General features: G+C 41.6%; 1 protein-coding gene and 1 long non-coding RNA gene across 2 annotated transcripts; both read right to left on the bottom strand.

Annotated features, from left to right (window-relative positions):
* Positions 1 to 43,000: 43,000 nt before the first annotated feature.
* LOC145863025 (uncharacterized) lies at positions 43,001 to 61,351 on the bottom strand. The gene is made up of 2 exons (XM_082968146.1): positions 60,883 to 61,351; positions 43,001 to 46,703 (listed from the first exon to the last, which is right to left on the bottom strand). The coding sequence occupies exons 1-2, from the start codon at positions 61,109 to 61,111 to the stop codon at positions 45,376 to 45,378; spliced, it is 1,557 nt and encodes a 518-aa protein (XP_082824272.1). The 5' UTR covers positions 61,112 to 61,351; the 3' UTR covers positions 43,001 to 45,375.
* A 448-nt stretch (positions 61,352 to 61,799) lies between these two features.
* On the bottom strand, positions 61,800 to 67,621 carry LOC123733245 (uncharacterized). The gene is made up of 2 exons (XR_014382366.1): positions 67,055 to 67,621; positions 61,800 to 64,504 (listed from the first exon to the last, which is right to left on the bottom strand). It is a non-coding gene; the product is annotated as an uncharacterized LOC123733245 (long non-coding RNA).
* Between the last annotated feature and the right edge of the window lie 4,468 nt (positions 67,622 to 72,089).

The raw sequence follows: 72,089 nt of genomic DNA, 5'->3' as shown, positions 1-72,089 counted from the left end.
GGAATGCAGACTAGTTGTTGCAGTCCACCATGTAACAGGGAAGTGTGATGGAGTTTGGAATGCAGACTAGTTGATGCAGTTCAGCATGTTACAGGGAAGTGTGATGGGGGAGTTTGGAATGCAGACTTGTTGATGCAGTTCACCATGTTACAGGGAAGTGTGATGGGGGGGAGTTTGGAATGCAGACTAGTTGATGCAGTCCACCATGTTACAGGGAAGTGTGATGGGGGGAGTTTGGAATGCAGACTTGTTGATGCAGTTCACCATGTTACAGGGAAGTGTGATGGGGGAGTTTGGAATGCAGACTAGTTGATGCAGTTCACCATGTTACAGGGAAGTGTGATGGGGGAGTTTGGAATGCAGACTAGTTGATGCAGTCCACCATGTTACAGGGAAGTGTGATGGGGGAGTTTGGAATGCAGACTAGTTGATACAGTTCACCATGTTACAGGGAAGTGTGATGGGGGGAGTTTGGAATGCAGACTTGTTGATGCAGTTCACCATGTTACAGGGAAGTGTGATGGGGGAGTTTGGAATGCAGACTTGTTGATGCAGTTCACCATGTTACAGGGAAGTGTGATGGGGGAGTTTGGAATGCAGACTAGTTGATGCAGTTCACCATGTTACAGGGAAGTGTGATGGAGGAGTTTGGAATGCAGACTTGTTGATGCAGTTCACCATGTTACAGGGAAGTGTGATGGGGGAGTTTGGAATGCAGACTTGTTGATGCAGTTCACCATGTTACAGGGAAGTGTGATGGGGGAGTTTGGAATGCAGACTTGTTGATGCAGTTCACCATGTTACAGGGAAGTGTGATGGGGGGAGTTTGGAATGCAGACTTGTTGATGCAGTTCACCATGTTACAGGGAAGTGTGATGGGGGGGAGTTTGGAATGCAGACTAGTTGATGCAGTCCACCATGTTACAGGGAAGTGTGATGGGGGGAGTTTGGAATGCAGACTTGTTGATGCAGTTCACCATGTTACAGGGAAGTGTGATGGGGGAGTTTGGAATGCAGACTAGTTGATGCAGTTCACCATGTTACAGGGAAGTGTGATGGGGGGGAGTTTGGAATGCAGACTAGTTGATGCAGTTCACCATGTTACAGGGAAGTGTGATGGGGGAGTTTGGAATGCAGACTAGTTGTTGCAGTCCACCATGTAACAGGGAAGTGTGATGGAGTTTGGAATGCAGACTAGTTGATGCAGTTCAGCATGTTACAGGGAAGTGTGATGGGGGAGTTTGGAATGCAGACTTGTTGATGCAGTTCACCATGTTACAGGGAAGTGTGATGGGGGGGAGTTTGGAATGCAGACTAGTTGATGCAGTCCACCATGTTACAGGGAAGTGTGATGGGGGGAGTTTGGAATGCAGACTTGTTGATGCAGTTCACCATGTTACAGGGAAGTGTGATGGGGGAGTTTGGAATGCAGACTAGTTGATGCAGTTCACCATGTTACAGGGAAGTGTGATGGGGGGAGTTTGGAATGCAGACTAGTTGATGCAGTTCACCATGTTACAGGGAAGTGTGATGGGGGAGTTTGGAATGCAGACTAGTTGTTGCAGTCCACCATGTAACAGGGAAGTGTGATGGAGTTTGGAATGCAGACTAGTTGATGCAGTTCAGCATGTTACAGGGAAGTGTGATGGGGGAGTTTGGAATGCAGACTTGTTGATGCAGTTCACCATGTTACAGGGAAGTGTGATGGGGGGGAGTTTGGAATGCAGACTAGTTGATGCAGTCCACCATGTTACAGGGAAGTGTGATGGGGGGAGTTTGGAATGCAGACTTGTTGATGCAGTTCACCATGTTACAGGGAAGTGTGATGGGGGAGTTTGGAATGCAGACTAGTTGATGCAGTTCACCATGTTACAGGGAAGTGTGATGGGGGGAGTTTGGAATGCAGACTAGTTGTTACAGTTCACCTAACTTCCACATGGGGAGACATTCTACATGTAGCACCTTTAGTGCTGAATGAAACAGAGGTTCAGGTACATTTACCACATATGAAACATATACTAGTTGGCTGCTGCTACAGGCCTCCTTGTGCTGATGGGAAATATCTTGATGGAATCTGTCACATGTTGGATAAAGTATCTGATGAAAACAGGAAAATGTATTTTTGGGGTGATTTGAATATTGACTGGTTTACCACCACCAACTGTCCACTGAGGAAAAAGCTTCTTTCTGTGGCCAATGGTGGTAACATAACCCAAGGTGACACTACCAACCAGAATGTTCACTAAGTCTGATACCACATCATCAACCTGTATTGATCATATTTTTACCAACATGGCTGAACATTATTCTAAAGCTGTATCAGTGGTGATCAGAACTTGGTGACACTCAGAAAAACACAAATACCAAAGACTGATCCTAAAGTAATCTACCCAAGACCCTACAACAGGTTCAGTCAGGACTCATATACCAAAGACTGATCCTAAAGTAACCTACCCAAGGCCCTACAAGAGGTTCAGCCAGGACTCATTTGTGGATGAGGTTCAGAATGTGCGATGGCTGGAAGTGTGTAGTGAGGATGATCCTGAAAGTGTGTTTATGAAATGATTTATGAGGCCCAAAACAGACTGACGTCAAACGATGCCCCAGGGATTGATGAGCTGAGAAATGTAACGGTTCAACATAATGATACCAAAAAGGTAGCGGACAGATCTGTCTGATGAGAAAAGTTATTGTAAATGAATACTTCTAGTGACCAAGCTAGACCAGTTATTGTAAATGAATACATCTAGTGACCAAGCTAGACCAGTTATTGTAGATGAATACATCTAGTGACCAAGCTAGACCAGTTATTGTAGATGAATACATCTAGTGACCAAGCTAGACCAGTTATTGTAAATGAATACATCTAGTGACCAAGCTAGACCAGTTATTGTAAATGAATACATCTAGTAGATCTGGTGACCAAGGTAAAAAGAAAGGATATTATCATCACTAAATCAAGGCTGATGGAAAACATCTATGGACATCTTTGATTCAACACAAGTGGTAGACATGTTTGAATTCCTACCCATTATAACATTCATTACCAAAACCACCTGACATTGCAAATTACTTTAATTACTATTTGACGGGTCAGGTGGACACATTGAGAAATGAGTCCAACTGACGGCTCCCTGAATCGGACCGCAGAGTGAAGGAAAAGCAGCCAACAAGTGCTCAGCATATGTGGGAACTCCTTCAAGACGGTTGGAAAAGCATTCCAGGTGAAACTGGTTAAGAGAATGCCAAGAGTGTGCCAAGCTGTCAATAAGGAAAAGCGTGGCTATTTGAAGAATTTCAAATATAAAATATATTTTGAATTGTTGAACCCTTTTTTGGTTACTACATGATTCCATATGTGTTATTTCATAGTTTTGATGTCTTCGCTATTATTCTACTATGTAGAAAATAGTAAAAATAAGGAAAAACCATGAATGAGTAGGTGTTCTAAAACTATTGACCAGTAGTGTATGTAATAACACAAAAACATAACTGTTTGTCATTATAGGGAACCATATCGTGACTACAACTCAGTTACTAAGTCTTTAACCACACTGTGTTGTTACACTGGTGAGTAAAAACTACACCTACACTTTAACTTGTTGTCTGAAAATTAAAATGTACATTTTACTCAGCTGCGTTACCCACTCCAGTCAGCAGATGGCGGTGTGGGAATTTAAGGTAATGCTGTTAGTGTGACGTATAATCTAGTGGACGGAACGCTTCTTTCAACAGCAGCAACAGTTATTCAGCCACCTCGGTAGCTTGCTAGACAAAATAGCCAAACCAATAAAGCTCTTTAGACGCTTTAGTGTATATTAGCCACTGTGTTTTAAACCCACTTCTGTCGTCTAGTTAGTTATCCGTTTTAATTTAATATTTACTGTGTTTTTATTAGTCCGCTAGCGGGCTAGTTAAGTTAGCATTAGCCTAGCTAGCTAACTGTTAGCTAACATTCCCGACCATGAGCTCACTAAGCTACTCTCCTGCTAGATGGAGAAAGAAGCTCTCGTCAAAGCGGAGGAGGAAGAGGAGGCTGTTTCAATACAAAAACAAGTAGAGGGTGAGGCTGTTACAGTGAAAGAGGAAGAGAAAGACTTTTCAGTGAAAGAAGAGGAAGACGCGTTCAGAGTGAAAGAAGAGGATGTTACAGTAAAAGGAGAGGGGGATGCAGTTTATGGAGTAAAAGAGGAAGAGGGGGAGGTGACTGTTACATCCAAAAAGGTGGAAGAAGAGGAGGAAACTGGATATCTGGGCCCGGTTTCCCAAACGCATCTTAAGGCATCCAATGGTTCTAACGGTGAACTTAGCCATAAGATGGTTTTGAGAAACCGTTCCCTGATTAACACTAGTAAGTACTGTCTTAAGTACAGAGGCACAAACTCTGCAGTTGTTGAACTGATGTGTGGTGTTAAAGGGGAAATCTGCAATTGCTACATCCATATCTAGACTTTATAATTGTTTATTTATAGCCATTGATTCTTGAAGAATATAACGCATGCCTTTTGAGTTGAGTTCAACTGTAATACCCCAGGCCTCCCGGGTGGCGCAGTGGTCTAAGGCATCACATTGCTGGCTGTGCCACCAGAGATTCTGGGTTGGTGCCCAGGCTCTGTCGCAGCTGGCCACGACCGGGAGGCCCATGGGGCGGCGCACCTGACCAGGTCACCAGGTGTACGGTGTCCTCCGACACATTGGTTGCGGCTGGCTTCTGGGTTGGATGTGCATTGTGTCAAGAAGCAGTGCGGCTTTGTTGGATTGTGTTTCGGAGGACGCATGGCTCCCAACCTTCGCCTCTCCCGAATCCATAAGGGAGTTGCAGTGATGAGACAAGACTACTACCAATTGGATACCACGAAAAAGGGGTAAAATCTAAAAATAAAAAAAACTGTCATTCCCCATCAGAACCCCAAATAAGCATTTTTTTACTCCAATGTTTATAAACTGACGTGGAAATATTCTGTCATTCCCCAAATAGACTTTATTACAAAGTAACAAGCCGAGCTGGTCCGTGGAACAACTGCCGGACTCAGTCTCAGTCCTATTATACAGTTTCATGCTTATACAAGTGTCATAGTCCCTCCCCTTTATGCTAATAACCATATCCCTTCAGCTTTACTCCACCATTGTTTCCAAATCTAAGTTCTTTCCTCTAGGGGGGGTTTCCCCTCCCCTCTAGTTCCTTGGATCAATTATATTGGTGTCGCGCCTATACATTATTTCCAGAAAATAATAAGTACAGATTACTATAGGCAATTATAATATTAATACAGATTACTATAGGTCATTATAATATTAATACAGATTACTATAGGCCATTATATGTTTAAGTACAGATTAATATAGGCCATTATAATATTAATACAGATTACTATAGGCCATTATAGGATTAATACAGATTACTATAGGTCATTATAGGATTAACACAGATTACTATAGGCCATTATAGGATTAAGTACAGATTACTATAGGCCATTATGGCTCAGTTGGTAGAGCATGGTGTGTGCAACGCCAGGGTTGTGGGTTCGATTCCCACGGGGGGCAAGTACAAAAAAAAATGTATGAAATGTATGTATTCACTACTGTAAGTCGCTCTGGATAAGAGCGTCTGCTAAATGACAAAAATGTAAAATGTAATCATAGGATTAACTACAGATTACTATAGGCCAATTATTGGATTAAATTGGGTCCTACAGTTGTTCTATGTTGATTTTTGATGAGGTTATGGGTCCTACAGTCAGTTTGTTGTTAGGTGAAGATATGGGTCCTACAGTAGGTCTGTGTTATTGCTAGGTGAAGTTATGGGTCATACAGTAGGTCTGTGTTGTTAATTGAAGATATGGGTCTTACAGTCGGTCTATGTTGTTAAATCAAATTTCATATCCAATCAAATGTATTTATGTAGCCCTTCTTACGTCAGCTGATATCTCAAAGTGCTGTACAGAAACCCAGCCTAAAACCCCAAACAGCAAGCAATGCAGGTGTAGAAGCACAGTGGCTAGGAAAAACTCCCAAGAAAGGCCAAAACCTAGGAAGAAACCTAGAGAGGAACCAGGCTATGAGGGGTGGCCAGTCCTCTTCTGGCTGTGCCGGGTGGAGATTATTACAGAACATGGCCAAGATGTTCAAATGTTCATAAATGACCAGCATGGTCAAATAATAATAATCACAGTAGTTGTCGAGGGTGCAACAGGTCAGCACCTCAGGTGTAAATGTCAGTTGGCTTTTCATAGCTGATCATTGAGAGTATCTCTACCGCTCCTTCCGTCTCTAGAGAGTTGAAAACAGCAGGTCTGGGACAGGTTGCACATCCAGTGAACAGGTCAGGATTCCATAGCCGCAGGCAGAACAGTTGAAACTGGAGCAGCAGCATGGCCATGTGGACTGGGGACAGCAAGGAGTCATCATGCCAGGTAGTCCTGAGGCATGGTCCTAGAGCTCAGGTCCTCCGAGAGCGAAAGAAAGATAGAATTAGAGAGACCATACTTAAATTCACACAGGACACCGGATAAGACAGGATAACTACTCCAGATATAACAGACTGATCCTAGCCCCCCGACACAAACTACTGCAGCATAGATACTGGAGGCTGAGACAGGAGGGATCAGGAGACACTGTGGCCCCATCCGATGATACCCCTGGAAAGGGTCAAACAGGCAGGATATAACCCCACCCATTTTGCCAAAACACAGCCCCCACACCACTAGAGGAATATCTTCAACCACCAACTTACCATCCTGAGACAAGGCCGATTATAGCCCACAAAGATCTCCGCCACGGCACAACCCAAGGGGGGGGCGCCAACCCAGACAGAAAGACCACGTCAGTGACTCAACCCACTGAAGTGACGCACCCCTCCTAGTGACGGCATGGAAGAGCACCAGTAAGCCAGTGACTCAGCCCCTGTAATAGGGTTAGAGGCAGAGAATCCCAGAGGAGAGAGGGGAACCTGTCAGGCAGAGACAGCAAGGGCGGGTCGTTGCTCCAGTGCCTTTCCGTTCACCTTCACACTCCTGGGCCAGACTACACTCAATCATAGGACCTACTGAAGAGATGAGTCTTCAATAATGACTTAAAGGTTGAGACTGAGTCTGCGTCTCTCACATGGGTAGGCAGACCATTCCATAAAAATTGAGCTCTATAGGAGATAGCCCTGCCTCCAGCTGTTTGCTTAGAAATTCTAGGGACAATGAGGCCTGCATCTTGTGACCAAATCGGAAAGATAGGTAGGAACAAGCCCATGTAATGCTTTGTAGGTTCGCAGTAAAATCTTGAAATCAGCCCTTGCCTTAACAGGAAGCCGGTGTAGAGAGGCTAGCACTGGAGTAATATGATCAAATGTTTTGGTTCTAGTCAAGATTCTAGCAGCCGTATTTAGCACTAACTGAAGTTTATTTAGTGCTTTATCCAGGTAGCTGGAAAGTAGAGCATTGCAGTAGTCTAACCTAGAAGTGACAAAGCATGGATGAATTTTTCTGCATCATTTTTGGACAGAACATTTGATTTTTGCAATGTCACGTAGATGGAAATAAGCTGCCCTTGAAAGTCTTTATGTTCGTCAAAAGAGAGATCAGGGTCCAGAGTAACGCCGAGGTCCTTTGTCACGAAAATTTTGCTATCTCAATGGTTGAACTCAACTATCACTCAAGCTTTGACCAATTCCCAGAGGTTGTAAGGCTCTGGTTAATGAAGAATTATACAAAGTCTCAGTCTGCAATAGATCAGTCCTTTATTCAGAGAGCTCTCTGAAAATCATACAATGCACATAGCCTTTTATACCTCACATTTGGTTATATCATACACTTTATAAATGCCCCTCCTCACTAACTGTCGCAATGTTCTACTTTGATAGCTCTTTCTGTCTAACCGGGTTCCTCTATCTTCATGTCCGCAACTGACAAGTCTAGCTCAAAACCTCTGTGGTTTCGCAACGCCTGGCTTACTTCCCTTCTCGGAGCTCAGTCTTGCCTATTTCTTCAGAGAAATAGATCAACTTGTTTCCTACAAACCCACACACATGTTCCCTCCTAACCATCAATATTTCTCTAACCTACTTTGAAACACACTCACAAATGTTGAATGTTCCCTTCTATTATTCAACATTAACTCAATAAATGAATACTATTTACAAGTCTTCTCCAACACACACACATCATTATAGTCTTAACACGTCATACAGTTCTACAGTTTTCAGGGTGGAATACTTTAAACACAATTTATTCTATCAACAGTTGGTCTATGTTGTTGGGTGAAGTTATGGGTCCTACAGTAGGTCTATGTTGTTAAGTGAAGTTATGGGTCCTACAGTACATTTACATCATTTAGCAGTTGTTGTTAGGTGAAGTTATGTTAAACACTTAGTGGACAAACACTCATTGTCAGGCTGATGGCAAAGCTAGCCAAATAGCATTTTAAGTGTTTTTTTTAAGTATAAAGCAGTTGATTTTCAACAATAACAAACATATTCAGCAGGACATTCAAACGAGCCTTACAATTGTAATGTGAAATACACTCATAAGCAACCTGTAAATGGAGGCTATTTTTGCTGTCAGCCTATGAGAACTCCCCTGAGTTTTCCCCCATGGTGGTGAATAGACGCAGAACTTAATGTGATTTCCCTTGAGTAGCACTCCTGATCTTGCACTGATAATGCGCTGTAATATTCAGAATACCTTATGAAAACGAAAATCTTCGCTCACCATTTTTGCTCCATGCAGATACACTACATCCATAACTAGTGGTTTCCTCATTAGCATGGAGGAGTTTCTACAACCAGATTGCATGTGCATCGCCCTCGTGCTGCAATTTTAGCTAACACAGAAAGGGACCTATATTGGAGACCAAAAGTCATCTGGCACACTGCTTAGGATTTCAACAACTTTAATAACTTATTTCTAGCCTACAATCATCGATGTTACTACTAATGTGAAAACATGACAAAATATGATTATTGTTGCTCACTGTATAAAGACAATTGTCAAATTTAACAGACGTCAGTTGTTGTACAACTTCGCTCTTGGCATCGCTTTTTACTGTGGATTTCTGCTGTTGTGGACCTTTAACCATCTGTATGACTTTGTTGTTCACACAGGAGAGAGACGTGACTATCGTGGATCCTCTGGGGAGCCTCAACATCATGATGCTGACGAGGCAGAGAAGAGTCTCTCCAGTTCAGAACACCTCAAGAAACAACAGCAGAAACCCACAGGGAAGAAGTATCACCACTGCTCTCACTGTGGGAAAAGTTGCAAATCTTCATTAGAACTTAAAATACACCTGAGAATTCACACAGGAGAGAAACCTTTTGGCTGTGATCAATGTGGGAAGAGTTTTACTCAGCCAGACAGCCTGATATTACACCAGAGAACACATACAGGAGAGAAACCATATAGCTGTAATCAATGTGGGAAGAGTTTGTCAGCTAAACAACCTGATAGTACACCAGCGGACACACACAGGAGAGAAACCTTATGGCTGTGATCAATGTGGGAAGAAATACTCTGGTAAAAGATCTCTGATTAAACATCAGAAAATACATACACAAAGGAGTTGTTTCATGATATCAATGAAATAATGTCACAATGTAGAATGTTTTAACATTGTAGAAGGATTATTAGCCTCAGAGGAAAGATCCAGGCTCTGAATTGAGAGAGAACTATTTATGAGATTTAACAAAAAGTGACTAACAAAAAAAGTTACACTTACCACATTGGCGACTGTTGCGTTCCCTCTTTCTAGAGGCGTGCGTAACACCCTGCTACAACTTAACTCTCCATGGTGTGAAAAAGGTATGGGAGTGTAGGTGTGAGTAAGGATGACAAAAGGCAGAGAAATACCGTTTACAGGGAATTTATTCCTTTGCACGGTAAGTTTGGGGAAAAGGGGTTGGACGGAACCAAAGCAAAGAAAGTAAATATCAAAGCCCCCTCTCCTACCTTACCTGTCTACCCACTACTTACCTATCTAGCACCACCTGGTGCACTAACCAAAATACAGGGGATGGTCCGCCCAGCTCTTTCCTAGTGTGCATAGACAGCAAACTACTACGGGTAATGTATGCCCGCGGGCCTCTTGCCTAAGCACTCCTTAGGTACCCCTGGGAACAAATGAAACAGAATAACACAAATGTACAAACTACTTCACAACAAAACCTGAGAAAACACTAACCCAGGACATTAAAGAAAACTCTGAGCACCAAACACAGAACATAACAATAAGCTTCCTCAGCAACTACTAACTCAGTACATACCCAATTCTCTTTCTGAGAAACGACCAAGATAGAGATATATATATATATCCCTCTGCCATCAACCTCCTCTCTCAGCAAATATCTCTCTGCAATCATCTCTCAGTGGTCATCTCCCTCTCTGAGGGACAGAACACTGGCTTATATAGCTGGAGAAGGAGTTGTTAATTGGAGACAGCTGCGTCCTGACTCAGCTCTCCAATCAGCAATGGGGCCGACCAATCAGCTGCTTGGAGAACTTCAGGAATCCATTACCTGAAACACACTCACAAATACACAAACTACAACACAGAAACTGGGGAACGTAACAGCCACACTCAAGGTACTAAAAGATATCATAACCGCCATTAATAAAACACAGTACTGTGCAGCCGTCCCCATTCACATCAGAATACATTGTGAAAAACTAAAATCTTTGCTCACCATTTTTGCTCCAGGCAGATATACTATATCCATAACTAGTGGTTTCCTCATTACCAGATATACTACATTCATAACTAGTGGTTTCCTCATTACCAGATATACTACTACATCCATAACAATCGGTTTCCTCATTAGCAGGGAGGAGTTTGTGCAAACAAATTGCCCTCGTGCCGCAATTTTATTAAACACAGAAAGGGGCCTATATTGGAGACCAAAAGTTGTCTGGCACACTGCTTAGAGTTTCAACAACATGAATAACTTATTTCTAGCCTACAATCATCAATGTTACTGCTTATGTGAAAACAAGACAAAATATGACTATTCTTGCTCATTTTAAGACAATTGTCAAATAATTTTAACATTCATTACAGACGTCAATTGTTGTACAACATCATGGCTACGCTTTTGGCATCAGCTTTTACAGTGGATTACCGCTGTTGTGGGCCTTTAATCATCTGTCTGACTTTGTTCACACAGGAGACAAACTTAACTATCGTGGATCCTCTGGGGAGCCTCAACAACCTCATGATGCTGAAGAGGCAGAGAAGAGTCTCTCCAGATCAGAACACCTCAATAAACACCTGCAGAGATCCACAGGGAAGAGAACTCACTGCTGCTCTGACTGTGGGAAGAGATTCACCTCATCAGGCATTAAAATTCATCAGAGAACACACACAGGAGAGAAATCTTATAGCTGTGATCAATGTGGGAAGAGTTTTGGTCAATCTGGAGAGCTGACAGTGCACCGGAGAACACACACAGGAGAGAAACCTTACAGCTGTGATCAATGTGGGATGAGTTTTACTACATCTGGCTCTCTGACTCTACACCAGAGAACACACACAGGAGAGAAAGCTTATAGCTGTGATCAATGTGGGAAGAGTTTTGGTCAATCTGGCCATCTGGTATCACACCAGAGAACACACACAGGAGAGAAATCTTACAGCTGTGATCAATGTGGGAAGAGATGTACTACATCTGGCTCTCTGACTCTACACCAGAGAACACACAGGAGAGAGAACTTATAGCTGTGATCAGTGTGACGAGATACTTTGATAAAAGATCTCTGACCAAACATCAGAAAATACATACATGAAGGAGTTGTTTCATGGCATCAATGAAAAAATGTCACAATTTTTAACATTGTAGTTGGAGTATTTTAAGGTTTTTCACAATGTAGAACCCTAAACGTTTGTCCCCTGTTCTATTGATTTCAACATGATATGGATATTAGCCTCAGGGGAAAAATCCAGCCTCTGAATTGAAAGAGTACTATTTATGTGATTTAACAAAAAGTGCCTAACACAAAAAGAGCTGTGTTACACTTACCATGTTGGTGACCCACTGGAATCAAAATGCAACACCTGAAAATGTAGCTAGCTGTTTTCTACAAATTGTCCTCTAACCAGTGATGTACACATTATTCCCAGATTCCGTGTGTTTTTTGAGCTGTTAGTTTTAACAGGAAGTGCAACCTCATCTCCCTTCTGTCACACAAATGATTTTAGCATGATATTGATGAGTGAGTGATGACAAATAAGTGTTGTGTTCCTTTGTTTAGCCACCCCTTCATTTAAATGCATCACTCCAAAATGTAGCTGACTGTCTTCTGCAGGTTGTCCTCTAACCAGTGAGGTAAAATATATCTCCCATTTCCATGTGTTTTTTTAGTTGTTTTAGTTTCAACAACACATGAACAACCTGATTTCCCCCCTAATGGATATCAGTGATTTATTGCTACTTGTCAAAACAACAGCATTTCTGGTGCTTGTGCAGTTTATAAGGAGCTTGTTTTAAAAATTACAAGTAATATGATTATTGTGGCAGATGTTTGTGTATATAGCACATTTTTTGTTTAGGTTTTCAATGTACCACAAACTGCATATTGGTTATTGATTTAGACACGATAAAACTGTGTATTGACATTGGGGATATCCCACCTAGCAACATGTAATTGATAAGACGTTGAAAATAAGACTATGCATCCAAATATTTCATATTTACTGTTCGTGTAACATTTAGTAATGATAATTATTTATGCAACCAACTGACAATTTTTTGTACAATTATATTGACATTGTTGCCCTGCTTTTAGAATATCAGGGTTCATTCTCAGATGTGCCAACCCAAATGTACTAGAGCATGACATTGGGGACTGGGCCCCGATCCAACAACATGCCTATCGAATTAACCCTGAAAAGAGAGAGAAGCTCCGCGGTGAGGTGGAAAGTTACTACGGATATTGCAGGAGTTTCCTCTTGAAATCAGACATGTCTGTGGTAAGGACAACTTGGTTGCTGATTGCCTCAAGGGTGGACAGTCAAAAAGTTTTGTGTTTTGCGTTTAGCTAGTGCGTTGCCATGGATCAAAATGTATTTTGACTGCACGTTTGTCCGTATTGGAGATGAGTTTTGTTTGGGCTCGTTCCAAGGGGACGAGAGTTCTAGAAGCTAGTGAGTTTTAGGAAGACGAGAGTTCTAGAAGCTAGTGAGTTTTAGGAAGAGGAGAGTTCTAGAAGCTAGTGAGTTTTAGGATTCTATAGAAAGAAAAAGGAGAAAAGATACGATTGTATATTATTATTATTTTTAATTGTTGACAGCCAGTAGACACCATGTTTATATTGTAGAATGTGAAGCATTGTAGTTGATTATAATGAGAAATGGAAGTTGGTGGTGAGCAAACTTGTCCAACAAAAATATAGGATATATTTGTTGTCTTAAAACCTCTTCACTATAGGAGGCAGTATTTTCACGGCCGGATAAAAAACGTACCCGATTTAATCTGGTTACTACTCCTGCCCAGAAACTAGAATATGCATATAATTAGTACATTTGGATAGAAAACACTCTGGGCAAAGAACAGCAGCAGAGTTTGTGAGTGGTCAGCCTGGGGACAGTGAGACTGAGATGCGCGTTCACGAGAATTCTCAATTTTTTTCTTTCAGCCTTTGAATGAATACAACGTTGCCCGGTTGGAATATTATCGCTATTTTACAAGAAAAATAGCATAAAAAGTGATTTTAAACAGCGTTTGACATGCTTCTAAGTACGGTAATGGAATATTTTGCATTTTTTTGTCACGAAATGCGCTCGCGCGTCACCCTTCGGATAGTGACCTGAACGCACGAACAAAACGGAGCTATTTGAATATAACTATGGATTATTTGGAACCAAAACAACATTTGTTGTTGAAGTAGAAGTCCTGGGAGTCCATTCTGATGAAGAACAGCAAAGGTAATCTAATAGTAATTCTGAGTTTACTGAGCCTCGACGTTGGCGAGTGTCTGAATAGCTAGCCTTGATGGCCGAGCTATGTACTCAGAATATTTCAAAATGTGCTTTTGCCGAAAAGCTATTTTAAAATCTGACACCGCGATTACATAAAGGAGTTCTGTATCTATAATTCTTAAAATAATTGTTATGTATTTTGTCAACGTTTATGCTGAGTAATTTAGTAAATTCACCGGAAGTTTTCGGTGGGTATGCTAGTTCTGAACATAACATGCTAATGTAAAAAGCTGGTTTTTGATATAAATATGAACTTGATTGAACAAAACATGCATGTATTGTATAACATTATGTCCTAGGAGTGTCATCTGATGAAGATCATCAAAGGTTAGTGCTGCATTTAGCTGTGGTTTGGCTTTGGCTGGGTACTCTCCTGACATAATCTAATGTTTTGCTTTCGCTGTAAAGCCTTTTTGAAATCGGACAACGTGGTTGGATTAACGAGAGTCTTATCTTTCAAATGGCGTAAAATAGTCATATGTTTGAGAAATTTAAGTTATAGCATTTTTAAGGGTTTTGTATTTCACGCCACGGTCTGCCATTGGATATTGGAGAGGCGTTCCGCTAGGATATTATTAAGGGGGAAGGTGTTACAGGCTTTGGTTTTTCCATTTATGTTTTGAGGTTGGACTTTAGCACGTCTAGCTCATTAGCACGTCTAGCTCGTTAGCACGTCTAGCTCGTTAGCACGTCTAGCTCGTCAGCACGTCTAGCTCGTTAGCACGTAGGACGCACTGATTGGTGTCACCTTGTTAGTTAGTATGTGTTACACCTGTGCTGGCTTGTCCATCTCGTCATGGTTGATTATTGCATCCAATTGTTAATATTTTAATCAATGGATTTTCCTCAGAATGTTCATTAGTCTTTCAGTTGTTAATCTTCTGTTTGTTGTGGTAAATATTTCTGTTTATTTTCATAGTTTTTTCCTGTGAAGCCATTGTGTTTCATCCATGTCTGAAATTTGCTATATAAATAAAGCTTGAATTAAATAAAGCTTGATTAAATAAAGCTTGATAAAAAAAGCTTGAACTCTTGCTAAACCAATGAATAAATATGTGCAAAAACAACATTTCTTGGTCCATCTTAGTATGAAAAACAGTATAAATTCATTATATCTTCCGCTATGTCAAAATAGTGCATGGTATGTAAGTTTAGTATCACTTTTCAACCAACCCAGTTCATTTGTTGAAAATGAAAAATGTTGAAATCAACAATATGTTGAAGGATTCAACTACTGAGAACTGAAACAAACAATTGGATCAAACAGATCAATCCTACTGGACATTGGGTTTGATTCAGACCCTGCCAGCATGGCCAGAGATGTAACTTATAACCACGGAACCACCCCAGACCTTTCATGCCTGACTAAAAGCACGTAAGTATTAGATTTACTGCCATGGTCTAGTATGTCACCGCCTCAGACACCATTCCCAATGCTGGCTAAGGTACGAGTAAAACATGACATATTATTTCCTAATCATTCACAATGCTGGCTGAGGTACGAGTAAAACATGACATATTATTTCCTAACCATTCACAATGCTGGCTGAGGTACGAGTAAAACATGACATATTATTTCCTAACCATTCACAATGCTGGCTGAGGTACGAGTAAAACATGACATATTATTTCCTAATTGTAAAAAAATCCCCACTCTTTAATCAACTAGTCTCTCTCTGTTTAACCAGAATAACAGGAGTTGTGACTTTCAAGCTGTTAGACTGTTAGTCCATAATCAACTAGTCTCTCACTGTTTAACCAGAATAACGTGAGTTGTGACCTTCAAGCTGTTAGACTGTTAGTCCATAATCAACTAGTATCTCACTGTTTAACCAGAATAACGTGAGTTGTGACCTTGAAGCTGTTAGACTGTTAGTCCAAAATCAACTAGTCTCTCACTGAGACAGCTTTGATGGCCCAATAAAAAAACAGTAAGTTTCTGCCAGCCAATGTGATAATTCCAGTGCAGTGCATGTGTAGAGGGATAATTCCAGTGCAGTACATGTGTAAAGGGTGTAGAGGGATAATTCCAGTACAGTACATGTGTAGAGGGATAATTCCAGTGCAGTACATGTGTAGAGGGATAATTCCAGTGCAGTACATGTGTAAATGGTGTAGAGGGATAATTCCAGTACAGTGCATGTGTAGAGGGATAATTCCAGTGCAGTACATGTGTAAATGGTGTAGAGGGATAATTCCAGTACAGTGCATGTGTAGAGGGATAATTTCAGTGCAATACATGTGTAGAGGGATAATTTCAGTGCAGTACATGTGTAAGGGGATAATTCCAGTGCAGTACATGTGTAAAGGGATAATTCCAGTGCAGTACATGTGTAAAGGGTGTAGAGGGATAATTACTGGAGACTTAAAATGCTGAAAACAGGTCCCTAGTGTAATGACAACAACATGGCTGCTTGTTAAAGAAGAGATGGAGAGAGAGAGAGAGAGACAGAGATAACCATATACATTGCACATGGACCATAAGAAATCCTGAATGTATTGAAATGCCTGGGCTCGCAGGGGATGTGTTAATTCATAACCCATCATTTATACCTGTTAATCCATAACCCATCATTTATACCTGTTAATTCATAACCCATCATTTATACCTGTTAATCCATAACCCATCATTTATACCTGTTAATCCATAACCCATCATTTATACCTGTTAATTCATAACCCATCATTTATACATGTTAGTTCATAACCCATCATTTATACCTGTTAATTCGTAACCCATCATTTATACCTGTTAATTCATAACCCATCATTTATACATGTTAGTTCATAACCCATCATTTATACCTTTTGCTCGAAAGGGGTGGTTCAGGCAGGCTGGCACGCTCCCTGACCTTACTTCTTACTTGGCAGGAACTAATGGCGATCCTTAATAAACCCCAGGAAGAGTAGCTGCTGCCTTGGCAGGAACACAGTCATGTGATACGTGGTATAGAAAAGTCCAATCTTAGGAGAGTACATGGGAGGCACTATACTCTGTGTCTGCAGGTGTCAATCTGGTCAAAACCACTGATACAGGAGCCCTTCCACCCTCTGGTGGGATGGATCATGTCTACAGAGAAACCTAGCTTCAAATACTTAGATTTGTGTCGGAGATAGAACCACAAGTTCAGGCGATGCTGCCAGTGTGACGTATAATCTAGTGGACGGGACGCTCCTTCAACAACAACAGCTAGTCAGACACCTCGGTAGCTTTCTAGCAAACATAGCTACAACATTCACGCTCTTTACACTGTTTTGGTGTATATTAGTCGCTGTGTATTAAACACACTTCTGTTGTATGTACTTGTTGGCCCATTTAATTATATATTTACGTTGTTTGTCAGCTAGCTGGTTTGCTAAGTTAGCTTAGAACTAGGCTAGTCGCTAATGCTAGCTAGCTAACATCCCCGACCATGAGTTCACTAAGCTACTCTCCTCCTGTTAAAGAGGAGGTCTGCTGGACGGAGAAAGAAACTCTAGTGAAAGTGGAGGAGGAAGAGAAGGATGTTACAATACAAAAATAAGTAGAGGGTGAGGCTGTTACCGTGAAAAAGAAGAGAAAGACGTTTCAGTGAAAGAAGAGGAAGACGAGTTCAGAGTGAAAGAGGAGGAGGAGAAAGAGGAGGATGCAGTTTTTGGAGTGAAAGAGGAGGGGGAGATGACTGTCACATTGGAGGAAGAAGAGGAGGTTGGAGATCTGTTTAACACCAGTAAGTACCGTCTCTGCAGTCGTTGAACCAATATGCAGAAAAGGGGTTCTACACTTTAATGTTGTTCTGTAGGAATGGCTGAAGCTACACTGTAACGTGTAGAACATCAAGAGTGGACCATCAACAACACGTTAACAATTGATCAAATGCATCCAATAACAATGCCTGAAATACTGTAGTCCTCAATATCTCCTATTAGATTAGCCCAATATGTTCTCTTAAAGGGGCAATCAGCAGTTACATCCATTTAGGGACTTATACATTAATGATATGTACCCATCTGTTTCTTGAAGAATTCACTTAGAAATGCCTCATGACATTAGTTCAACTGTTGTACCCCATCAGAACCCAAAATATAGGCTTTTATTTACTCCAATGTTTGTCAGTAAATATAAACAAACACTGTATATCCTCAAAACATGGTTAAAACTAGAATGTTGATATCATGGATGGTTACATTTCTCCAGCCCCATCCCTCAGCTTTTTACCCGAAACGGGCAGGGAGTACGCTTTGTTATTGTTTCTACTGCTGATTTCTGCCCCCGTTACTCCTCAAGGTCCAAGGACTGTATGTTATTTTCAGAGGTAGACTGGCTCTGGCAGCCAAAATAGTCAAATATTCCATCTAAATGTGAATCGATTCTCAATTGCGATACGTTTCTAGAAACATAAATCGCTGTACTTTCATATCACATCAAAATAATTTCACATAATACTTTCATATCACATCGTAACAAGTAACGCCACAAACGGTAAACCAAATTCATTTCTCGTCATTTCTCCTTCCTTCTGGCTTCTTTTTCTTCTTTGGACTGGGGTGTGGACCTCAGTTCATCTTTCAATCACCCACATGGGTATATACCAAGACAGTCGTGACGAGGGCACAACAAAACCTTTTCCATGGGTCCCCAGATCCTCAAAAGGTAATACAGCTGCACCATCGAGAGCATCCTGACCAGTTGCATCACCGCCTGGTATGGCAACTGCTCGGCATCTGACTGTAAGGCACTACAGAGGGTAGTGCGAACGGCCCAGTACATCACTGTGGCCAAGCTTTCTGCCATCCAGGACCTATATAATAGGCGGTGTCAGAAGAAAGCCCACAAAATTGTCAGAGACTCCAGTCACCCAAGTCATAGACTGTTTTCTCTGCTACCGCACGGCAAGCAGTACCGGAGCGCCAAGTCTAGGACCAAAAGCCTCCTCAACAGCTTCTACCCCCAAGCCTTAGGACTGCTGAACAATTCATAAAATCGCCACCGGACAATTTGTGCACTGCTGCTACTCGCTGGTTGTTTGTTACCTATGCATAGTCACTACGGCCCCACCTTCATGTACAGATTACCTCAACTAGCCTGTACCCCCACACACTGACTCGGTACCGGTGCCCCCTGTATATAGCCTCGTTATTGTTATTCTCATTGTGTTACTTTTATTATTACTTTTTATTTTAGTCTACTTGGTAAATATTTTCTTCTTCTTGAACTGCACTGTTGGTTAAGGGCTTGTAAGTAAAGCATTTCACGGTAAAGTCTAAGTTGGTGTCTTGACAGATTTGTAAAAAACGGTTTATCATAAAACACTATATATGTATTTTTAAATGTTGCTGACACCCCTCCCCAGGGGTGTCTCATTATTGGGATTCATTGCTGATTCCTACCTGTAGCTCACTATGAGGTGTCTAGTGATACAGGTTAAGGGCCCTGTTGGAGATTGGTGGTTGGTAGCGGAGTCGAGGGAACAAGCAGGGTTGGACACGGCCATGTTATTATCCCACACACAGTCTCTGTGGTTCATATGAACCCCATTCCTGGGAATTAGATTTGATTACAAATCTCCCCTGTCTGTTACCACAGAAGGGTTCCGTCTGTCCCATTCCCAGCTAGGTTACGAGGTGCTTTGTCACCAGTACCTATGACTGGTTGATAGGGGAGTGGTTTCAGTCTGTCCCATTCCCAGCTAGGTTACGAGGTGCTTTGTCACCAGTACCTATGACTGGTTGATAGGGGAAACCTCCATGCTTATTATAGAAAAAGTAATTAGGGGGAAACTATTTAGAAAACTGAAATAAAATAACAAACCTGTTTGAAAAATGAAAACTGTTCCAAAACTATCTTTGACTCCAAAACTAAATAGCCTAAAATAATAACCAGCATGAATTATGTTCAGTTTGAATAATTTATATCTTAACTTTGGGCAAAAATAGAATTGTGTTTTAACAAGTTTTTATGTGGTTATAAATCTTCTGAATCTGGTGGCTGGTAAATGCTGCCATGGGATGGCAATGTTTCAAATAGACCTAGCTTGTGTATCACTATCACTAGCTATCACCAGAAATACTTTAAGAAATGAGGATATTGGAAACTCCTTTCGTATTAACAGCTTAAAGAAAAGAACATTGGCATGAATTACCCTCCGTGAACAAGAAGCACAACATTACAAATATTTTCAGAGATGTGAGATAATTAACTTGTTCTCTGTAATATCGTATAGCTTTGCAATCGTAACATTACGTACTTTCAAGGATAATAGGCATGTTTCTCAACTCATAACCTTACTTTACAAAGGGATTTTGTGAGAATTAGCATGACAGCATGACAATGTGAACACGATTGGTCGACAGTCTCTTGGACGGGCGTTATATACGCTTTGACATTTTCTGAAATACTTTTTATTTGAAAAAGTTTTTGTTTACTTGCCTGCCTATTGTATTTGGAATGCACTGTACTGTTCATCTCTGAAACTCACTGAGATAATTCCTTTGATACAGCAGTAGCAACACAGGGATATAACATCTACAGAAAAGACAGGAATGCTTATGGGGGAGGTGTTGCTGTATACAGTGCATTCGGAAAGTATTCAGACCCCTCGAATTTTTCCACATTTTGTTACGTTAAAGCCTTATTCTAAAATTCATTAAATTCTCCCCCCCCCCCCTTTCATTTAGGTCATTTATTTGGCACACCTGCATTTGGGGAGTTTCTCCCATCCTTCTCTGCAGATCCTCTCTAGCTCTGTCAGGTTGGATGGGGAACATCACTGCACATCTATTTTCAGGTCTCTCCTGAGATGTTAGATCGGGCTCAAGTCTGGGCTCTGGCTGGGCCACTCAAGGACATTCAGAGACCTCTACCGAAGCCACTCCTGTGTTGTCTTGGCTGTGTGCTTAAGGTTGTTGTCCTGTTGGATGGTGAACCTTTGCCCCAGTCTGAGGTCCTGAGCGCTCTGGAGCAGGTCTTTCATCAAGGATCTCTCTGCACTTTGCTCCGTTAACATTTCCCTCGATTCTGACTAGTCTCACAGTCCCTGCTGCTGAAAAACTTCCCCACAGCATGATGCTGCCACCACCATGCTTCACCGTAGGGATGGTGCCAGGTTTCCTCCAGACATGAAGCTTGGCATTCAGACCAAAGCATTCAATCTTGGTTTCATCAAGCCAGAGAATCTTGTTTCTCATGGTCTTAGTCTTAAGGTGCCTTTTGTCAAACTCCAAGCAGGCTGTCATGTGCCTTTTACTGAGGAGTGGTTTCCATCTGGCCACTCTACCTTAAAGGTCTGATTGGTGGAGTGCTGCAGAGATGGTTGTCCTTCTGGAAGGTTCTCCCATCTCCACAGAGGAACTCTGGAGCTCTGTCAGAGTGACCATCAGGTTTTTGGTCACCTCCCTGACCAAGGCCCTCCTCCCCAATCGCTCAGTTTGGCCGGGTGACCAGCTCTAGGAAGAGTATTCCATTTAAGAATGATGGAGGCCACTGTGTTCTTGGGGACCTTCAATGCTGCAGAATTTTTTTTGGTACCCTTCCCCAGATCTGTGCCTCGACACAATCTTATCTCGGAGCTCTAAGGACAATTCCTTTGACCTCATTGCTTGGTTTTTGCTCTGACATGCACTGTCAACTCTGCGACCTTATATAGACAGTTGTGTGCCTTCCAAATCATGTCTAATCAATTGAATTTACCACAGGTGGACTCCGAATAAGTTGTAGAAACATCTCAAGGATGATCAATGGAATCCGGATGCATCTGAGCTCAATTTCGAGTCTCAGTAAAGGGTCTGAATACTTATGTAAATAAGGTGTTTCTGTTTTTTACCTGTTTTCACATGGTCATTATTGTGTGTAGATTAACCTCTCTGGACTAGGTGGGATGTTTGCGTCCCACCCTAGTCAACAGCCAGTGGAATCCCGTGGCGCGATATTCAAATACCTTAGAAATGCTATTACTTCAATTTCTCAAACATATGACTATTTTACACCATTTTAAAGATAAGACTCTCCTTTATCTAACCACACTGTCCAATTTCAACAAGGCTTTACAACGAAAGCAAAACATTAGATTATGTCAGCAGAGTACCCAGCCAGAAATAATCAGCCACCCATTTTTCAAGCTAGCATATAATGTCACAAAAACCAAAACCACAGCTAAATGCAGCACTAACCTTTGATGATCTTCATCAGATGACACTCCTAGGACATTATGTTATACAATACATGCATGTTTTGTTCAATCAAGTTCATATTTATATCAAAAACCATCTTTTTACATTAGCATGTGACTAGCATGTGACTAGCATTCCCACTGAACACTTCAGGTGAATTTACTAAATTACTCACGATAAACGTTCACAAAAAACATAACAATTATTTTAAGAATTATAGATACAGAACTCCTTTATGCAATCGCGGTGTCCGATTTTAAAATAGCTTTTCGGTGAAAGCACATTTTGCAATATTCTGAGTAGATAGCCCGGCCATCACAGGCTAGCTATTTTGACACCCACCAAGTTTGGTACTCACCAAACTCAGATTTACTATAAGAAAAATTGGATTACCTTTGCTGTTCTTCGTCAGAATGCACTCCCAGGACTTCTACTTCAACAACAAATGTTGGTTTGGTTCCAAATAATCCATAGTTATATCCAAATAGCGGCGTTTTGTTCGTGCGTTCAAGACACTATCCGAAGGGTGATGCGCCGGCACGTATCGTGACAAAAAAATTCCAAATATTCCATTACCGTACTTCGAAGCATGTCAAACGCTGTTTAAAATCAATTTTTATGCGATTTTTCTCGTAAAATAGCGATAATATTCCGACCGGGAGTCGTTGTTTTCGTTCAAAGACTGAGAAAGTAAAATGGACTCTTCATGTGCACGCGTGCACCCGTCTCATTGTTCTCAGATCGACCACTTACCAAATGCGCTACTGTTTTTCAGCCAGTAACTGCAGAGTCATCATTCAATGTTCTGGCGCCTTCTGAGAGCCTATGGGAGCCTTAGAAAGTGTCACGTTACAGCAGAGATCCTCTGTTTTGGAAAGAGATGACAAAGAAGGCCAAGAAATGGTCAGAAAGGGCGCTTCCTGTTTGGAATATTCTCAGGTTTTGGCCTGCCATATGAGTTCTGTTATACTCACAGACACCATTCAAACAGTTTTAGAAACTTTAGGGTGTTTTCTATCCAAATCAATTATATGCATATTCTAGTTACTGGGCAGGAGTAGTAACCAGATTAAATCGGGTACGTTTTTTATCCGGCCGTGCAAATACTGCCCCCTATCCCCAACAGGTTAATGAGGATTCAATTTTTTTACACCCTTTTTCAAATAAAGCTGTAACGTAACAAAATGTGGAAAAGGGGAAAGGGTCTGAACTTTCTGAATGAACTCTGTTTTATTTCATTTTTAAAAATGAAACCTTTATTTAACTCCCAATCACGGCCGGTTGTGACAGCCTGGACTTGAACCGGGGTGTCTGTAGTGACGCCTCAAGCACTGAGATGCAGTGTCTTGGACCGCTGCGCCAGTCAGGAGCCCCAAAATCATGTTCTAGTGCTGTCCCCAACTAGAGTCATCTGTTATTTCTACCAATCGATTGGTTGAAATGTTATATGTATTTTTCCATATATAGACACACCCCATGTGTTTTAATAAAATCAACTGTATGTACTGAACTGGTCTGATGCTTTAAGCTGTTTGATCAAATAATTAAGACACACAAATGACTGGAGGGAGCCAGAGATCAAGATAACCTAACCAGAAGGAGAAACATTCTGCCGTTATGCTCCTGAAGTTTCCAGTAATGGGCTACACCAGCGGTCAGCAACCTTTTCCATTTGGAGTGGCAATGTATCTTACCATTTCTACTGATCTGGTGCCAGTTACGATTTTCATATGTATATTTTACTGGAACAGTTTCATTTAATTTATAATAGTATCTCAAAATCATTGTCTGTAATTAATCTACATTTAATCTAAATCTGAATGAAAATTATACAAATCTAAAAGTAACTTTTATTGCCATTGCCAACTATGTAAAAATCGCCTACATAAAGCCAACAAATAAAAACATTTCACCCTGCAGGTAGAAAATATCTTATAAATCACATTTGCTGCACATGGCCTGTCTACAACGAACTGGAAACATCGTATCAACTATCAACTGGGTCGGCCCAAAACTTGAGATGGCAAGCTTGCAACATTGTATAAAATATTCTGGGCCCTCAGTTTCCCGTGCCAGTGAGTTCGGGACAGACACAGCTGTCGGCTATTTGTGTAAAGAATAAGAAGTAATCAGGTATTTTATGACATTTCCACTGGATCAGAGCATTACATTTTTCCCTTTCGTGCCAAGTGTTTATCGAAAGGGCGAGAGCTGGAAATATTTTACGAAAATACTTTGAGGAACTATTGTCATACGCAATTGATTTTGATTAGACTTTGTTTACTTGCTGTTTGAGGTGAAGAAAAAATTACTTTGAGAAGCTCCACAACTCATTAGTGGTGGTGCATTAAGACAATCAGAAATACTATCAGACATCCCCAAATAGGCACATTTATAGGCCTACATTTGCACACAGGCCAGGTAGACTAGTACTACTTCTATATAGGTAATCAGGTGTGCATCTTTACTCAACATTGACAGGAGTGTTTCAAACAAAGACAATGAATAAATTGACACAACTGACGCATCTTGTACGATCAGGTCTGGGTGGTCTGCCAGGGGCCATTTCATTTAGTATCCGTTTGGGTCGGCATGGAGAATGATTCTCTTTCCCCATAGTATTTTGTACTGAAGTTGAACGACTGAAAGGGAGTGTAACTTTGATTATAATTACTCTTCCATGAAGGAGGGAAACGAGGTACAACATCTGTTTGGCCCCACCCCTTCCTGGGTCGGTGAAGAGCGGTATTACATTTAAGGAATAAATCCGAGCCTCACTCTTATCACCTGTGGAAGGCGGGGCTTCCAGCGAGGTATGGACTTAATAGTATGTTGTACCTAGTTTCCCTCCTTCAGGGAACAGTAGTTATAGTCATAACATTAAGCTTGTCATTTGATAAACTTAAATACTGGATCTTGCTGTCGGACAGTTTTTTGTATTCAGATCTCTGAAATGCACTCTAACGACGTAACATTTAGTGTCTCCTTATGTTACGCTGGGAAAACAGTTTTCATGGGCACAGAAATCCTAAATCATTTCAGAGTTTGCTAAATCCAATGGTTCAAACTCAGTCACCTTAACTTTATTGACAACACCCAAATGGATACTGTGATTAACGTGGTTTTTCAATAATTACATAAAATACTTAATACTGTAGCTGTTAATTTATTGTCACATGTTCAACTATCATCAGCTGATCCAGGAAATCATTTTCTGAATGCCAGTCACATGACAAACATCACGACATGCAACAACAACCAAAGTGCTTCTTCATTCATTACTCTGATAAAGACAGTTATGCCGTGCTCCACGTTGGATCCAACATCCCTAACAAATTGATGTTTATAATGTTATTGTCTGCTTGATTTACTGTAAGGTCTCGTTAGTCTGTTTGGACACAGAGATAATTAGCTCATAATGTGTAGAGAACTGTTCCTTGATGGATAGGCTATTGTACAACACACAGAGCTATTTTCCTTTATTCAGGACATTTAGAATGACAACACATTACAGAGTAGCCTAGTGGGATTATTCACAAAATGATCTGGTGATCAGGTTATGAAATGTCATGACAAAGACATTTTAGTTTCCATGTTTCAACTGAAATATGAAATGTTTTATCGTCCTCGGTCTATGTTGTTGTTAGGTGAAGTTATGGGTCCTACAGTAGGTCTATGTTATTGATAGGTGAAGTTATGGGTCCTACAGTAGGTCTATGTTATTGTTAGGTGAAGTTATGCGTCCTACAGTAGGTCTATGTTATTGTTAGGTGAAGTTATGGGTTCTACAGTAGGTCTATGTTGGTGTTAGGTGAAGTTATGGGTCCTACAGTAGGTCTATGTTGTTGTTTGGTGAAGTTATGGGCCAATGTTTTAAACACTTAGTGTCCAAACCCTCATTGTCAGGCTGATGGCAAAGCTAGCCAAAGAGCATTTTACTGGTTGAAGTGTTTAAATATAAATCAGTTGATTTGCGGCAATAACACAAAGTTAAATTGGAGATTCAAACGATCCTTAAAATTATAATCCAAAATAAATGTGAAATGCACTCATAAGCAACCTGTAAATGGAGGCTATTTTTGCTGTCAGCCTATGAGAACTCCCCTGAGTTTTCCCCCACGGTGGTGAATTAGTGAATAGACACAGAGCTTAATCTGAGTTTCCTTGAGTAACACTCCTGATCTTGCGCTGTAATATTCAGAATACATTGTGAAAAACTAAAATCTTTGCTCACCATTCTTACTCCATGCAGATATACTACATCCATAACTAGTGATTTCCTCATTACCAGATATACTACATCCATAACTAGTGGTTTCCTCATTACCAGATATACTACATCCATAACTAGTGGTTTCCTCATTAGCATGGAGGAGTTTCTACAAACATATATACTACATCCATAACTAGTGGTTTCCTCATTACCAGATATACTACATCCATAACTAGTGGTTTCCTCATTAGCAGATATACTACATCCATAACGATCGGTTTCCTCATTAGCAGGGAGGAGTTTCTGCAACCAAATTGTGTGTGCTTTTCCCTCGTGCCGCAATTTTAGCAAACACAGAAAGGGGCCTATATTCGAGACCAAAAGTCGTCTGGCACACTGCTTAGAGTTTCAACAACATGAATAACTTATTTCTAGCCTACAATCATCGATGTTACTACTAATGTGAAAACAAGACTAAATCTGACTATTGTTGCTTGACTGTCTTCATTTTCAAATTTAACAGACGTCTATTGTTGTACAACTTCATGGGTACGGTCTGGGCATCACCTTTTACCTCAAATAAACAGTGGATTTCTGCTGTTGTGGGCCTTTAACCTCTGCCACCCCTTCCCGTTCTGATCCCTGTGACAGGATTGCTTGACAAGATACATGGCGCAAAATTCAAAACAGCAAAAATCGAATAATTTCAATTTCTCAAACAATGAACTATTTTACACCATTTGAAACATAAACATCTCCTTAAACCAACCACGTTGTCCGATTTCGAAGAGGCTTTACGGCGAAAGCATAAAGTTAGATTATGTTAGGACAGTACATAGACAAAACATTACACACAGCCATTTTCAATGCAAGGACAGGCGTCACCAAAAGCAGAAAACCAGCTAAAATTATGCACTAACCTTTGACACTCTTCATCAGATGACACTCCTAGGACATTATGTTAGACAATACATGCATTTTTTGTTCCATCGAGTTCATATTTATATCCAAAAACAGCATTTTACATTGGCGTGTGACGTTCAGAAAATGTATTCCCACCAAAACGTCCGGTGAATCAGCATTACAATTTACAAAAATACTCGTCATAAACGTTGATAAAATATTAAACTGTTATTCAAAGAATTATAGATGAACATCTCCTGAATGCAACCGCATTGACAGATTACAAAATAACTTTACAGGGAAGGCACACTGCAATAATCCGAGTACTGTGTTCAGAAAAATACACCAGGCAATACAGATAGCCGCCATTTTGGAGTCATCTAAATGCATAAATAACATTAGAAATATTCACTTACCTTTAATAATCTTCATCAGAAGGCACTTCCAGGAATCCCAGGTCCACAATAAATGTTGTTTTGTTCGATAAAGTTCATAATTAATGTCCAAATAACTCCATGTTGTTAGCGCGTTCAGTAAGCTACTCAAAATGTAGGACGCGCGAGGAAAATGTCACGACGAAAAGTTAAAAAAAAAATCTATTTACGTTCGTTCAAACATGTCAAACGTTGTATAGCATCAATCTTTAGGGCCATTTTAACGTGAAACTCCAGTAATATTCCAACCGGACCATTCCTGTGTCTTGAAAAATGTTTTGGAACAGAGCTTCCTGTCTCGTGAATGCGCGCCACTGAAGTGATGTCCTTCCCTGGGTGACCAACTTCCCAGCCTTCTCATTCGGTCTCTGTTCATCATAGACGCCTCAAACAACTTTCTAAAGACTGTTGACATCTAGTGGAAGCCTTAGGAAGTGCAAAATGAACCCAAACTCACTGTCTGTTCGATTGGCAATGACTTGAAAAAAATACAGGCACCAGATTTTCATTTCCTGCTGGTATTTTTCTCAGGTTTCTGCCTGCCATATGAGTTCTGTTATACTTACAGACACCATTCAAACAGTTTTAGAAACTTCAGAGTGTTTTCTATCCAAATCTACTAATAATATGCATATTCTAGTTTCTAGGCCAGAGTAGTAACCTGTTCAAATTGGGTACGTTTTTCATCCGTCCGTGAAAATACTGCCCCCTAGCCCCAACAGGTTATAATTAACCATCTGACGTTGTTATTCACACAGGAGAGAGACGTGACTATCGTGGATCCTCTGGGGAGCTTCAAAAACCTCATGATGCTGAAGAGGCAGAGAAGAGTCTCTCCAGATCAGAACTCCCCAAGAAACACCTGCAGAGATCCACAGGGAAGAAATCTCACTGCTGCTCTGACTGTGGGAAAAGATTCAACTCTTCATCAAACCTTAAAATACATCAAAGAATTCACACAGGAGAGAAATCTTACGGCTGTGATCAATGTGGGAAGAGTTTTACTCTGCTACAAACCCTGAAATCACACCAGAGAACACACACAGGAGAGAAATCTTATAGCTGTGATCAATGTGGGAAGAGTTTTACTACATCTAGCAATCCAACTATACACCAGAGAACACACACAGGAGAGAAATCTTACGGCTGTGATCAATGTGGGAAGAGATTTATTCTGCTACAAACCCTGAAATCACACCAGAGAATACACTCTAAACCTTTTGGCTGTTGTCAATGTGGGATGAGTTTTTCTCAGCTAAGCAACCTGATAGCACACCGGCGGGTACACATAGGAGAGAAACCTTTTAGCTGTGATCAATGTGGGACGGGTTTTACTACATCTAGTTGTCTAACTATACACCAGAGAACACACACTGGAGAGAAACCTTATGGCTGTGATCAATGTGGGAAGAGTTTTACTCAGCTAAGCAACCTGATAGTTGAGAGAGAAGAGAGAGAAGCTCCGCAGTGAGGTGGAGAGTTACTACGGATATTGCAGGAGTTTCCTCTTGAAATCAGACATGTCAGTGGTAAGGACAACTTGGTTGCTGATTGTCTCAAGGGTGGGCAGTCAAAAAGTTTTGTGTTTTGCGTTTAGCCAGTGCGTTGCCATGGATCACAATTTATATTGACTGCACGTTTTTCCATATTGGAGATGAATTTTGTTTGGGCTCGTTCCAAGGCGACGAGAGTTCTAGAAGCAAGTGAGTTTTAGGAAGACGAGAGTTCTAGAAGCGAGTGAGTTTTAGGAAGACGAGAGTTCTAGAAGCTAGTGAGTTTTAGGAAGACGAGAGTATATATTTATTTAGAAATTTGTTTTTTCTTGTTTTTAATTGTTGACAGCCAGTAGACACCATGTTTATATTGTAGAAGGTGAAGCATTGTAGTTGATTATAATGTGAAATGGAAGTTGTTTTCTGTTGGTGGTGAGCAAACTTGTCCAACAAAAATATAGGATATATTTGTTGTCTTAAGGGGGAAGGTGTTACAGGCTTTTGGTTTTTCCATTTTATGTTTTGAGGTTGGAAGTAGGAAAGGGGGATACCAAGTCAGTTGTACAACTGAATGCATTCAACTGAAATGTGTCTTCGGTGCACTGATTGGTGTCACCTCGTTAGCACGTCTAGCTCGTTAGCAGGTATAGCTCGTTAGCACGTAGGACGCACTGATTGGTGTCACCTCGTTAGTCAGTATGTGTTACACCTGTGCTGGCTTGTCCATCTCGTTAGTGGGAAGGTGTTTCACCTGAGCTGGTCTTGGTTCTATTTAAGAGTGTCTGGCCCAGTGCTCCAGTTGTCTTGATACATGTGGAGAGTCAACACCTTTAGTTGCTCCACATTTTTGGTTTGCGTCCTGTCTTTAAGTTTGGTGTGGGTTTTTCTTTTGTTTTCCTCTTCTTGGGCAGATTTAGTGGGTCTCATGGTGGGTGTCTTTTAGGTCCAAGTTGTTGTTACTAGTCAACTTTCAGTGGACACCCCCATAGTGTCTTTCAGAGACCCTCCTAAAACCCCACCTGTTTAGTTGTGGTTGTTGTCAGTGACTCTTTGTTAGTCCCTCTTCAATTTAAGGGACATTTCTGGTTTTCCTGCGGGGGAATGTAACAACAAACAATGTAGTAAAACAAGCTTATATTTTGGGTTGGATATTGCATCCAATTCTTAGTATTTTAATCAATGGCATTTCCATAGGATGATCATTAGTCTTTCAGTTGTTAACCTTCTGTTTTTTATCCACTTATGTTTGTTGTGGTAAATAATAGTTTATTTTCGTTTTTTTCCTGTGAAGTCATTGCATTGCATCCATGTCTGAAATGTGCTGTATAAATAAAGCTTGTTTTGATTTGAACAAATTAATCCAATGACTGACCAATCAACAGACTCAAAATCAATGAACAAATACATGATAAAGAATAAATTCAGTGTATCTTCCTCTACGTCAAAATAGTGCTGTATGTATGTTTAGTATCACTTTTCAACAAACCCAGTTCATTTGTTGAAAATGAAAAATGTTGAAGTCAACTATACATCTAAGGATTCACCTACTGGAAACTGAAACAAACAAATGGATCAACTAGATCAATCCCACTTTTCCAGCCTGCTGAAGGCGTGGTGGAGTGGTAAACACCACCCCCGGCTCTACCAGGGGCTTGAGGTGGTCTCCCACAGCTCTGCTTATGTCATGTTCTGTGGCCTTGCTGTTCCATTTCTTGACTGCCCCTGCAACACAGAAACACATTTAGTTATATTATATAAAACTCTCAAAGTAATGGATATGGAGCATCTATGGCCTCAGTTACACCTGGCATCTAAATGTGACTTCTGTTATCTGATCACTCCAAGCTGCATTAGGTTCAGATCTACCAGGATGATCCTTTGACAGAGTCTGGATGCAGTCAGGCCACTGAATATGCATCAGCAATGTAAAGAGATGGGGTGAATGAGTGGGGACAAGTACATTTGACACAAATTACCTTCATAATATCAAAGAACAAATGTGTGTGTCTGAGGGGAAATTAACTTTCATACAGCCAAAAGTGTTGAGAAATTACACCAATATCAGTGGACAATTTGCACTAATGTAAATAAACAGATGATGGAACATAAATATTTACAATCTAAACCATGTGTGACCTCTCACCTCTGGCTGTAGAAGTGTTCTTCCTAACCAGTCCCTCAACAGCTCTCTGACTGAGCTCCACCCTCACTGGGTCTTCAGAAGAGAGGAGGGCTGAGGAGGGATGGAAGGATGAATGGATCAGTCAGTCAATAAAGTGTAGAGCTGCTGTCTATGCTGTCTTCAAAATCACTATTTTAGTAGTTCATTAAAGTAAATTAGGTTTAATGACTGCTGAATACCAACTATCAATCACTTAGATCATGTATTTTCAGGTAGAGATACATCCTTGGGACATCCCTATCCTGTTGAAGTTGACATTTAAAATGGTTAAGGTAGGGGTTAAGGTTAGGGTTTAGGGTAGGGATGTCCCAAGGATCCCAGATAGCATTGACCATTGTGTATTCTTCTGTCTCTTTTACATAGCAGGTGATGGGTTCTGACTTCTGAACTTGAAAATATGAAATATCCTTATTATGTGAAATTGAATTGAAACAATAATGTCTGTTGATGCTAATATGATGTACAATATTCCATGATGTTTCTATATGATAACAATAGAGTAATATATTTAATATAATGTACAATATTCCATGATAACAATTGCGTAAAATATTTAATATGCCATATACAATTGTTTTAACAGTTTCACAAATTAATTTAATTTAACTTAATCATTATGATTCAACGTCCGTTCACCGTCTCACCTCATACTGTATTGCAGCAGCTGACTGCCCAGTTCAACATCAGTTCACCGTCTCACCTTATACTGTATTGGAGCAGCAGCAGCTGACTGCCCAGTTAAACATCAGTTCACCGTCTCACCTCATACTGTATTGGAGCAGCAGCAGCTGACTGCCCAGTTCAACGTCAGTTCACCGTCTCACCTCATACTGTATTGGAGCAGCAGCGGCTGACTGCCCAGTTAAACATCAGTTCACCGTCTCACCTCATACTGTATTGGAGCAGCAGCAGCTGACTGCCCAGTTCAACGTCAGTTCACCATCTCACCTCATACTGTATTGGAGCAGCAGCAGCTGACTTGATCGTTGATACTAATCATCATGTTTGAATCTGAGAGTAAATAGAGCCGACTACACTCTAAAAATGAAGGGTTAAACTGGAGTTGTTCTCAGATCCCCTAAGAACCGTAGGGTTCTTGGTCAATGAAAAACAGCCCAAAAAGGTTCTTCAAAGAACTTGTTAGAAGGTGGGTTCATCGAGGAACCTCCGTTGTTGCTGGACTTCTTGCGGGAACTCCGCAATTACAACTGAAAACGATGGTGACAGTTTGGATGCGACAACAGTTAAAAAGGTTAAGTTGGGTTGATGTTTGGCTCTGAATATGTCTCGAAATCATTTATTATAATAATATAACATACTAATAACGAATAACGAAGACAATGATGGTTTTCTGTGAATATCTTCCATAACATTACTATTTAACGTAAATATTAGAAAGCCGGGTTTGACCGTCGGCGTTGTATGAGCTACAGTACAGTACCGTTAGCTAGCTAGCTAACATTATGTCCTAACTAGGCACAACTAGGTTTGGATTATTTCCTCAACTATATTCTTTCCCATATATGCATCCATTATGGGTCAGCGGTCAAACGACCTCCACTCATCACTGTCAAACGCTCCCTGAAACATTTCAACGAGCAAGCCTTTCTAATCGACCTGGCCCTGGTATCCTGGAAGGATATTGACCTCATCCCGTCAGTAGAGGATGCCTGGTTATTTAAAAAAAAATGCCTTCCTCACCATCTTAAATAAGCATGCCCCATTCAAGAAATTTAGAACCAGGAACAGATATAGCCCTTGGTTCTCCCCAGACCTGACTGCCCTCAACCAACACAAAAACATCTTGTGGCGTTCTGCATTAGCATCGAACAGCCCCCGTGATATGCAATTTTCAGCAAAGTTAGAAACCAATATACACAGCCAGTTAGAAAAGCCAAGGCTAGCTTTTTCAAGCAGAAATTTGCTTCCTGCAACACAAACTCAAAAAACTTCTGGGACATTGTAAAGTCCATGGAGAATAAGAACACCTTCTCCCAACTGCCCACTGCACTGAGGATAGGAAACTCTGTCACCACCGATAAACCCACTATAATTGAGAATTTCAATAAGCATTTTTCTACGGCTGGCCATGCTTTCCACCTGGCTACCCCTACTGCAGTCAACAGCTCTGCACCCCCCACAGCTACTCTCCCAAGCCTTCCCCATTTCTCCTTCTCCCAAATCCATTTAGCTGATGTTCTGAAAGAGCTGTAAAATCTGGACCCCTACAAATCAGCCGGTCTAGACAATCTGGACCCTTTCTTTCTAAAATTATCTGCCGAGGTTATTGCAACCCCTATTACTAGCCTGTTCAACCTCTCTTTTGTGTCGTCTGAGATTCCCATAGATTGGAAAGCAGCTGCTGTCATCCCCCTCTTCAAAGGAGGGGACACTCTTGACCCAAATTGCTACAGACCTATATCTATCCTACCCTGCCTTTCTAAGGTCTTCGAAAGCCAAGTCAACAAACAGATTACCGACCATTTCGAATCCCACCGCACCTTCTCCGCTATGCAATCTGGTTTCAGAGCTGGTCATGGGTGCACCCAGGGGCGGAAATCCCGGGGGGGGGGGGGGGGACGGGGGGGAAACGACCCCCCCATCCTGGGAAAAATATGATTTGTCCCCCCCAATATATCACTGTAAACATAACTATGTAATATAAATAATATTAATAATACGCAATGAAAGCAATTGTGCTGATTATAGACACTTAATAGGCATTTTTAAGTTTCAAAAGATTGCGACCCCCCCACTCTTTGCCTCACAATGGTTTGATCCACTGCCAGTTCCTTAGTTGTCAAGGTAACAGAGGGTTCGTATCTACTGTCTGAAAGGCACTCGATGCACGTAACTGACCGGAGGTTCATCCAGTCAATCGCGCCATAGCAATGTTTTGTTTTATGTTGGCAGGGTTCACACACACACTAGCTGAATTTGCAGAGCTAGCGTGCAAATATTAACTATTAAGCTAGCTAGTACCTATTCCATTTATGTGGTGTCGTCAAAGATAGAATCTTTGCTATCGTCAATTTATTCCAAGATCAGCATGCAGATGATGTAAGTTAGTGCTTCAAAGTCCCTGTGATAAGGTTAGCGATAAACTGAAGTCCAAACTGAGCAGAACTACACTCTCTTCTACCATTGTCTTAAATATATTTAATGGTCTCGTTGCAAAAGCTAAATTGTCGCAAGGGAACTTTTATTTATTTATTTTATTTCACCTTTATTTAACCCGTGTAGCAAAGATTATAGCAAACACCACTGAAACGGAATTGGTGCTCGCTAGCTTTGCGAATTCAGCTATTGTTGGAAGCCAGCCAATATGAAACAAAGTATTAAAATCACAAAAGGTTGCAGCATATGTTGTGTAAATGGTGAACTCATACAGCTGTCAACTCTTGTCACTGCAATCCGTTTCACATTTGCTAGCTACCTTTTAGATCGAAGCCCTAATAGAATGATAGAAGATAAGATGATAGAAGCCCATCTCCGACTGTAAATAACCTACACACTGCGTGTGTGTAGCCAGCCAGGTAGAAAAATGACAGAAAAAATTTAAAAGACGGACATCGGAGTATTTTTCAGTACACCAAAACGCAAAGTAAGAACCCTAGTAGCCTAATATCTCAAAGACTAGTTGATAAAATGTTCATAAGAATGAAGTGAAATGCTAATGGAAATGTTTCACGATGATGTCATTAGGCAGAGCAGGCAACAGATGGTACACAGACAGCAGAGCTGGGGACAGATATGCAGGGACAGACTGGCAGAGACAGGGAGTCTCAGGTAAGTTTGTTGAGTCTTTGTTTGGCAACATTATGAAAGCTTCTCAATTTTTTGGACTTGTAAAATAGGAACATAATTGGAAAATGCCATGGATACCCCCACTCTCAACTTAAACTGGTGACTGAACTAAGATTTGTTAAAGGCAATGGTATTGCTGTTGTGATTAGTTGTGTAGTTTTGGGTACCGGTAGATAGGAGTACGGCAAACACCTTATTTCTTTGGTTCCTCAATATAGATTTACCATATTACAATGTAGGCTATGTGTTACAGCACTACTTTTGGTGTTCCCCTCAGGAATTGCTCTTGAGAAATATTCATGTAATTGTCCCCTCCAAAGTTGATATCAGATTTTCGACCCTGGGTGCACCTCAGCCACGCTCAAGGTCCTAAACGATATCGTAACTGCCATCGATAAGAAACAATACTGTGCTGCCGTATTCATTGACCTGGCCAAAGCTTTCGACTCTGTCAATCACCACATCCTCATCGGCAGACTCAATAGCCTTGGTTTCTCAAATGATTGCATCGCCTGGTTCACCAAGTACTTCTCTGATAGAGTTCAGTGTGTCAAATCGGAGGGCCTGTTGTCCGGACCTCTGGCAGTCTCTATGGGTGTGCCACAGGGTTCAATTCTTGGGCCAACTCTTTTCTCTGTATACATTTCTCTGTATACATCCTCTGGCAGTCTCTATGGGGGGGCCGACTCTTTTCTCTGTATATATCAATGATGTCGATCTTGCTGCTGGTTAGTCTCTGATCCACCTCTACGCAGACGACACCATTCTGTATACTTCTAGCCCTTCTTTGGACACTGTGTTAACAACCCTCCAGACGAGCTTCAATGCCATACAACTCTCCTTCCGTGGCCTCCAACTGCTCCTAAATACAAGTAAAACTAAATGCATGCTCTTCAACCGATCGCTGCCTGCACCTGCCCGCCTGTCCAGCATCACTACTCTGGACGGTTCTGACTTAGAATATGTGAACAACTACAAATACCTAGGTGTCTGGTTAGACTGTAAACTCTCCTTCCAGACTCACATCAAACATCTCCAATCCAAAGTTAAATCTAGAATTGGCTTCCTATTTCGCAACAAAGCATCCTTCACTCATGCTGCCAAACATACCCTCGTAAAACTGACCATCCTACCGATCCTCGACTTCGGCGATGTCATTTACAAAATAGCCTCCAATACCCTACTCAACAAACTGGATGCAGCCTATCACAGTGCCATCCGTTTTGTCACCAAAGCCCCATATACTACCCACCACTGCGACCTGTACGCTCTCGCTGGCTGGCCTTCACTTCATAATCGTTGCCAAACCCACTGGCTCCAGGTCATCTACAAGACCCTGCTAGGTAAAGTCCCCCCTTATCTCCGCTCACTGGTCACCATAGCAGCACCCACCTGTAGCACGCGCTCCAACAGGTATATCTCTCTGGTCACCCCCAAAGCCAATTCCTCCTTTGGCCGTCGCTCCTTCCAGTTCTCTGCTGCCAATGACTGGAACGAACTACAAAAATCTCTGAAACTAGAAACACTTATCTCCCTCACTAGCTTTAAGCACCAGCTGTCAGAGCAGCTTACAGATCACTGCACCTGTACATAGCCCATCTATACTTTAGCCCAAACAACTACCTCTTCCTCTACTGTATTTATTTATTTTATTTATTTTGCTCCTTTGCGCCCCATTATTTATATTTCTACTTGCACTTTCTTCTACTACAAATCTACCATTCCAGTGTTTTTACTTGCTATATTGTATTTACTTTGCCACCATGGCCTTTTTTGCCTTTACCTCCCTTATCTCACCTCATTTGCTCACATTGTATATAGACTTACTTTTCTACTGTATTATTGACTGTATGTTTGTTTTACTCCATGTGTAACTCTGTGTTGTTGTATGCTGTCGAACTGCTTTGCTTTATCTTGGCCAGGTCGCAATTGTAAATGAGAACTTGTTCTCAACTTGCCTACCTGGTTAAATAAAGGTGAAATAAAAAATTAAATAAATAAATAAATATTGTATATCGTTTCCATAAAGCCAACATGGCTTTACACTCATTAATGTAAGTTTCCAATCTAGAGCAGTTCTCACTTTTGTGGTAATGAACAAATTAACGTTAGCTTCGTTAACCTCTTACATCTAGACGTTCCGCTAGCGGAACACCTGCTCCAATATCCAATGATAGGCGTGGCGAGAATAACAAATTCCTCAAAAATACAAAAACTTCAATTTTTCAAACATATGACTATTTCACAGCAATTTAAAGACAAGACTCTCCTTTATCTAACCACACTGTCCGATTTCAAAAAGGCTTTACAGCGAAAGCAAAACATTAGATTATGTCAGCAGAGTACCAAGCCAGAAATAATCAGACACCCATTTTTCAAGCTAGCATATAATGTCACAAAAACCCAGAAGACAGCTAAATGCAGCACTAACCTTTGATGATCTTCATCAGATGACACACCTAGGACATTATGTTATACAATACATGCATGTTTTGTTCAATCAAGTTCATATTTATATCAAAAAACAGCTTTTTACATTAGCATGTGACGTTCAGAACTAGCATACCCCCCGCAAACTTCCGGGGAATTTACTAAATTACTCACGATAAACGTTCACAAAAAGCATAACAATTATTTTAAGAATTATAGATACAGAACTCCTCTATGCAATCGATATGTCCGATTTTAAAATAGCTTTTTGGTGAAAGCACATTTTGCAATATTCTAAGTACATAGCCCAGCCATCACGGGCTAGCTATTTAGACACCCGGCAAGTTTAGCACTCACCAATATCAGATTTACTATTATAAAAGTTTGATTACCCTTTGTTGTCTTCGTCAGAATGCACTCCCAGGACTGCTACTTCAATAACAAATGTTGGTTTGGTCCAAAATAATCCATCGTTATATCCGAATAGCGTCGTTTTGTTCGTGCGTCCCAGACACTATCCGAAATGGTAAATCAGGGTCGCGCGCATGGCGCAATTCGTGACAAAAAAAATCTAAATATTCCATTACCGTACTTCGAAGCATGTCAACCGCTGTTTAAAATCAATTTTTATACCATTTTTCTCGTAAAAAAGCGATAATATTCCGACCGGGAATGTCCATTTAGCTAAACAGAGGAAAGAAAACAAAGCTTTCGGTTGACGTGGGCACGAGCCTGAGTCTCACAGTACTGTAACCAGCCACTACCCAAACGCGCTACTTTTTTTCAGCCAGAGCCTGCAAAGCCACGATTCAGCATTTTGCCGCCTTCTGAGAGCCTATGGCAGCCGTAGGAAGTGTCACGGGACAGCTAAGATCCTCACTCTTCAATAAACAGAGACAAGAAGAACGACACCTTGTCAGACAGGCTACTTCCTGCATGAAATCTTCTCAGGTTTTTGCCTGCCATATGAGTTCTGTTATACTCACAGACACCATTCAAACAGTTTTAGAAACTTTAGGGTGTTTTCTATCCAAAGCCAATAATTATATGCATATTCTAGTTACTGGGCAGGAGTAGTAACCAGATTAAATCGGGTACGTTTTTTATCCAGCCGTGAAAATACTGCCCCCTAGCCATAACAGGTTAACTAACTAACTAACTAACTAACTAACTAACTAACTAACTACGGACGGTGACCTGTCCAGACAAGATGTTACAACGAACTGAATCGTCAATGGAGGTCTTCCTCTTTATATAGCCTGCTACAGCATGCAATACTATTAACTCACAAGGGGACATAACGTTACATGTACAATACTATCCCATTTTGGAAACGTTACATGTACAATACTATCCCATTGTGGAAACGTTACATGTCCGCCCCCTTGTGGAGGGAAATTCATATCTTAGATGGTAGCTGTAGATGGGATTCAAATGCATAATGGTATTAATACAGTGTCTAGACTACCTCTTTTGTGTAAATGCCCTTCAGAATCCAAACACAGTATTGCCACGCAGCAAAATGTGGAGTATAATCTTTCAAGTCAGCCTGATAAAATATTGAACAATTTGTGTACAAAGATATCTTGAAATGTGATATTAGGCCTGTATGGCAGTACTGTTACTGTATGGCAGTACTGTATTGGCTAGTGCTTTCTCCAATTTCACATTCAATTGTATGTCGATGCCATTTATCTTTCAATATTTATTTAATATATATATATATATATATATATATATATTTTAACGCTTGCAAGACTTTGACACATTTTCTCTTCATTTAAAATTCTTATAGGACAGAACATGGACACAATGCAATTGGGATCAAGAAGAAGGTACAGATATGTTGTAGGACAGCTGCATTTGAAGTGTACATTTAACCTACATAGCAGTCAATACAAACTGACATCTATTAGCATACAAATGTGTGCAAATGATATTTTCAGATCTTCTCAGAAATGAATCAGGTCCATGGAATGGATATAGACAAAAAGAGAATTCAAGGACTATCAGAGGTAGAGAGGCGAGGCAGGGTTGAGGACATCATCCTGCTATTTTGACAGTCCCTGAAGGACAATACAGAAGAGGGATTTGCTCTTATTCCTTCCCTTTCTCTAATGTATTTTGTATTAAAATTAGCAAGTGTAGTAAGAACATTGCTTTACTTTACTAGGACTGGAGACCACAGCAGCGATTCTGCTCTTGCCCTACCTCTTCAATGAGGACCCGAGTGGCCTTTATGTCCGTGACAAGGTATGCCTATGCACCAATCATCTGTTTCTTCATAAACATAGGTGTGCATGCTTATATAAAACTACAGCTGAACATTTGTTATGTTCTTTGTTAATTGTATGTGTATTAATCTTTTCTTACTTTTGTTGACACAGATTTCACCGCTCTTCACTCCTTTACTGCACATCAGCATAAATCCATTTCACCATGAGAGTGAAATCCTGCTGGCCTTTGATGGGGAGAACATCCATGCCCTCGAGGACGTCCCCATGGGACTTGGGGCTCTGCTATGGCTGGATTTTTTATTTTCCGTTAAATTTCCCAAAAATGTCAGAAAAACACTTATGTTGTTAAGTTACTGTGTTCTGGGGATCAGAGAAGTTGGGGTGAAGTTACCAGGGCCGGTCATAAAGATGGAAAACTTCCTAACATAACTAAGTGGATACGATATACACACTAAAGCTGAAAAATCTGTATTTAGCATCAAGTCTACAATATTGTTAGTTTACCATTTTTAATGTTGTTTTTATTGTACATAATTATTTTAAAAATGTTATGAAAAGCACTATACAAAGTAAATGTATTATTTATTATGGTCTGACATGTCTGCAGAAATGTTGCAATTTTGGAATGTGTTTTGTTTGGTAAATTGTTTTGTAAATATTAATTGACATTTGTGGTGCCACTAAATAAACAATAAATTATTTAAATCCATATTGTGAATATTATTATTAAAATATTTTTTTATAATGGAGGGAGGGTGGACAGGGAGTTAAAAAAAAATGAACCCCAAAAGGTTGTTTGAGGAACCATGATAAGGGGTTCTTCGGAAAACTTAAGGGTTCCCACAAAGTTTCAATTTGAAGAACCCCTAAAGGATACTCCAGGAACCTTTACTTTTTAGAGTGTACATTGATAAAAGTCACCTTGTCCGAGAGATGGTTACACAAAGCCCAATTTGGGATTACTATTTTGGGGCGAAATAGCGGCCACAACAGACAGACCTGATATCGACCATAATTCAACGTCCTTGGACGTCACGTGCTGAGTGGGTGTGACCAAAGTTATTCTGTTTAGCTACACTGTAGTACATTTTTACACTATAATAAATGTTTCTGATGCCACATCGCCCGTTTTCGAAGGGAGTCGTTGGTTTTTCAGGGGCAGTCGCTTTTGAGCTTTTTGTCTGAAAGTATTTTCTCAACTGCGATACCAACTCCAGTCAGCAGGTGGCGATGTGCGTCTTTCAGGTGATTCTGCCACTGTGACGTATAATCTAGTGGACGGGACGCTTCTTCAGCATCAACAGCTAGTCAGCCACCTTGGTTCACTCTAACTTTATGGAAAAAGGTTTATTCAATAAATCCAGCAACTCCTCTCATACTGGGAAGAACCCCCCCAGGCCTTCAGGGCAGTTTTATTTCAAATGTAGTACCCGGATGGAGAAAATCCAATAAGCGTTTTATAGTTACATCGTTAGGGTAACTTAACCTAAAGTGGACACACTCCCATCAGTTTCTGAGACAACTGGCCAGACTTTGTAGACTGTTTAATAATGCTTAACCCTCATCTTTATCAAATGATCCATTAAAGATACCAACTCAAAACCTACGTTCGTCTACATATGGGTTGTTTAAATCGTATCTAATTATATTCCCAGTATTACTTTATCAAATCTCTAGTAATCGATTATACACACATACAATTCGTCATATTTTCATATATTCACAGAATCCATATAAAACCTAAGTAATTCTCAGGTAGTCACGACAACCATTCCATTTGCTTTTTCAAGGACTCTCCACAGCTACGAAGCAGCTCTCCAAACATACTCCCAGCAGAACAAAAAATAAACTTTTGTTTCCCGGACAATGACCATGGGATCCTCAACGGTTCTCTAACCTCCCAGAGACCACAGCAAAATCAAGCCTCCCAGGAACTATAGACCTTCCGCTGCTTTCTAAAATATCATCCCGCTTATTATCCACATTACAATCATCTGATTAAGCATATTTCTATATGTTACTATCCAGACGACAGATTAAGACTCATTTCCACATTCACACAACTCCCATATCACATTCACACAACTCCCATATCACAGTCACACAACTCCCATATGACAGTTACACAACTCCCATATCACAGTCACACAACTCCCATATGACAGTTACACAACTCTTATATCACAGTCACACAACTCTCATATCACAGTCACACAACTCTCATATCACAGTCACACAACTCTCATATCACAGTCACAACTCTCATATCGCAGTCACAACTCTCATATTGCAGTCACAACTCATATCACAGTCACACAACTCTCATATCAGTCACACAACTCTCATATCAGTCACACAACTCTCATATCACAGTCACACAACTCTCATATCACAGTCACACAACTCTCATATCACAGTCACACAGTGCTATTCCCAAACATACCTAATCAATTAGTTGTTTTTCAACAATATTTTAACCTGCAGGAATATTTTCACATTTCTATCTCATGGTTAGTTCCTAGGATAATGTAACTCATACATTTACATCTTTCAATACTTCTAAAATGGTGTCCAGGTTTAAAATAATTACAGGTGCACCGTACTATCTTATACTATATCATAAATGGTCTTAACTAGTAAACACAGATTCTAGTTTTCATCCAGTTCACACAGATAGCTGACTCAGCCTCAAAGCCTCCAGACTGGGCCCTGTTTACACCTCCACACAGGAACACACACTCAGAGCCTCCTGACTGGGCCCTGTTTACACCTCCACACAGGAATACACACTCAGAGCCTCCTGACTGGGCCCTGTTTACACCTCCACACAGGAACACACACTCAGAGCCTCCTGACTGGGCCCTGTTTACACCTCCACACAGGAATACACACTCAGAGCCTACGAGGCTTTTCTAAAAACTCCACTTTGCATGTTTCGCTCACCTTTCTTTTTTTTAAACTACGTTTGAGATGTGGTATCCACGCGGCTCGCTGCCTCTCAGAACAAAGGTGGGTCCATTTGCTCCGTTCCCGAAGTGTGGTTTCCCTGAGATCCCAAGTTAGAGGGATCCCTGGTGCACCATTTACCCAGGTCATCAGGAGCGGTCACCAAGTCAAGATTCACATCCCCGTCGTCAAATGTGGTTAATTTCTTTAATATCAAATGAGGAGAGACAAACTTATCACACAAGTCAGAGTTACTCTAAAACTAAATCTTTATTCACTTATTAATAAGGGAGCAGGTCAATACAACACACAAATATAGGGTGAATCAATTGAGTGCTCTACGATAATGATGGCTGGTCGACGAATGACCCCCAGATGATTCGTTGAGAGCCACGAGACAAAAGTACAAAGGTCTTTTACAGCCAAGATACACCCCTTTCAACCTACATGACGAACAACAGATGTATAGAATGGGTCACAAGGTTAAGATTTGAAAGATACTTATAATTCTCAGCAGACAGTATCTGCTGTATAAACAGTACTCTTTGTGTAGAGACCAGGGTCTGGCCCTGGGGTCATCTCTCCCTGGTACCATATAGAACAGAAACATTAACTCATGCTCTGGAATGCGGTCTCTTTAGGTTTTATCACCCAAAAGACATTGTAAATCTCCTGTCAGTGTATTCTCCCAGAGGCCCATCCTCAGTAGAACACACAGACACAATAAGAAGCCTCTATTCTGTTGAATAAAACCACCATTTGATGCAATAAAAGTATTATATCATAATCTTGCAATTTTGCTCTCAGTGTCCACTGAAAGTTGACTAGTAACAACAACTGGGACCTAAAAGACACCCACCATGAGACCCACTAAATCTGCCCAAGAAGAGGCAAACAAAAGAAAAACCCACACCAAAGACATGAAGCAAACCAAAAAGGTGGAACAACTAAAGGTGTTGACTCTCCACATCTATCAAGACAACTGGAGCACTGGGCCAGACACTCTTAAATAGAACCTGGACCAGCTCAGGTGAAACACCTTCCCACTAACGAGATGGACAAGCCAGCACAGGTGTAACACATACTGACTAATGAGGTGACACTAATCAGTGCGTCCTACGTGCTAACGAGCTATACGGCACGTGCTAACGAGCTATACGTGCTAACGAGCTATACGTGCTAACGAGCTATACGTGCTAACGAGCTATACGTGCTAAAGTCCAACCTCAAAACATAAAATGGAAAAACCAAAGAATAACACTTTAGAAGTTTGTTTACCATCAACAGAAAACAACTTCCATTTCACATTATAATCAACAACAATGCTTCACCTTCACTAATATAAACATGGTGTCTACTGGCTGTCAACAATTAAAAACAAGAAAACATTTTTTTTTCCCCCCACTAGCTTCTAGATCTCTCGTCCCCTTGGAACGAGACCAAACAAAACTAATCTCCAATACGGAAAAGCGTGCAGTCAAAATAAATTGTGATCCGTGGCAACGAACTGGCTAAACGCAAAACACAACACTTTTTGACTGCCTACCCACGTGAGAATTAACCCTGATATTCTAAAAGCAGGGCAAGAATGTCAATATAATTGTACAAAAAAATTGTCAGTTGGTTGCATAAATAATTATCATTACTAAATTTTACATGAACAGTAAATATGAAATATTTGGTTGCATCATCTTATTTTCAACGTCTCTTCAATTACATGTTGCTAGGTGGGATATCCCCAATGTCAAAACACAGTTTTAACTTGTCTACATCAATAACCAATATGCAGAAACAGTTTGGGATAAATTGAAAAACTAAACATAAAATGTGCTATATGCACAAACATCTGCCACAATAATCATATTACTTGTAATTTTTAAAACAAGCACCTTTATAAACTGCACAAGCACCAGAAACGCTGTTGTTTTGACAAGTAGCAATAAATCACTGACATCGATTAGGGGGGGAAATCAGGTTGTACGTGTTGTTGAATCTAACACAACTAAAAAAAACACATGGAAATGGGAGATATCTTTTACCTCACTGGTTAGAGGACAACCTGCAGAAGACAGTCAGCTACATTTTGGAGTGATACATTTAATGAAGTGGTCGCTAAACAAAGGAACACAACACTTATTTGTCATAACTCATCGATATCATGTTGAAATCAATTGTGTGACAGAAGGGAGATGATGTTGCACGTCATGTTAAAACTAACAGCTCAAAAACCACACAGAATCTGGGAATAATGTGTACATCACTGGTTAGAGGACAATTTGTAGAAAACAGCTGGCTACATTTTGAAGTGTTGCATTTTGATTCAAGTGGGTCACCAACGTGGTAAGTGTAACACAACTCTATTTGTGTTAGTCACTTTTTGTTAAATCACATAAATAGTAACTCTTTCAATTCAGAACCTGGATTTTCCCCCTGAGGCTAATATCCATATCATGTTGAAATCAATAGAACAGGGGACAAATGTTTAGGGTTCTACATTGTGACATCATTAAAATACTCCAACTACAATGTTAAAACATTCTACATTGTGACATTAATTCATTGATATCATGAAACAACTCCTTCATGTATGTATTTTCTGATATTTGATCAGAGATCTTTTATCAGATTATCTCTGGTCACAGCTATAATATTTCTCTCCTGTGTGTGTTCTCTTGTGTACAGTCAGCTGCCCCGATCGACCAAAACTCTTCCCACATTGATCACAGCTATAAGATTTCTCTCCTGTGTGTGTTCCCTGGTGGTATATCAGGCTGCTTGACTGAGTAAAACTTTTCCCACATAGATTACAGCAATAAGGTTTCTCTCCTGTGTGTGTTCTCTGGTGTGATATCAGGTTGCATTGCTGAGTAAAACTTTTTCCACATTGATTACAGCTATAAGGTTTCTCTCCTGTGTGTGTTCTCTGGTGCACTGTCAGATATCTAGATTGACAAAAACTCTTCCCACATTGACCACAGCTATAAGGTTTCTCTCCTGTGTGTGTTCTCTGGTGCACAGTCAGATCTCTAGATTGACAAAAACTCTTCCCACATTGACCACAGCTATAAGGTTTCTCTCCTGTGTGTGTTCTCTGGTGTAAAGTCAGAGCGCTAGATTGACTAAAACTCTTCCCACATTGATCACAGCTATAAGGTTTCTCTCCTGTGTGAATTCTCTGGTGTAAAGTCAGAGAGCCAGATTTAGTAAAACTTTTCCCACATTGATCACAGCTATAAGATTTCTCTCCTGTGTGTATTCTCTGGTGTAAAGTCAGAGAGCCAGATGTAGTAAAACTCTTCCCACATTGATCACAGTTATAAGGTTTCTCTCCTGTGTGTGTTCTCTGGTGTAAAGTCAGAGAGCCAGATGTAGTAAAACTCTTCCCACATTGATCACAGCTATATGGTTTCTCTCCTGTGTGTATTCTCTGGTGTAAAGTCAGAGAGCCAGATGTTGTAAAACTCTTCCCACATTGATCACAGCTATAAGGTTTCTCTCCTGTGTGTGTTCTCTGGTGCACTGTCAGATCTCTAGATTGACAAAAACCTTTTCCACATTGACCGCAGCTATACGGTTTCTCTCCTGTGTGTGTTCTCTGGTGCACTGTCAGATAGCGAGATTGACTAAAACTCTTCCCACATTGATCACAGCTATAAGATTTCTCTCCTGTGTGTATTCTCTGGTGTGATATCAGGCTGGTTGACTGAGTAAACCTCTTCCCACATTGACTACAGCTATAAGGTTTCTCTCCTGTGTGGATTCTCTGATGAATTTTAATGCCTGATGAGGAGGTGAATCTCTTCCCACAGTCAGAGCAGCAGTAAGTTCTCTTCCCTGTGGATCTCTGCAGGTCTTTCTTGAGGTGTTCTGATCTGGAGAGACTCTTCTCTGCCTTGTCAGCATCATGAGGTTGCTGAGGCTCCACAGAGGATCCACGATAGTCCCGTATCTCTCCTGTGTGAACAACAAAGTCAGACAGACGGTTAAAGGCCCACAACAGTGGAAATCCACTGTAAAAGGTACAACAATTGACGTCTGTAATGAATGTTAAAATTATTTGACAATTGTCTTAAAATGAGCAAGAATAGTCATATTTTGTCTTGTTTTCACAGTAGTAGTAACATAGATGATTGTAGGCTACAAATAAGATATTCAAGTTGTTGAAACTCTAAACAGTGTGCCAGACAACTTTTGGTGTCCAATATAGGCCCCTTTCCGTGTTTGTTAAAATTGTGGCACAAGGGCAATTTGATTGCAGAAACTCCTCCCTGCTAATAAGGAAACCGATCGTTATGGATGTACTATATCTGCCTGGAGCAAAAGTGGTGAGCAAAGATTTGAGTTTTTCACAGTGTATTCTGAATGTGAATGGGGGAAAACTCAGGGGAGTAACCTCCATTTCCAGGTTGCTTATGAGTGCATTTCACAATACTTTGGATTATAATTGTAAGGCTTGTTTGAATGTCCTGTTTAAAATAATGTTTGCTAAAGTATTATGAATTATGTGTAATTATTGAAGAACTGCGTTAATGACAGTATCCATTCGGGTGTTGTCAATAAAAGTTAAGATTTGATTTTTAATTTCACCTTTATTTAACCAGGTAGGCCAGTCGAGAACAAGTTCTCATTTACAACTGCGACCTGGCCAAGATAAAGCATAGCAGTGGGACAAAACAACAGAGTTACACGTGGGATAAACAAACGTACAGTCAATAACACAATAGAAAAATCTATATACAGTGTGTGCAAATGGAGTAAGGAGGTAAGGCAATAAATAGGCCATAGTAGCGAAGTAATTACAATTTAGCAAATTAACACTGGAGTGATAGATGTGCAGATGATGATGTGCAAGTAGAAATACTGGGCAAAAAAAGTAAATAAAAACATGGGGATGAGGTAGGCAGTTGGATGGGCTGTGTACAGCTGCAGCGATCGGTAAACTGCTCAGATAGCTGATGCTTAAAGTTAGTGAGGTAGATATAAGTCTCCAACTTCAGCGATTTTTGCAATTCGTTGCAGTCATTGGCAGCAGAGAACTGGAAGGAAAGGCGGCCAAAGAATGTGTTGGCTTTGGGGATGACCAGTGAGATATACCTCCTGGAGCGCGTGCAATGGGTGGGTGTTGCTATGGTGACCAGTGAGCTGAGTTAAGGCGTCCTAGCAAAGACTTATAGATGACCTGGAGCCAGTGGGTTTGGCGACAAATATGTAGCAAGGGCTAGCCGACGAGAGCATACAGGTCGCAAAGAGCGGTAGGATAATCAATTTTACGAGGGTATGTTTGGCAGCGTGAGTGGAGGCGGCTTTGTTGCAAAATAAGAAGCCAATTCTAGATTTAATTTTGGATTGGAGATGTTTAATATTACTCTGGAAGGAGAGTTAATAGTCTAACCAGACACATAGGTATTTATAGTTGTCCACATATTCTAAGTCAGTACCATCCAGAGTAGTGATGCTGGAAGGGCGGGTGCGGGCAGCGATCGGTTGAAGAGCAAACATTTAGTTTTACTAGCGTTTAAGAGCAGTTGGAGGCCACGGAAGGAGTGTTCTATGGCATTGAAGCTCGTTTGGAGGTTTGTTAACACAGTGTCCAAAGAAGTGCCAGATGTATACAGAATGGTGTCGTCTGCGTAGAGGTGGATCCAGGAATCACCCCGCAGCAAGAGCAACATCGTTGGTATATACAGAGAAAAGAGTCGGTCCGAGAATTGAACACTGTGGTACCCCCATAGAGACTGCCAGAGGTCCGGACAACAGGCCCTCCGATTTGACATACTTAACTCTATCTGAGAAGTAGTTGGTGAACCAGGAGAGTCAGTCATTTGAGAAAGCAAGGCTGTTGAGTCTGCCGATAAGAATACGGTGATTGACAGAGTCGAAAGCCTTGGCCAGGTCGATGAAGACGGCTGCACAGTACTGTCTTTTATCGATGGCGGTTATGATATCGTTTAGTACCTTGAGCGTGGCTGAGGTGCACCCGTGACCAGCTCGGAAACCGGATTGCACAGCGGAGGAGGTACGGTGGGATTCGAAATGGTCAGTGATCTGTTTGTTAACTTGGCTTTCTTAGACTTTAGAAAAGGCAGGGCAGGATGGATATAGGTCTGTAACAGTTTGGGTCTAGAGTGTCACCCCCTTTGAAGAGGGGGATGACCGCAGAAGCGTTCCAATCTTTAGGAATCTCGGACGATACGAAAGAGAGGTTGAACAGACTAGTAATAGGGGTTGCAACAATGGCGGCGGATAATTTTAGAAAGAGAGGGTCCAGATTGTCTAGCCCAGCTGATTTGTACGGGTCCAGGTTTTGCAACTCTTTCAGAAAATCAGCTATCTGGATTTGGGTGAAGGAGAAATGGGGGAGGCTTGGGCAAGTAGCTGCGGGGGGTGCGGTGCTGTTGGCCGAGGTTGGGGTAGCCAGGAGGAAAGCATGGCCAGCCGTAGAGAAATGCTTCTTGAAATTCTCGATTATCGTGGAGTTATCGATGGTGACAGTGTTTCCTAGCCTCAGTGCAGTGGGCAGCTGGGATGAGGTGCTCTTATTCTCCATGGACTTTACAGTGTCCCAGAACTTTTTGGAGTTAGAGCTACAGGATGCAAATTTCTGTTTGAAAAAGCTAGCCTTTGCTTTCCTAACTGACTGTGTGTATTGGTTCCTGACTTCTCTGAAAAGTTGCATATCGCGGGGACTATTCGATGCTAGTGTAGTACGCCACAGGATGTTTTTGTGCTGGTCGAGGGCAGTCATGTCTGGAGTGAACCATGGGCTATATCTGTTCTTAGTTCTACATTTTTTGAAAGGGGCATGCTTATTTAAGATGGTGAGGAAATTACTTTTAAAGAACAACCAGGCATCCTCTACTGACGGGATGAGGTCAAAATCCTTCCAGGATACCAGGGCCAGGTCAATTAGAAAGGCCTGCTTGCAGAAGTGTTTTAGGGAGCGTTTGACAGTGATGAGGGGTGGTCGATTGACCGCGGACCCATAACGGATGCAGGCAATGATCGCTGAGATCCTGATTGAAAACAGCAGAGGTGTATTTGGAGGGCAAGTTGGTCAGGATAATATCAGCGAGGGTGCCCATGTTTACGGATTTAGGGTTGTACCTGGTGGGTTCCTTGATAATTTGTGTGAGATTGAGGGCATCTAGTTTGGATTGTAGGATGGCCGGGGTGTTAAGCATATCCCAGGTTAGGTCACCTAATAGAACGAACTCTGAAGATAGATAGGGGGCAATCAATTCACATATGGTGTCCAGGGCACAGCTGGGAGCTGAGGGAGGTCTATAACATGCGGCAACAGTGAGAGACTTATTTCTGGAGAGATTAATTTTTAAAATTAGAAGCTCGAACTGTTTGGGCATGGACCTGGGAAGTATGACAGAACTTTGCAGGCCATCTCTGCAGTAGATTGCAACTCCTCTCTTTTTGACAGTTCTATCTTGATGGAAAATGTTGTGGTTGGGGATGGAAATTTCAGAATTTTTGGTTGCCTTCCTAAGCCAGGATTCAGACACGGCAAGGACATTAAGGTTGGCGGAGTGCGCTAAAGCAGTGAGTAAAACAAACTTAGGGAGGAGGCTTCTGATGTTAACATGCATGAAACCAAGGCTTTTTCGATTACAGAAGTCAACAAATGAGAGTGCCTGGGGACACGCAGGGCCTGGGTTAACCTCTACATCACCCGAGGAACAGAGGAGTAGGATGAGGGTATGGCTAAAGGCTATCAGAATTGGTCGAATAGTGCGTTGGGAACAGAGAATAAAAGGAGCAAAATTCTGGGGGTGGTAGGATAGTTTCAAGGCATAATGTACAGACAGGGGTATGGTAGGGTGCGGGTACAGTGGAGATAAACCTAGGCATTGAGTGACGATAAGAGAGGTTGCATCTCTGGAGGAACCAGTTATGCTAGGTGAGGTCACCGCATGTGTGGGAGGTGGGACAAAAGATCTCTCTGAGCCATGTTGAGTGGGACTAGGGGCTCCGCAGTAAAATAAAACAATGATTACTACCCTAAACAACAGTATACAAGGCATATTGACATTAGAGAGACATAAAGCGAGGCATAATGCAATCACAGGTGTTGATTGGTAGAGCTAGCTAAGACAACAACGGGTAAGACAACAACAACAGGTAAAATGGTGATGAATGGGCAGAGAGGGTCAGTTAACTACACACAGGGCCTGAGTTCGAGGCTGGGGCCGACAGATAAACAAAATAAATAAAATGGAGATCCGTGATTAATGAACAGTCCAGCAGGCATCAGCTATGTAGCCAAGTGATCATAGTGTCCAGTAAACAGGAATATATGAACCAGGGAAGCAGTTAGGTAGTCATTACTACGCTAGCCGGGAGATGCGCCTGGCTCGAGGCTAACTGGTGCAAACTTCGGGACAAGGGTGTCACCGACGTCCTGCAAAGGCCGGTTGAGGGCACATCGGACAGAATTACGTCGGCAGACCAGTCGTGATGGATCGGCGGGGCTCCGTGTTGAGAAAGGGTCCAGGCCAATTGGCAAAAGAGGTATTGTAGCTGGAGTAATTTTGTTTGCTAGCCGGGAGATACACCTGGATCGAGGCTAACTGGTGCTAGCTTCAGGACAAGGGCGTTAGCCACTATAGCCACTCTGGTGCAAAGGTCCAGAGCTTACAGCAGGAATCCGGTGATGTAGTGGCTTCTAGTCGTCTTAGTGAAGAGTCTGGGAGGCATCAGCTGTGTAGCCGAGTGATCATAGGGTCCACTGAGCAGGCCGGGAGATGGGCCTGGCTCAAGGCTGGCTTCGGGACTGGGCCACTCGGTGGCAGCTAGCTAGCTGTGATTATCCGGTGTAATGGTCCAGAGCTTACGGCAGGAATATGGTGATGTAGTGGAGAAAAACAGTCCGATATGCTCAGGGTTGATATCGCGCTGTGCAGACTGGCAGGTATAATCCAGGCTAAAAGCGGCTGGTGCCTGAGCAGAGGGTAAAGGCCGCTAGCAGTGGCTAACAATGACTAAATAGCTAGTAGCTAATTAGCTGGTTAGCTTCTGATTGCTAGCTTCTGATGGAGGTTCTAGCTATAAGGTCTAAAAAATAGCAGATCCGTATCACATTGGGTGAGATGTGTTGCCGGAAGGTATATTTCATTTATGGGAAAAAATGGAAAAGGATTGCAATATATACAAAAAAAGACTAAAAAAACAGAACATTTACAACAAACACGTCTTAATGCTACGCCATCTTGGATTACAAGATGACTCTTAGTTAAAAACCATTGGATTTAGCAAACTCTGAAATTATTTAGTATTTCTGTACCCACGAAAATAGTTTTCCCAGCGTAACATAAGGAGACAAAAAATGATACATAGTTCGAGTAAATTTATTTTTCTATAATAAGCATGGAGGTTTCCCCTATCAACCAGTCATAGGTACTGGTGACAAAGCGCCTCGTAACCTAGCTGGGAATGGGACAGACTGAAACCACTCCCCTATCAACCAGTCATAGGTACTGGTGACAAAGCGCCTCGTAACCTAGCTGGGAATGGGACAGACGGAACCCTTCTGTGGTAACACACAGGGGAGATTTGTAATCAAATCTAATTCCCAGGAATGGGGTTCATATGAACCACAGAGACTGTGTGTGGGATAATAACATGGCCGTGTCCAACCCTGCTTGTTCCCTCGACTTCGCTACCAACCACCAATCTCCAACAGGGCCCTTAACCTGTATCACTAGACACCTCATAGTGAGCTACAGGTAGGAATCAGCAATGAATCCCAATAATGAGACACCTCTGGGGAGGGGTGTCAGCAACATTTAAAAATACATATATAGTGTTTTATGATAAACCGTTTTTTACAAATCTGTCAAGACACCAACTTAGACTTTACCGTGAAATGCTTTACTTACAAGCCCTTAATCAACAGTGCAGTTCAAGAAGAAGAAAATATTTACCAAGTAGACTAAAATAAAAAGTAATAATAAAAGTAACACAATGAGAATAACAATAACGAGGCTATATACAGGGGGCACCGGTACCGAGTCAGTGTGTGGGGGTACAGGCTAGTTGAGGTAATCTGTACATGAAGGTGGGGGCGTAGTGACAATGCATAGGTAACAAACAACCAGCGAGTAGCAGCAGTGCACAAAAGGGAGGGGGGTGGGGGGGGTCAATGTAAATTGTCCGGTGGAGATTTTATGAATTGTTCAGCAGTCTTATGGCTTGGGGGTAGAAGCTGTTGAGGAGGCTTTTGGTCCTAGACTTGGCGCTCCGGTACCGCTTGTCGTGCGGTAGCAAAGAAAACAGTCTATAACTTAGGTGACTGGAGTCTCTGACAATATTGTGTGCTTTCCTCTGACACCGCCTAGTATATAGGTCCTGGATGGCAGGAAGCTTGGCCACAGAGATGTACTGGGCCGTTTGCACGACCCTCTGTAGCGCCTTACGGTCAGATGCCGAGCAGTTGCCATACCAGGCGGTGATGCAACCAGTCAGGATGCTCTCGATGGTGCAGCTGTACTACCTTTTGAGGATGTGGGGACCCATGCCAAATCTTTTCAGTCTCCCGAGGCGGAAAAGGTTTTGTTGTGCCCTCTTCATGACTGTCTTGGTATATACACACGTGGGTGATTGAAAGATGAACTGAGGTCCACACTCCAGTCCAGTTAGTGGTGGTAATGCACCTTAAAGTTGGTTGCCAACCGCCATATAAAGTCCAAAGAAGAAAAAGAATCCTGAAGGAAGGAGAAATGACGAGAAATGAATTTGGTTTACCGTTTGGGGCATCGCAACTGGTTACCTATTTTGATGTGATATGAAAGTATTATGTGAAATTATTTTGATGTGATATGAAAGTACAGCGATTTATGTTTCTAGAAACGTATCGCAATTGAGAATCGATTCACATTTAGATGGAATATTTGACTATTTTAGCTGCCAGAGCCAGTCTACCTCTGAAAATAACATACAGTCCTTGGACCTTGAGGAGTAACGGGGGCAGAAATCAGCAGTAGAAACAATAACAAAGCGTACTCCCTGCCCGTTTCGGTAAAAAGCTGAGGGATGGGGCTGGAGAAATGTAACCATCCATGATATCAACATTATAGTTTTAACCATGTTTTGAGGATATACAGTGTTTGTTTATATTTACTGACAACCATTGGAGTAAAAAAAGCTTATATTTTGGGTTCTGATGGGGTACGACAGTTGAACTAAGTGTTACGTTCCCCAGTTTCTGTTGTGGTTTGTGTATTATCATGTATGTATTTCAGGAGATGGATTCCTGAAGTTCTCAACGAGCAGCTGATTGGTCAATCAACATTGATTGTTTGGAGAGCTGACCCCGCCCCCCCTCCTCAGGACGCAGCTGTCTCCAATTACTAACTTCTTCTGAAGCTATATAAGCCCCAGTTCTGTTGCTCAGAAGGGAGATGATTGCTGAGAGACAAGGCTAATGGCTGAGGGTTATAGCATGTTGGTTGTTTCCAAGAATTTTGGTATGTACTGTGTCCGTTGTTGCTGAGGGAGCTGATTGGTTGTGTGTGTCAATAGGATGCAGTGTTTTGATTATTGACTTACATTTGTGTAATTCTGTTTCATTTGTTCCCAGGGGGGAAGGGGAAGGCACCTAGGGAGTGTTTAGGCAAGAGGCCCGCGGGCATACATATACCCGTAGTAGTTTGCTGTCTATGCACACTAGGAAAGACCTGGGCGGACCATCCCCTGTATTTTGGTTAGTGCACCAGGTGGTGCTAGATAGGTAAGTAGTGGGTAGTCAGGTAAGGTAGGAGAGGGGGCTTTGATATTTACTTTCTTTGCTTTGGTTCCGTCCAGCCCCTTTTTCCCAAACCTTATCACGTGAAGGAATAAATTCCCTGTTAACGGTATTCTCTGCCTATTCGTCATACTTGTTCACACCTACACTTCCCTACCTTATTCACAACAAGGAGAGTTGAGTTGTAGCAGGGTGTTGCGTTCCCTCTTTCTAGAGGCGTGCGTAACATAATGGGGGCTCATCCGGGATACCATTAAACCCCCCCCGGACCCTGCTGCACTGAGATTTCTGTGATTTGTGAGTATGGGTGACTAGTTTAGTTTGTGGTTAGTTCAGTGTTGAGCGTCATAGCATTAGCTATTTGTTGGCTCTTGTGTTTGGTGTAGTAGTTTACAATGGCTACTTTTGATGTACAATCCTTTTTGGATAACCCGTCGTGGGAGGTGTTTAATAAGTGTCGTAAAAGTGATTTAATGACCTTGGCTGACCATTATTCATTGTCTATTTCGCACAAATTAGTTAAGGCGGAGGTTAAGAAACTAGTGTTAAATGTATTGTTAGAAGAGCAGGTGCTTGTGTTACCGCTGCCTGAACCTACTACCCCTGTAGGGGATGTTGCTGCTCCTGTAAGCCCGTCGGTTTCTGAGACCGAAGGCGAGGCTAAAGCTCCAGCCACATTGCCCCGTTTTGATCCGCTCTCCCCACTGTCAACTGGTGATGCCAGAAGGGATGTCCGTTCTATACAGTTTCAACTGGAAGCGGAAGAGAGAGCCCAAATTAGGCGAGAAAATCTCCAGTTAGAAATCTGTAAAATAGAGGCTGAAAAAGAAAGAGAACAGCGGCAGTTGGAAATCTGTAAAATAGAGGCAGAAAGAGAACAGCGGCAGATGGATTTCAAAATGCGCCAAATGGAATTGGAGGCAGAGACAGCGAGGCTAGCCTTTGTTCCTACTGTGCCTGTTAGTGAGTCGTCCTCACCAGCTGGAGCTTCCAACACGTTTGACATTAGTAGGCAGATTGCCTTAGTACCTTTGTTTAGAGAATCAGAGGTTGACTCCTATTTTTGTGTGTTTGAACGTATAGCCGTAGCCTTGAAATGGCCTGAAGAAGTATGGTGCTTATTACTTCAGTGTAAATTAACTGGAAAAGCCCAAGAGGTTTTATCAGCGCTACCTTTGGAAGATAGTTTGAACTATGAAGTGGTCAAAGCTACCGTTCTTCGTGCTTATGAGCTTGTGCCTGAGGCATACCGACAGAGATTTAGGTCTCATAGAAAGTCTCCTAGTAAGACTTATGTGGAATTTGGTAGAGACAAGGGAAATCTGTTTGATAAATGGCATGCTGCTAGTAAGGTAACTGATTTCAACTCTCTCCGGGAGTTAATTTTGTTGGAAGAGTTTAAAAATTGCTTACCCGAACGCATTGTAGTATACCTAAATGAACAGAAAGTATCCTCCCTGTCAGAAGCGTCTGTTGGCAGACGAGTTTGTGTTGACGCACAAGAGTGTGTTTTCGGCTCATACTGAGAGTAGAGCTACTGAGTTGCCTACTTTTAGTCCCAGTCGGCCCACAGTATATCAAGCACGCCAGAAAAATGAGCGTCCCTGTTTCTATTGTCATAAAGTGGGACATGTGATTAATGATTGCTTCCTACTAAAACGCAAACAAGGGATGCCTTTTCGTGCCAAGCCGCCAACAGGTGTTGGGCTAATTCGTACTGTTGTGAGGTCTGAAACAAAACAGGTGCCTCAGAGTAAATGTAGTTTGAAAGTCTCAGTACCCGACCGCAGTTACGAACCGTTCATTTTTGAGGGGTTTGTGTCCATAGCGAATGACGAAGCATCTCAGCGCCCTGTTAAAATCCTTAGAGATACAGGGGCGGCGCAGTCATTTATATTGTTTGATGTGTTGCCCTTATCCGACAATACATACTGTGGTTCCAGTGTGTTAGTTCAGGGTATTGAAATGGGTTTTGTCCCAGTGCCGTTGCACTTTGTGAATGTACACTCTGAGTTAATCAGTGGAATATTCAGAGTAGGGGTACGTCCTAAGTTGCCAGTAGAAGGTGTGACCTTTATAATGGGTAACGATATTGCTGGAGGAAAGGTAGTACCCGTATTGGAAGTGTTGGATAAAAGTGACCACTCTCTCTCCAATGAGTTGGCACAGAGTTATCCCCATGTGTTCCCCGCTTGTGCTGTCACTCGTGCTCAGGCAAGACAAATGGGTGACGTGATAGATTTGTCAAAAACTGTTTTGTTTAAAGAAGTTGATCAAGAGGATGGGTTGTGTACTACCTCTAAGAAGCTGATCACCTCTGACAAACAGCCCAGGGGAAGTGAAATCGCGCCCCAATTACATGACATTCTTTTGACTGTCACCCCCGAGAAGGTGATTGAATGTCAAAAGGGAGACATCAGTCTTCGCAAGTGTTTTGCTTCGGTAACTTCCATTGAGGAAGCTAAAACTAAAGAGACTGCCTACTTTATGGAAGCAGGAGTTTTGATGCGTAAATGGGCAGCTCATGACACCGTTAGTGACTGGAGTGAAGTGTGTCAAGTGGTTGTTCCTACACCATTCCGACAGCAGGTGCTGTCACTCGCCCATGACCAGGCGTGGTCCGGACACTTAGGGATCACGAAGACTTATAACCGAGTCCTTCGACATTTTTTTTGGCCAGGTTTGAAGTCTGACGTTGTCCAATTCTGTAAGACATGCCACGTATGTCAACTCACTGGGAAAGCGAATCAAACAGTTCCACGTGCGCCGCTCTGCCCGATTCCTGTGGTGGGGGAACCGTTTGAAAAAGTGATAATTGATTGTGTAGGTCCATTGCCGAAAACCAGGTCAGGTAACCAGTTCTTACTAACAATAATGTGCAGTGCTACTCGATACCCAGAGGCTATTCCTCTACGGACAATAACGGCTAAGACTGTGGTGAAGGCATTAGTGAAGTTCTTCTCTACGTTTGGACTCCCTAAAGTAATCCAAACTGACCAGGGATCCAACTTTATGTCAAAGCTGTTCTCTAGTGTGTTAAAGACGCTGTGTATTTCCCATCAGGTCTCCAGTCCGTATCATCCAGAGAGTCAAGGGGCTCTCGAACGCTGGCATCAGACGCTGAAGGCAATGCTACGCAAGTATTGCATGGATACCAGTACTGATTGGGATGAGGGGGTGCCGTTTGTCTTATTTGCTATTAGGGAAACAATACAAGAGTCCTTAGGGTTCAGCCCTGCTGACCTTGTGTTTGGACACACCCCACGGGGTCCGCTAAAGGTTTTGAAGGAGCATATCTTATCTCCTACACCCAGTAGCGCCCCTAAAAATGTGTTGGATTATGTCAGTAAGATGCGGGAGAGACTGCACGCTGCAGGTGCATTAGCCCAAAAGTCTCTCTCCTCTACTCAAAAACGCATGAAGTTGCATTATGACAAAAAGGCTGTTGGCCGTTCTTTTGCACCAGGTGATCAAGTTTTAGTTTTGTTGCCAATCCCTGGCTCATCTCTGTCAGCACGTTTTTCTGGACCATATCTTGTGGAAAAGAAACTCAGTGACACCAATTATGTGATAAAGACCCCAGATCGGAGGCGTTCTTCCCGAATGTGTCATGTTAACATGCTGAAAGCATATTATATGCGTGATTCTCCCAACAGCTCCTCAAGAAAGCCTGTCCAGCCCGCCGTTTCCAGTGTGGCTGCGGTGGTGCTGAAGCCTGGCTGGTATCTAGAGGAGGATAAGGAGGATGGGTTGGAGTTACGCCATACGTTACAGCAGTGTGAACGCTTATGTAATTCAGAGATGCTGAAAAAGTTACCATCTCAAATGGAACATTTGGATAAAGACCAAACTAAGGATCTTATCTTATTGATAAACAGTTTTCTCACTGTGTTTCAGGATGTTCCAAGTCGCACGTCCATCTTGGAACATGACGTGGATGTGGGGGACGCTGTTCCTATAAGTCAGCATCCGTACCGGGTTAATGCAAAGAAAAGGGAGGTAATGAAAAGTGAGGTAGCTTATTTATTACAGAATGACATGGCAAAACCCAGTAACAGCTCCTGGAGTTCCCCGTGTATTCTTGTTCCTAAGCCTGACGGTACGTCTCGCTTATGTACGGACTATCGTCGAGTAAATGCCGTTACAAAGTCTGATTCTTTTCCTCTACCTCGCTTAGATGACTGCATTGATAGAATTGGCTCTGCTGCTTACGTTAGTAAATTAGATTTGCTAAAAGGTTATTGGCAGGTGCCTTTGACCTCTCGAGCTTCTGACATCTCGGCTTTCATTACGCCAGATAACTTCGTACAATATTCTGTGATGCCCTTTGGAATGTGTAAAGCACCTGCTACTTTTCAGCGGTTAGTTAACATTGTTTTTGCCGATGTACCAAATTGTACTGCTTATCTTGACGATGTGGTAATACATTCGTCTACTTGGGCTGATCATTTCGCCACCTTGAAAAGTGTGTTTCAGCGGTTGGCGAATGCTTCTTCAACCCTCAATTTGGCCAAGTGTGAGTTTGGGAAGGCTACAGTGACTTACTTAGGGAAACAAGTGGGACGAGGTCAAGTGCGCCCAGTAACTGGCAAAGTGGAAGCAATTGTTGCTTTTCCTGCTCCCACGACTCGCTGCCAGTTGCGCAGATTCCTGGGGATGGTAGGTTACTATCGTACTTTCTGTAAGAATTTCTCGACGGTAGTAGCTCCCCTTTCATCTCTGCTTAGTCCGAAGGTACCATTTAAGTGGTCCCAGGACTGTAACTATGCTTTTGAGTCCGCTAAAGCGCTACTTTGTAGTGCCCCAGTGCTTGCCGCCCCCAACTTTGACAAACCTTTTAAGTTGGAGGTAGACGCTAGTATAGTGGGGGTGGGTGCGGTTCTCTTGCAGGAAGATGAAGATGGAGTGGATCGACCCGTCAGTTTCTTCTCCCGTAAGTTCAACTCGTGTCAGTCAAGGTACTCCACAATTGAACAGGAAACGCTGGCTTTATTGCTAGCATTACAGTTCTTTGAGGTATATGTGGGTTCCAGTGCCTTGCCTGTAATGGTCTTCACGGACCATAATCCTTTGGTGTTCTTAAAGCAAATGTACAATCAGAACCGCCGCCTTATGCGGTGGGCTCTGATTGTACAAGGATATAATGTACAGATAGCCTATGTGAAGGGCTCGGCAAATGTGGTTGCCGACGCTCTATCACGGGTTTAGTAACTGGGGAAGCGTTGATTTTTGTTATTGCAAACTGTATGTTTGCATTTTTTGTGTTGGGCGTGTTACGTTCCCCAGTTTCTGTTGTGGTTTGTGTATTATCATGTATGTATTTCAGGAGATGGATTCCTGAAGTTCTCAACGAGCAGCTGATTGGTCAATCAACATTGATTGTTTGGAGAGCTGACCCCGCCCCCCCTCATCAGGACGCAGCTGTCTCCAATTACTAACTTCTTCTGAAGCTATATAAGCCCCAGTTCTGTTGCTCAGAAGGGAGATGATTGCTGAGAGACAAGGCTAATGTCTGAGGGTTATAGCATGTTGGTTGTTTCCAAGAATTTTGGTATGTACTGTGTCCGTTGTTGCTGAGGGAGCTGATTGGTTGTGTGTGTCAATAGGATGCAGTGTTTTGATTATTGACTTACATTTGTGTAATTCTGTTTCATTTGTTCCCAGGGGGGAAGGGGAAGGCACCTAGGGAGTGTTTAGGCAAGAGGCCCGCGGGCATACATATACCCGTAGTAGTTTGCTGTCTATGCACACTAGGAAAGACCTGGGCGGACCATCCCCTGTATTTTGGTTAGTGCACCAGGTGGTGCTAGATAGGTAAGTAGTGGGTAGTCAGGTAAGGTAGGAGAGGGGGCTTTGATATTTACTTTCTTTGCTTTGGTTCCGTCCAGCCCCTTTTTCCCAAACTTACCGTGCAAAGGAATAAATTCCCTGTAAACGGTATTCTCTGCCTATTCGTCATACTTGTTCACACCTACACTTCCCTACCTTATTCACAACAAGGAGAGTTGAGTTGTAGCAGGGTGTTGCGTTCCCTCTTTCTAGAGGCGTGCGTAACACTAAGCTCATGAGGCATTTATAAGTGAATTCTTAAAATAACAATGGGTACATATCATTAATGTATAAGTCCCTAAATGGATGTAACAACTGCTGATTGCCCCTTTAAGAGAACATCTTGGGCTAATCTAATAGGAGATATTGAGGACTACAGTATTTCAGGCATTGTCATTGGATGCATTTGATCAATTGTTAACGTTTTGTTGATGGTCCACTCTTGATGTTCTACACGTTACAGTGTAGCTTCAGCCATTCCTAGAGAACAACATTAAAGTGTAGAACCCCTTTACTGCATATTGGTTCAACGACTGCAGAGACGGTACTTACTGGTGTTAAACAGATCTCCAACCTCCTCTTCTTCCTCCAATGTGACAGTCATCTCCCCCTCCTCCTCTTTCACTCCAAAAACTGCATCCTCCTCTTTCTCTTCCTCCTCTTCTTTCACTGAAACGTCTTTCTCTTCTTCTTTCACTATAACAGCCTCACCCTCTACTTGTTTTTGTATTGTTACAGCCTCATCTTCTTTAGCAAGAGGAGAGAAACTTAGTGAACTCATGGTTGGGGATGTTAGCTAGCTAGCATTAGCGACTAGCCTAGTTCTAAGCTAACTTAGCAAACCAGCTAGCTGACAAACAACGTAAATATATAATTAAATGGGCCAACAAGTACATACGACAGAAGTGTGTTTAATACACAGCGACTAATATACACCAAACCAGTGTAAAGAGCGTGAATGTTGTAGCTATGTTTGCTAGAAAGCTACCGAGGTGTCTGACTAGCTGTTGTTGTTGAAGGAGCGTCCCGTCCACTAGATTATACGTCACACTGGCAGCATCGCCTGAACCTAAAAGACGCACATCGCCATCTGCTGACTGGAGTGGGCAACGCAGTTGAGGAACCAAACGTTTATTTTTCATTTCTTTCAGAAAAGTTTAATATTATATTAAGTCGTTCAAAGAGAAGCATGTGTTGATTGATTCGTGTTTAATGAGTGAGAATTTAAAACAAACTTTACACCCACTACATATTTGCATCGAACCATACTTCTGACATGGATCATTTTGACCCCAGAGTCATATCTTTTATCATAGCCAAAATGTGGTTTATTCAATTCTTCCAATTTTTCATGACTTTGTTAATCAACTTGTTCTTAATAAATCTAAATCATGGTTTAGTGTTTCTGTATCAATATGGACTTATAACAAATTCAAATCCTTTGGAGTCATTTTGACCCCAGCCAAAAGCACCTTTGATAAATAGGACGTTTATTTCAAATCAAAATCAAATCATATTTTATTGGTCACATACACATGTTTAGCAGATGTTATTGCGGGTGTAGCGAAATGCTTGTGTTTCTAGCTCCGACAGTGCAGTAATATCTAACAAGTAATATCTAACAATTTCACAACATATACACACAAATCTAAGTATTTGAATGTAGGTTTCTCTGTATACATGATCCATCCCACCAGAGGGTGGAGGGGCACCTGTATCAGTGGTTTTGACCAGATTGACACACAGTATAGTGCCTTCCATGTGCTCTCCTAAGATTGGACTTTTCTATGTCACATGACAGTGTATAAACTTTGATTTAATTTGATCATGTACAAAACTGCGGTAGAAAAGTAAAGTATTCAGACCCCTTCACTTTTTCCATATTTTGTTACGTTACAACCTTATTCTAAAATGTAATATTTTTTCCCGCTCAATCTACACACAATACCCCATAATGACATCACAATACCCCATAATAACAGCACAATACCTTAATAATGACATCACAATACCCCATAACAACAAACCAAAAACAGTTAAGACATTTTGGCACATTTATTAACTTAAGTATTCAGACCCTTTACTATGAGACTCCAAATTGAGCTCAGATGCATCCTGATTCCATTGATGATCCTTGAGATGTTTCTACAACTTTATTGGAGTCCACTTGTGGTAAATTCAATTGATTGGACATGATTTGGAAAGGCACACGTCTGCCTATATAAAGTCCCACAGGTAACAGTGGATGTCAGAGCAAAAATCAAGCAATGAGGTCAAAGGAATTATCTGTTGAGCTCTGAGACAGGATTGTGTCGAGGCACAGATCTGGGGAAAGGTACCAAAACATTTCTGCAGCATTGAAGGTCCCAAGAACACAGTGGCCTCCATCATTCTTAAATGGAAGAAGTTTGGAACCACCAAGACTCTTCCAAGAACTGGCCGCCCAGCAGAACTGAGCAATTGGTGGAGAAGGGCCTTCGTCAGGGAAGGGACCAAGAACCCGATGGTCACTCTGACAGAGCTCCTCTGTGGAGATGGGAGAACCTTCCAGAAGGACAACGATCTCTGCAGCACTCCACCAATCAGGTCTTTATGGTAGAGTGGCCAGACAGAAGCCACTCCTCAGTAAAAGGCACATGACAGCCAGCTTGGAGGTTGCCAAAAGGCATTCAGGCCAAAGAGTTCATTCTTGGTTTCATCAGACCAGAGAATCGTGTTTCTCATGGTCTGAGAGTCCTTTAGGTGCCTTTTTGGCAAACTCCAAGCAGGCTGCCCTATGCCTTTTACTGAGGAGTGGCTTCCGACTATGGTAGAGTGGCCAAAGGCCTGATTGGTGGAGTGCTGCAGAGATGGTTGTCCTTCTGGAAGGTTCTCACATCCCCACAGAGGAACTCTAGAGCTCTGTCAGAGTGACCATCGGGTTCTTGGTCACCTCCCTGACAAAGGCCCTTCTCCCCTGATTGCTCAGTTTGGCCGGGTGGCCAGCTCTAGGAAGAGTCTTCCAAACTTCTTCCATTAAAGAATGATGGTGGCCACTGTGTTCTTGGGGACCAATGCTGCAGACATTTTTTGGTACCATTCCCCAGATCTGTGCCTCGACACAATCCTGTCTCGGAGCTCTAAGGACAATTTATTCAACCTCATGGCTTGGTGTTTGCTCTGACTTGCATTGTCAACTGTGGGACCTTATATAGACAGGTGTAATCATAAACAATATGATTTCATGCGGCATAAACAAAAACACAAATTCTCAGTCAAAAATATAAGTCAGAATACAGCCTTTCTATTCTCTCATTTGATTTCAGGTTCTCTGAATGTCCTTCCACACAGAGAGAGAGCAGTGGTAGGACTTTTATCTTGTGTGTCCTCTTATGCTCCTTCAGGCTCCCTACCTAGGTAAAACTCTTTCCAGACTGGGAGCATTAGAAAGGCTTTTCTCCTCTCTATCCTCTCATGAGCTTTTAGGTCCAGTATTCGTGAAAATCTATATTTACACTGGGAGCAGAAAATGCTTTCCTCCTGTGTGTATTCTCTCATGAGCTTTCAGGTGCCCTATCTGAGTAAAACTCTTTCCACTTTGGGAACATTGGAAAGGCTTTTCTCCTGTGTGTATTCTCTCATGCCTTTTCTGGTTAGCTAACACGGCAAAACTCTTTTCACACTGGGAACATTGGTAAGGCTTTTCTCCGGTGTGTAGTCTCGCATGCTTTTTTAGGTTTCCTACAGTAAAACTCGTTCCACAATGGGAACATTGGAATGGCTTTCCTCCTTTGTGTATTCTCTCATGTTCTTTTAATTGCCCTATCTTAGTAAAACTCTTTCCACACTGGGAACATTGGAAAGGCTTTTCTCCTGTGTGTATCCTCTTGAGCTTTTAGGTCCCCATCCTGATTAAAACTCATTCCACATTGGGAACAGTGATAAGGCTTTTCTCCTGTGTGTATTCTCTCGTGCCTCTTCAGGTTAGCTAACACAGCAAAACTCTTATCACACTGGGAACATTGGAAAGGCTTTTCTCCAGTGTGTGTCCTCTCATGCAGTTTTAGGTTCCCTAATCAGCGAAAACTCTTTTCACAGTGGGAGCAGTGTTGTTGTCTCACTGGTTTGGGCGTCTCTGGGTCTGGTTCCCCTGAAGGACTCTTCCCGCTGTCAGAGTGAGAGTCTGGTATCTCTCCTGCCAAAGACAAACAGAGTATCCCGTTAAACAGAGACCTGAATGAAACCTCCACATGATAAAACTGTCTTCCTATGAGGTTTAATCTAGACTAGATCCCTCAATAAAAGAGCAGAACTGGTCATCACAGAGTGGCTGTAGTGCTTTGTAGGCTGGGTAAATCCATTTGAATTCAATACATTTTTGGCAGCATCCCTTTTGATTTAAAAAAAAAAAAAAGCTTTCCTTACATGTTGGACTATGGAAGAAGTGGTAAGAAAGTGACTTTTTGTAACTGAATGTAAAAACATTCATGAGATGTACAGTACCAGTCAAAAGTTTGGACACACCTAGTCATTCATGGGTTTTTCTTTATTTTTACTATTTTCTACATTGTAGAATAATAGTGAAGACATGACAACTATGAGTATCTCGTTAAACAGAGACCTGAATGAAAATTCCACATGATAAAACTGTCTTCCTATGAGGTTTAAACACATGGGGTGTGTCTAAATGAAAAGATACACGTCATAACATTTCAACCAATCAATTGGTAGAAAGAAAATACTATTTTTTTTTTATATCTGGGACATACAACATACATGCAATCAGACCGCTTTTTACACATTTTGTTACGTTACAGCCTTATTCTGATATGGATGACATTTTTTGTAATGATCAATCTTCACACAATACCTCATAATGACATAATAATACCCCATAATGACATCACAATACCCCATGAAAGTCAGAAGAAAGTTTAGAAATGCTTGCATACCAGTAGGTTGTATCTCTGTAGGACATGCCAGTAGGCTACAGTAGGTTGTACCTCTCTAGGTTATGCCAGTAGGTTACAGTAGGTTGTATCTCTCTAGGTCATGCCAGTAGGTTACAGTAGGTTGTAACTCTCTAGGTCATGCCAGTAGGCTACAGTAGGTTGTAACTCTCTAGGTCATGCCAGTAGGCTACAGTAGGTTGTATCTCTCTAGGTTATGCCAGTAGGTTACAGTAGGTTGTAACTCTCTAGGTCATGCCAGTAGGCTACAGTAGGTTGTATCTCTCTAGGTCATGCCAGTAGGTTACAGTAGGTTGTAACTCTCTAGGTCATGCCAGAAGGTTACAGTTGGTTGTATCTCTCTAGGTCATGCCAGTAGGTTACAGTAGGTTGTAACTCTCTAGGTCATGCCAGTAGGCTACAGTAGGTTGTAACTCTCTAGGTCATGCCAGTAGGTTACAGTAGGTTGTAACTCTCTAGGTCATGCCAGTAGGTTGTATCTCTCTAGGTCATGCCAGTAGGTTGTATCTCTCTAGGTCATGCCAGTAGGTCACAGTAGGTTGTAACTCTCTAGGTCATGCCAGTAGGTTGTATCTCTCTAGGTCATGCCAGTAGGTCACAGTAGGTTGTATCTCTCTAGGTCATGCCAGTAGGTTACAGTAGTTTGTATCTCTCTAGGTCATGCCAGTAGGTTACAGTAGGTTGTATCTCTCTAGGTCATGCCAGTAGGTTACAGTAGGTTGTAACTCTCTAGGTCATGCCAGTAGGTTACAGTAGGTTGTATCTCTCTAGGTCATGCCAGTAGGTTACAGTAGGTTGTATCTCTCTAGGTCATGCCAGTAGGTTACAGTAGGTTGTAACTCTCTAGGTCACTCTATAGAGGTTGTCTCCAGATCGCTACGCATATTCATGCTAGTAGCTTAGCATCTCTAGTAGCTAGTAGCTTAGCATAATCCATCATTATATCCAAACAGCGGCGTTTTGTTCGTGCGTTCTAGACACTATCCTAAAGGGTAAATAAGGGTGGCGAGCATGGCGCAATTCGTGACAAAAAAATTCTAAATATTCCATTACCGTACTTCGAAGCATGTCAACCTCTGTTTAAAATAAATTTTTATGCCATTTTTCTCATAAAAAAGCGATAATATTCCGACCGGGAATCTGCTTTTAGGTAAACAGACAAAGGAAAAGAACGCATTCGGTCGAAGCGGGCACGCGCCTAAGCCCATAGTACTCTGAGTGGCCACTTGCCAAAAGCGATAAAGTGTTTCAGCCAGAGCCTGCCTCGATATCGTTCAGCTTTTTCCCGGGCTCTGAGACCCTATGGAAGCCGTAGGAAGTGTCACGTTATTGCACAGATCCTGAGTCTTCAATAAAAAGAGCCAAGATGAAACACTACTTCTCAGACAGGCCACTTCCTGCTTGAAATCTTCTCAGGTTTTGGCCTGCCATATGAGTTCTGTTATACTCACAGACACCATTCAAACAGTTTTAGAAACTTTAGGGAGTTTACTATCCAAAGCCAATAATTATATGCATATTCTCGTTACTGGGCAGGAGTAGTAACCAGATTAAATCGGGTACGTTTTTTATCCAGCCGTGTCAATACTGCCCCCTAGCCCTAACAGGTTAAGTCACTTTTTAGGAACGGAACGGAGAAGACAAGGGGTAGCTTGTTCTCTACGTCGTCTGATTCTAGACATATCAGTCATCATCCCAGGGCCCTCTGTTGAAGAGGTATTGACGAGCCAACTCCGAATATCCAAAGTTAAAAACGAATTGAAGACGGTACTTACTGGTGTTAATCAGATCTCCTGTCTCCTCCTCTTCATCTTTCAATGTGACAGTAATCTCTCCTTCCTTCCTTCACTCCAAAAACGGCATCCTCCTCTTTTACTCTGAACGCATCTTCTTCTCTTTCACTGTAACGTCTTCCTCTTCTTTAACTGTAACGTCTTTATCTTCTTCTTTCACTGTAACAGCCTCACCCTCTACTTCTTGTTTTACTGTAACATCCTCCTCTTCCTTCTCCTCTTTCACGACAATGTTCAGGCCCAGAGCGTTTTTCTCCGTCCAGCAGACCTCCTCTTCTTTAACAGGAGGGGAGTAGTTTAGTGAACTCATGTTCGGCGATGTTAGCTAGCTAGCTATCATTAGCGACTAGGCTAATGCTAACTTAACCAGCCAGCTACTATAGCTGACTAATACAAAATAACGTAATATTAAATAGGTTTACAAGAATATACGACAGACGTGTGTCTAAAACACAGTAGATAATATAGACCGAAAGCGTCTAAATAGCTTGAATCTTTCGGCTATGTTGGCTAGCAAGCTACCGAGGTGGTTGACGAGCTGTTTATGAAGAACCGTCCACTAGATTATACGTCACGCTGGCAGCATCGCCTGAAAGACGCACATCGCCGTCTGCTGACTGGAGGGAAACGCAGTTTAGGATCAGATTTTATTTTCAGACAAAGATTATTTTAAATGGATTTAATTAAATAACACAATTATATTGAGACGTTCAAAGACCTGAATGTGTTGATTGATTAGTGCGACAATTTTTTTTTTTACTACAGCACATTTAAGCCAGTTTCATTCAGTCAAACTAAATCTAAATAAGTTGCCAGCTACTGTCGGTCTATACTGCTCCTACATGGTGTAACAATACATCATGTAGATGTATATAATGAACAGACTAGGTCTATACTGCTCCTACATGGTGTAACAATACATCATGTAGATGTATATAATGAACAGACTAGGTCTATACTGCTCCTACATGGTGTAACAATACATCATGTAGATGTATATAATGAACAGACTAGGTCTATACTGCTCCTACATGGTGTAACAATACATCATGTAGATGTATATAATGAACAGACTAGGTCTATACTGATCCTACATGGTGTAACAATACATCATGTGGTGCATTAAGGCGATGCCGTTAGTGTGACGTATAATCTAGTGGACAACAGCAACAGGGGATTTGTAGATCAGTCAGTCGGCTGCAGTGTCGAACATGCCCAATACCAAACCAATCAGTACATCCCTGCTGACAACAAGGCAGCAGAGTCTACCGTGCTAATGCGTTCCCACTAGATATCACAACCACACAGTATATGAAAGCATGAGGTGTGGCTGACGTTGACAAGCTTGAGCTAGATACCGAGCTAGCATACAAACTCTGTAGCACATAGTGCATTGTGGGTAGTTTAGAAGCTATCCGGAAATAAGTGAAGAAATATATAACAACGCAAAAACATACCTGTTTGTACTTATAGGGAACCAGATCGTGACTACAACTAAATTACTAAGTCTTTAACCGCACTGTGTTGTTACACTGGTGAGTAAAAACTCATGCTTCCTACCCATTAACTTGTCTGAAAATAGAATATACATTTTACTCAACTGCGTTACCCACTCCAGTCAGCAGATGGCGGTCTGGGAATTTAAGGCAATGCTGTTAGTGTGACGTATAATGTAGTGGACGGAACGCTTCTTTCAACTGCAGCAACAGTTATTCAGCCACCTCGGTAGCTTGCTAGACAAAATAGCCGAACCAATAAAGCTCTTTAGACGCTTTAGTGTATATTAGCCACTGTGTTTTAAACCCACTTCTGTCGTCTGGTTAGTTATCCGATTTAATGTCATATTTACGGTGTTGTTGTTATTAGTCAGGTAGCGGGCTGGTTAAGTTAGCATTAGCCTAGCTAGCTAACATCTCCGACCATGCGGTCACTAAGCTACTCTCCTCCTGCTAAAGATGATGTCTGCTGGACGGAGAAAGATGGTCTGTGGCTGAACGTTGTCGTGAAAGAGGAGGAAGAGGATGTCACAATACAAAAACAAGTAGAGGGTGAGGCTGTTACAGTGAAAGAAGAAGAGAAGGACACGTTCAGAGTGAAAAAGAAGGAGGAAGAAGAGGAGGAAACTGGATATCTGGGCCCGGTTTCCCAAACGCATCTTAAGGCATCCAATGGTTCTAACGATGAACTTAGCCATAAGATGGTTTTGAGAAACCGTTCCCTGATTAACACTAGTAAGTACTGTCTTAAATACAGAGGCACAAACTCTGCAGTTGTTGAATTGATGTGTGGTGTTAAAGGGGAAATCTGCAAATGCTACATCCATATTTAGACTTTTCAAATGATTTATTTATAGCTATTGATTCTTGAAGAATATAACACATGCCTCATGAGCTTAGTTCAACTGTTGGGTCCATCAACCAGGGTCCATCAGAACCCCAAATAAGCTTTTTTTACTCCAATGTTTAGAAACAATGTAAACCAACACTGTATAGCCTCAACATGGTTAAAACTATAATGTTTATCATGGATGGTCAGTCCTTGCATCCATCGGTCTGTATTAATTTGAGAGTAGTTACATTTCTCCAACCCCATCATCTTATTACCAAAACAGTGTTTGAACTGCAGGTTGGTTGGTTGATTGACTTGTGTTTTTTTTTAAACTTCAACAAAATGGCTGCCCTGAGACTTGGTTTGGTAAACAGCTGAGGGATGGGGGCTGGAGAAATGTAACCACTCTCAAATTCATAGAGAAGCTATTGTAGCAACCGTAACCCAAAACCTAGCGACCTCGTCAAGAAGTTAAGACATGTTGACGTAACAGTTATAAAGTGTTGGCGAAACATACCTAGATTCAATTATATTAATGAATTGTTTTGAAAGCTTTGTTTTAAACCCTTCTCAAAGTTGGTGCCTTGACGGATTTGTAAAAAACAGTTTGTCATAAAACACTATTTTTTATTTATTTAAATGTAACCTTTGATTAACTAGGCAAGTCAGTTAAGAATAAATTCTTATGTACAATGACTGCCTACCCCAGACGACGCTGGGCCAATTGTGCGCCGCCCTATGGGACTCCCGATCACGGCCGGTTGTGATACAGCCTGGATTCGAACCAGGGTGTCTGTAGTGACGCCTCAAGCACCGAGATGCAGTGTCTTAGACTGCTGCGCCACTCGGGAGCCCCAAAATCATGTTCTAGTGCTGTCCCCAACTAAAATCTTGGTCAACCAAGAGTCATCTGTTCTGGCTCAGTTGGTAGAGCATGGTGTTTGCAACGCCAGGGTTGTGGGTTTGATTCCCACAGGGGGCCAGTACGGAGAAGGAAAAAAAAGAGAAGAGAAATGTATGCATGTAAGTCACTCTGGAAAAGAGCGTCTGCTGAATGACTAAAATGTAAATGTTCTTTCTACCAATCGCTCCATGTGTTTTAATAAAATCAACTATATGTAAGTAACTTGTCTGATGCTTTAAGCATGCTGTTTGATGAAATAATTACAGATACACAAGTTACTTGAGGGAGCCAGTCATCAATATAACCTGACCAGAAGAAGATGAAATTCTTCCCGACTGCCGTTATGCTCCTGAAGTTTTCAGTAATTAACTACACCAGCGGTCATCAAACTTTTTCCATTTAGAGTGCCAATGTATCTTACCAGGGTGGGTATAATTTGTGGAACGTTCCAACAGGAATCCGTTCCAAAAGCTCCGCAAATGTCTAGGCTGCCAACCAACAACGCATACAAAGTCGTATAACGGTAGAATGAGATACCAGGTAGGGAGTGAGCAATGTAATAATGTTTTTCACTCACCACGTTTATCCCGAAAAATGTCTCTTCGTTCTGGTAGCCTCCACCATTCCTCGTTCGTTGGTTTAGTTATTATTTCCGGTGTTCCTGCATTCGCCGGTGAACTCTGTTGCGCCTCAATTAGGGAATCGCTATGGTTGAAATGTAACTAATGACTGCCAGCCCCAGTATTTTATTAGCTAGGTGGATTGTACACAATTGTTACCGATGATACTGTATATACCAGCCTACTCGTATTACAGAAACATACATTGTATTTTGCCATGTTCTCTCTGTGTTAATCCTGGTTCCCAAATATCAGCTAACTTGTGTCTGTGTCGATGTTGTTTAGTTCAACTTGCCAAGTTAAATAAAGATTAAATAAAATAGAACGTATACAATATGCTTTGACCAATTTCAGGTAACCTAAAGATGCTTGATTCACTATAGTTGCTTTTGAAGAACTTTCCAGTCGTTTGTGCTTTACATTACGATTTTTGAACGTCTGTTTATTGGACATATATATTAGTGTCTTATAAAAAAGGGCAACGAATGTAAAGCATCCCATCTGTTTTAAGGTTATAGTGTGTATGTGTGTGGTGTAGTTCCTCTTGATGTCCAGTAGGTGTCATCACAGCTTCAATAATGTCACACCAGGGTCACAACATGTTTTCATGTGTAACCTTACAGTGAAATGCTGACTGACAAGCCCTTAACCAACAATTTCGTTTTAATAAAGAAAAATATGTGTTAAGTAAAATATAAGAAATAAAATTAACTAATAATTAAAGAGCAGTAGTAAAATCAAAATAGCGAGGCTTTATACATAGGTACCGGTTTGTCGAGGTAATTGAGGTGTTCCTTTCAATTCCAGTGGTGTAAATTACTTAACAAAAAATGTTTTTAAACTACTCCACTACATTCCGTTTATATATCTGTTGATTTTGTATCTGTACTTTTACTCTTTCTGTTTCTTTACAACTTGAAGTTTTACTTCACTACATTTCTTAATAAAAAAATGTATTTTTTACTCTATACAGTTTCCCTGGCACACAAAAGTACTTGATCATTTCAAATGCTGAGCCGGACAGGAAAATGGTCCAATTCACACACTTATCAAGACAACATCCTTGGTCATCCCTACTGCCTCAGATCTAGCGGACTCACTAAACACATGCTTCATTTGTAAATTATGATTGTTGGAGTGTTCCCCTGGTTATTTTTTAAATAAA

Source organism: Salmo salar, chromosome 02, assembly GCF_965601325.2.
Source record: "Salmo salar chromosome 02, fSalSal1, whole genome shotgun sequence".
In the NCBI taxonomy this organism is placed as follows: Eukaryota; Metazoa; Chordata; class Actinopteri; order Salmoniformes; family Salmonidae; genus Salmo; species Salmo salar.
Note: the sequence above shows the minus strand (reverse complement) of the source record. Positions and strands in the feature narration are given on the sequence as shown.

What these genes read in the sequence shown, in the direction of transcription:
- LOC145863025 (XM_082968146.1), bottom strand. Translation starts at nt 61,111, where the DNA reads ATGAGTTCACTAAGTTTCTCTCCTCTTGCTAAAGAAGATGAGGCTGTA. An exon ending in TGGAGATCTGTTTAACACCA is followed by an intron (nt 46,704 to 60,882) that starts GTAAGTACCGTC and finishes TTGTTCACACAG; the next exon opens with GAGAGATACGGGACTATCGT.